The following is a 68,102-nucleotide window of genomic DNA, read 5'->3' on the forward strand; positions in this document are numbered from 1 at the left end:
TGTTCTGAAACGAAAAACACAAACAAATCATACACCCAGACATCGAATCTAACGATACAAAGAAAACATCCAGAATTAGAAGGAAAAAAATTCATACAAAAATCCCACTTGAACATGGAAAACTACAAAATTAAAAATTAAAACAGCAATAAAGGTTAAAAAAAACTCACCACCAAACAGAGGTGGACCTTGGAGGTAACAAATCCACCCTGATAAAATCCAAAAACCAACAAAATCAGTACTGACCCGGGGATTTTAAACGCAAGATGCAGCGACTATTTATTTTTCCAAGGGTTTTAAACGCAAGAAATTTGCACAGATGATTTGGCTGACAAAAATATGCATCATTGCTGCCAGGTGTGATGAGGTAAGGTTTTTTAATTATTTTTTTTGTGGAAAGGCATGTACCATTGCTGCAGTGTGGATTAGGTAAGGATAAAATGGTGGAATTTAAGAGAGAGTTGGATGGCAACGCAAAAAATAAAATAAAGCAGGGAGTCATAATGGAAAAAAAGATACCCAGGGTGATCAACACGTGGCCAAAGAGTGAAAGAATCCCGAAGAAAAGAAGGATAACAATAAGGGTCTCTCCAACACATGAAGCAAGCGAGAGAAACAGAAGAAAGCAGAGAAGACAGGGGCAGATCCGTCCGAACACTATTGATGAACAGTGCCGGAACCCAACTGAGTTTTAGTATATATAATTTTATTATAGTAACGTTCAGTGTGAACGAAACTTTGATGCTTATTTGGTGGTTTATTTTATGTAAATTACATCATTTAGTCCACACATATACGACCAATAGTATTTTATACTTATATACTAAGAGCTACAGTTCAAACGTCTTAAAAAAGCCCCCGTCTGATTCCTTTCACACTTAACATAAACAGGAACTCTATATATACTTTATGTCACACAATTAGCAGCTGCACCTCACCATCAAACAAGGAATACGAAATGGATGCGCTTGGAAACCATCTAGCATGTCATAACATCAACAACTCTGAGTTACTTGATTTCATAGATGATGCAAACTTTGATCAATTCGTTGATCTTATTCGCGGTGGCGAAGGTGAACATCCAATAGCTAATTTTGATTGTGAACTTATGGTCAATGGCTGCTTGGATGATTATAACATGTTCGGTCCAGCTAGTACTACTCCTCCAGGTCCTATGTTTGGTTTCAATGATGCATTTCTACCTGACCCGAGCACTTTTGTGCTTACTACATTACCAAATTTTGATGAAGAAATGAAGGGCGAAGAAGACTATAATGATGGGGAAGATTCGTCTGGAACAACAAACACAAACACAACCACGACGACTACAAAGAGGCAAAAGGTTGATCGGTCACGAACTTTGGTGTCAGAGAGGAAGAGGAGGGGAAGAATGAAGGAAAGGCTCTATGAATTGCGGTCATTGGTTCCTAACATAACTAAGGTAAGTGTTAGTAGAAGTAAGTTATTTACTGCAGTGCAAGTTTTACTCTCCCAATATGTGATAACACGTGGACCATATCCTACTTTTTTGTTATATTCCTGAAAACCATTATACAAACTAGCATTATAGGTAAAATTTTGCTAGTTTTATCGAAAAACTTCTAATATTAATGTGTCCTACATTTTATTTTATTTTATTTTTATTTTTATTTTTTATCAAAACGGGCTCTTTCGGTTTGAAGTATGAGTTGTTCAACGATATATATGAAGAACAAACAAATTATGCAAGCACGATTGTTGTTTAATCTTTTGGAGTTATATGCACAGATGGACAAGGCCTCCATTGTTGGAGATGCTGTATTGTATGTACAAGACTTGCAAATGCATGCTAAGAAGTTAAATGCTGAGATTGCAAGCCTTGAAGCATCATTAGCAGGAGCAGATGAGCATATGGGATATCTACAAGGATCAACAAAAACTAAAAACAAGAAAAAAGTTTCAGACAATAACCATTTAGTTTCTAAGGGCATCATTCAGGTCTATAACCATTTTGATTGTAATTTATTAGCCATTAATTTCTGCAAATAAAGTAATTTTCCCTTGTACTTAATTAAGTATCATGCCTTTCTGCAGATAGACGTGTCTCAAGTAGAGGAAAAAGGTTTTTATGTGAAGGTGGCATGCAACAAGGGACAAGGAGTAGCTACAGCACTTTACAAGGCTCTCGAATCTCTTGCATGCTTCAATGTTCAGAGTTCTAACTTAAACACAATTTTAGCAGACAGATTTGAATTAGCGTTCACTTTGAATGTATGTATATATCAGTACAATATGATATTCTACTTTATCCCTGGTTGACAATTTTTACAATCCTAATTACACTTTATGTAATTATCTGTGTACATGATTTAACCTCCTGCTTTGTTAATCCAATTATCCAATAGATGTAGGGAAATAAAAACATAAATATATATATATATATATATATTTTTTTAAATATGAGTGAAAACCGTTACTCCTCTCTTTGTCAGCAAGTTTTCAGTCTTTCACTAATTAATTATTTGTTAATACTTGTTAAAACAGGTAAAGGATTGCGAGCAGGGCATCATCAACTCGCCAAATTTGAAACATTGGGTGGCTGGGGCTTTTCTGAACCAAGGCTTTGTGATCTGAGGATTGCAAAAAGTTCGAGTTATAAAGGTTGTAGTAATGGAAGAGCCAAGAACGCCTGCATTGCATGCATGCACGCAACCAACTGAAATTAGTTAATTTCAACTGTCATCGATCCCATCGATGTACAATATATCTTGGTTGCTCTATCTCTGATTATTATTTTTCTTTGTTTCTAGAAACGTGTTTGTGGTTTTGAGTGTTGAGTGGTGACCGTGTCAAAAGGAGAGGATCACTCGCGGGCACTTGCTCACCCACACTCTGCTTATACGATTGCAACTTAACCTTATGAATTTTCTTGGGCGGCTTCAATCAATCATTTCCAATCATTGGGTGAAAAGGTTGTGCTCGTATTCTATTTAATCTTTGGTAGTGTTGGTGTCAAAACTTGAATAGAGTCTGACTTCAACGTGTATTTGTTTTGGGTGTTGCTTACGCTTTCAGTGCGTGGGAAGACTTGAGAGAAAGTGAAAACAAGCATGTCACTATTGGAAGGTTAACAACAGGCATGTGAAGCAAGCGCGTAGAATTGACTTCTTAACCAAAAGATTGTATAAAAAGGCAATCTCAAAATCAAAATTGTCAAAATCAAAATTTTATGGCTACATTTTTTCATCAGTCAATCAACACACATAGAACACGGAATCACATACTCAACAAAAATTCAAACCCATAAATCCGAAATTAGCAATGTTGTTTCTTAACCATCCCCCCCACCCCCCCAAAACAAAACAAAAAAAAAAAAAAAAAAATCAAAATCTTAGCGGTTACATTCATTAGCCAAGCACTCAACTACTCAGGCACATCGACTACAACTTGGGAATGTTATGCAAATCTTAGGCAGCTTGAATCATTAAATTTGAGTTGGAAGAAGCTCTGTTACCTGCTCTGCTAGTTGAGTGTCACCAAATTTGGCACTATCATCAGCATCAACACATTTCACACACTCCCGCTTCCAAAACATTTCACAAAATCGAAAACCAAAGGACAGCAGTATTTAAATATACCACAGCAGCACGGAATCCACGAACTGCATAATCAAAACCAAAATTTTAAAATTTATATTTAAATTTAAATTGAAAAAAAAAAAAGCAGGAGAATTGTATAATGGTTAATGAGAAATTCTCCAATGTGGATAAATTAATCTTGCGGGATGCGATCAGTGGTATTGGGCTGGCAACAGGCTTATGCTCAAATCCCACTAAATTTATCATACACCCTTGCAAGTACAATTCAAAGGAAGAAGTTCCAAGTCCATGCATTATGTTTGCTCAACTAAAATAAATTGCTTTTCATGATTAAAATAGCCAACCAACCAACACTCATTTGATAAAATTGAACATTTGGAGTTACATATCCACATATTTAAGATCGAATCAACCTTCTCATGAAGACCACCCAAAGGTCCATTAGTGAGTTCTGTGACCGGAGGATTTACGTTGACCGTCAGCCACTTCTCCGCTTAAGGTTTGAGTCACTGATGATGCAGAATTAATAGCTTCTTGCAAAGAAGTGAAATAAGAAACCTTAGTTTGTTAAAATGTGAGTAATTACAGTTTTCTCAATTGATTAAAACATCATCCGATGGTGTTTTCTATGCTTTTTTTTTTTTTTTTTTCCTCCTTCCTCTCGCAGGCCATTATTTCATTAGCCATCTACAGAATTGCAATTGATAGAATCGGTTTTCTTTGAAATAATCATAACACTTCAAAACACAATGGCAGCAATTTATACAAATCTTAACAACAAATTGTCAAAAACAACGAGAACAATTACCAGAAATTTCAAATCCTTTGGGGTTTCAGAGTAATTACCAGAGAGACGAAAGCTAAAATCAACATTAGTCCAATTTTTTCAAAATAAGAACAACTCCAATCTAAGAAATCCAGTGCAATTTCTGAAGGAAAAAAAAAGCGAGAAAACCCTAAAATCCCTAAGAACCCTAATTTATAAACCCTAAACAAACGCAAAAGGAGAGAGGAGACTCAAATAAAGGGAAGATCGAGAAATTCAACATACCATAATCGGAGTGAGGACGTTTTCCGACGGCCAAATTCATCGACACCGGAGGCGGTTGTCGACCGTCACTGTACCTCAATTTCGCCTCCGCCATGTTTGAGGCTTTCGACCGTCACTACTTGGTTTGTGTGCTTCATGTCAAGAGCTATGGGGAGCGGAGAAAGAGGAGAAGTAGAGAGAGAGGATAGCGCCCGCGTCTAATGATAGGAGCATATTTAGGCGACTTACTTAGCTTGTTTTCGTGCATTTATGTTGTTAATTCATAATTGTTTTAGTAGTTTAAGCCATTTTCGTGTGTTTTTAGGTTCATATGGCTAAGGAAGCAAAAAGATGCATTTTGGAGCATTTTGGAGCAAAATTGGGCTTGGAATGGATAGCATATGCTTGGAGCCAAAGTGTTGGACGAATTTGAAAGCCTTGTATGCACTTTGGACATAAAACAAAGGGCCTAGCCCAATCAAATAATCCTTTGAGCCATGCAAAACCTCTAGCCCAATCAACAACCCTTAGCCACATGCATTCACATGCATCACAACCCCAAAACCATCAAGAAACACCATTCACACACACATGCACTTATTCTTTCATCATTGCACCACCATTCACACACATGCACTTACTCTTTCATCATTGCACCACCATTCACACACACATGCACTTACTCTTTCATCATTGCACCACCAATTCAACACATGCATTCACACACCAACAACCTAGCTCTTTTTCCATCATTATTTCATCCACATGCACTCTCAATCATAACAACCACATTCACTCTTAAACAATCACTCACATATTCTCCCATTCCCCCTATAAAAACCCATGCATTCATACACAAAAATCACATCTCATTTTCATACACAACACATCACAAACACATCCAATCTTCCCTTATAATCCAAACACCACTCCTCATCCATTTCCATAATTCCCCAATCCATTCAACACACCAACAACATCCCTTAGACCTTGTGCTACGACGAAAAGGAAGATAAGAGGGCCTAAACGTTCATACAATTCAAGTTTGAGTTGTTGGAATGTTTAGGTGTTTCTTTGATTCTCTTTGTTTTGTACCATGAGGAACTTCCTCTTTCGACATCAGTTTGGCTTCAAGGGTTCTTTCTTCTTAATCCTATGTTCACTCATGTTATATATTTTTATGTCAAACCTTTTGTAAACATGAAGTGTAACTAATCTCTCTCTAGGGATTCGATGTAGCCTTGCAAGAGTGTCATGTAGTTAATTCAGAATTCTCATTTAATCTATCTATTTCTTGTTTCATTCTCCGATTTAATTGTGACTTAGTGTGTTGATTTTAGTGCTTGATCATCATTTGAATTAACCACAGGTTGTTTAGCCAAGATTAAAGCACACATCATGCATAATCTTGGTGGATATGTGAATGAATGAAGGGAATGTTTTGCAAACATCCTGCCGAGTGTTCCCTTTGGTTTTGTGAAAGTTTCTTATGCACTACATATTCTTGATTAGGAACCAAAGTTGCACATCACAATTAGGTTCATGATTAGGGACATTTGATCAAGTCCACACATCATATGGCTGATCATATCTAAGTGAAACAAACCCAAGAAATAAGTAGAGGGATGAGTATAATCTGACTTAACAAGCATGGACTTGGCTTAGCAATGGTGAAATCGAATCTCTAGCTACATCTCTATTTGTGCTATCTCATTTCATTAGTTGTTGATTCATTTATTTGTGTCTACTTCATTTTCTTGTGCTTTCAAGTTACAACAACAAATCTGCCTAAATTGATTAGTTTTATTTCTCTTATAGAGTTTTTGCAAAACAAGTAGTTGTTTAGGTCCAATTAGTCCTTGTGGATTCGACACCCTTATTTGTGCCATTATACTAAAAATATTCTAGCACGAAGAAGGAAAACTTCAACACCATTTCATCAATTTCATATTTACATTTTGTCTTAGTGTTTTAACGTTTAGTTTCGCATTCTTTGAGTCTAGTTTAGTGTTTTATATTGTTTTTACGTTTTTGAGTCAGTTTCCAAGTGATTAACAATCCCTCCTAATCCCCGGTCCAGAACGATCCCTACTTATACTTATACTACAATTGATAAAAAGAGGGTTTAATTTGTGTGCGTATAAATAACCGCATCATCCAACCCATCGCAATCCATTCTAAATTATACAGATAAAATTACCCTTTCAACTTTTGAGAATTACCCTCCCAACACAGCCCCATGTGGCTGACATTGTTGTAAATAACGTGAAATTGAGTGGCAAAGATTTGACTGTAGTTATTGCTTCTCAACTTTAGAATAGATAACTAGAAAAATTGCCCGCACTTCGCTACGGGTTTTGGAACTATTATCCACAACAGGTATGAATAATTTGCATAGAAAGGTGCACTACAAAGTATTAGTCAGCTCATGTAATACATACAAATTTTCAAGCTATTATCCACAACAGGCATGAATAAAGTGCACAAAAAAATATTAGTCAGCTCATGCATAACATACAAATTTTCAAGCTTTGAATTGCCTTGTTCGCAAGTCAGTATTCTGTTCTGTTTACAACCATTGAACTTATTATGTGAATCCAAAGTGGAAAAGCCAGGAAGACATTCACAAACCCAAATCAAACTCACCAAATCTGACATTAAAGAATAAATTATATAAAGTGACATATTGAAAGAAACTCAAAAGAGATTAGAAAGAAAAAGAGATTGCACCGGAGGAAGCGGGAAAGCGAGGAGAGACGCAGGTGTAGAGGTCAATGGAGAAAGCCACTGCCAAGAAACCCAAGCTTAAAGAAGCCCTCTTTGATGCGATGGAACAACATGCTAGGCAATATAGAAAACAAATGGAACAAAACTTTAACCAAACAAAAGGAATAAGCAATTATTAAAATATTAGATACATTAGATGAAACAATTTAATAAAACTCCAGGAATTATTTGTTAAGACACATGAAATTCCCTATTTAAGATTCTAGATAGAATGGAAAAAACGTAATTGAACTAACGATTAAGAATTGAAGTTACTTTTGTTAACATAATAACATTTATTTGCAAGGGATTGATATCGTTTATATTTTATTGCATCAATGTATATAGGGCTTGTCACTTTATAATGAGTTACACTACAGTCTCCTTCGATTTTACATGTATATATTTTGGTGAGAGATACAAATAAGGATAACTTGGTACGAAAACACAATACAACATCTTTTAACATAAAAAATTAAAAGCGAAAACAAAAATGGCAAAGATAAAAAACAAAATCCAATTAAATAATCGAAGAAAACAATAGAAATATCCATCAAGAATTTCAAAAAAATAAATTAAAAAAGGGGAATTATACCAAATCCTTGGACGAACGCACAAATATAGCCCCGAAATCCTAGAAGCAGATGACTCCTTTTACCCCAAAAGCTCATAAGTGAAGAAAGAAGACGATGACGCAGTTATTCATTGGTAGTGATTTGCAGCTGACCCAGTTAGAAGACGATAAGTACCTCTAAATTGCTTCCCACCAATCCGACTCTTCAACTTCAAATGGGAAAATAACAAATCAATTTGGTTCAATCGAGTGAAATCACATTGTTCTGGAAATGATAAAAGTCATTCATGTAAGAGATATTCACACATTCCCTTCATACCCACAATGGACTTGTTTGCACAACGACAAATTATTTAAGCATTTATAAGCAAATCCAGAATGACACATCTTTCTCTAACAATAAAACGCAATTGTATTGTCTCTCTTTCTAGAAAATATAAAAAGTTTCAAATTCATGCACACAAAGAGAGTACTTTAAATTTTTTTTATATAACATGAGACGTGGATAATATTATTTATCCAAAAAAATATGTACAATTTTCTTTGTTAAGTTCTTCAATTTAAAAATCTCAATTTCACAAACATGGCAGAATTTTAATGATCTACAATATACAGAAAAACAGTATTATCCAGCATAGAATAGAGCAGAAGAAACTATAAAAAAAATATCTAGCATTACATCTTCGGTATATTTATGAAACACAGATTTGATGTGTGTGTAAGTAAATCTTTTAGGGTTGTCAATTGGCTAAAAAATATATTTGAAAATAATCAAAAGAAAACACTTTTAGTTGGCTATAAATATTTACCAAGGTCTGTTCAGCAATAAAACTCAGTTCATGTGGAATTGGGGGAAAGAAAAGGTTCAAAACTCTAATCATCCAAATAGAACCTATTATGTTAAAATGGTTCGTGAATAAGGTCAGCAGTAGTATTTGCAAATAAACAACGATGTTAACTCTCATGTATACGTTCACCGATTAAATTCGATTGAATACCATTTTCTCGGGATGTAGAGCTGGGTGATGATTGACTCCTCGTTTTGCATCTTGTCGATTAAGATAATAACCTAGAAACCAAGATCAAACAAACATAGAAACATATATGAGAAATTACACGAATCAGCAAGGATTTTAAAGATTCGGAATGTAATGAAGAGAGGAAAACATGCTTATATGGCTAATATCATCAAAGAAATTGCAAAAAACAACAAATGGGGAAAATTACAGAACATGGGCATTTCCTAAAACTCCCATCATGTTTTCCATTCCAAATTTTTTTGGGCATACAAAATGAAGCTTATGGAATGAAGAGTAAGACTATTACCTTTGCCAGACCCAAAGTGGTTGCAAAAGCTTGAAAAACCACATGCCAATCCTACCAAAGTCGAATCGATAACCGAAAGGAAACCCATTAAACCACATTCCAATTCAACCAAAATTCAAACTTCACCTCAAATTAGATCAACAGAAAGAGAAATAGGGGAAAACCCAAATGCCATAGGATAGAAAAACAGGAGAGAGGGAGAGAGGGAGAGAGGGAGAAAAAGGGAGATTACAATGAGTGAGTGGGCAAAATTTGAAAGCTTCGGTGAACTCGTGGCTCCCCTACGACTCGTTGCATCAATAGGATTAGAAGATTCTGGAAATAAAAAAATTACCGAACGACCATAAATTCAATTAAATAAAATTTTAAGAATTTCGTAAAATCCTGGAACGAATGCTCACAAAAGATGAATAACATATAAATTTAAACAACAAAAAAATTGAAAAATACCTCAACAGAACAGATGGGCAATAGTTATAAACTATTGGCCTGGAAATAGTTGACAAACCACAACCCCATGACCATGATTTCAACACTGTCGATGTCATCACCTGAAAAGGTATGTAATATATGTTTGTTAATTTCTACAACTAAAATAAAAAACCAACATACTTACTCATGTGTTATGTTTTGTGAAAATCCAAATGAAAATGTATTAAAAAAAAATAATAATAATTATACAGTAGCAACTCTTCATAGAATTCTTCTTCTATCTCCTCCACTTTTTGACCACGATGTCTGCTTCCATATATTAGGTAAACAACCCGTGAATACATTTAGGATAGAAAATAAACGTTTATGTTAACCCTGCACCAATCAGCTAAATTTCGCAGTTAGCACAACATTTTCATTCCCTACTTAACAGTGAATTAACTATCTACCACTGCCAGATAAATAAGCATTGCTCTTAAAATGATACTTATTAAACTTAACCTTCTTCTTAATCAACACGAAACCGCAGATAATCACCCAAACCAAACTGTTATTCAGTATATAAAGCAAATTACAAACACTTGGAACAAACATTTCAAATTATAAGATCTAATTATGCAATTTCAACTCGATTTTACTCCGACACAATCAAATTTCACACAACTAAACACGAAACGCATCGAATTTGAGGGCTTAAGAGCAGCATTACGTGCAAAAACTGAAATTTCAAACACCTCGGGCGATCAGAAGCAGAAGGAAGAAGGCCGAGCAATCTGGCACACCTAAACATCTCACCGAGCAATCTAAGCTGATAGAAAAATAAATAAATTTAAAAGCACTTAGCTTTCGAAATCCAGGCATGCAGCGGTAGATCCGGATAACCCATCAGCCATACCTCTCCCCTGCGCAGTCTTCCCCTCGGCATCTCTCTCTCTCTCTGTCTCTCTCTCTCTTAGCTTTCGAAATCCAGGCATGCAGCGGTAGATCCGGATAACCCATCAGCCATACCTCTCCCCTGCGCTGTCTTCCCCTCGGCATCTCTCTCTCTCTGTCTGTCTGTCTGTCTGTCTCTCTTTCTCTCTCTGTCTGTCTCTCTGTCTCTCCGTTTCTTCCGCTCTCTGTGAGAGCTTCATTTCCCCGAAACCATCAATGAAGGACAGCAAGTGCAACCCTTACACGGCAACCCCTTAATTCACTCAAAACCGAGAGGACAAAATTGCCCTTCCAACCTAGTCCACATATAATGGGTTTCTTGCAAATAAGGTGAAATGAAGGGGTACTTCGTCCTAAACCGTCCGGACAAAATCACCCTTATTAGTTCAAATAATATCCTTCAAACCCAGCCCAATTCTCATGGTTTTTTTGTAAATAAGATGAAATCAAGGGGCAAACAATTGACTGTAGCCCAATGAACAGTCAATTGCTCCCTAGTTTTAGAATAGATAATGTGATTTGTGTGTATTTGCCTAAGAGTAAATGAGAGAGAAATAGAAACTAAAACGAGAAACTAAATGTAATCATTTCATAATGAAGTAATGATTGCAGTCAATTGCAAAAAGATCTAGGGGGTTAATGAGTCGATCTACATAACTTGATAAGTAAATAGACGGAAAACATATAGAAAATCAATAGTCTCTAGAATGACCTAGGCTATGAAGGGTAAAATAATGCAAGAGGAGTCCATCGAGTCCACTGAGGTTGTTGGTATCAGAGTGGACTAAAGAAGAAACATATGCCTCATAGAGGAGTTCAAGAGTGGCTGGATTTCAAGGATTGTAGGCAATGTTTGCTTCGAATAACGGCTTTGAGATTGTAGCTGAAGAGCTAGGGGTTATGTTGAAGAGCAATTTGGGTTATGCTGAAAAGCAATTGGATTAATTGAAGAATCACTTGAGGTATATAATCGTAAAGATTGAGTTTGATGAAGGTCTTGTATCAATCTCATCACTGAGTTGGAGCCGGGGTAGATTAGTCAATTGACACTGACAATGACTGCACTTCCTGGTTTGTGGCCTTCAGTTATGTCCTGTATCATTTCGAACGAGTGCTGTAGTGGCATCAGTCTATCAGATGATGCGTTCATCGGCATTTAAGAAGATGAGATATTCTCGGGTTTGGTCGTCTGCGTGGTATACGTACTTTAGGGAATGTCAAGTTTAAGCTCTCATATGGTAGTAAAGTGATTAGAGTCAACCATTCGAGCCTTAGGATATGATCCCGAATTAGGCCTTGAAGTTGGTTGGCCGGACGCAACATTTAGTAAATAAAAATAGATTAACTCTGCAGCAGATCTTATTTTTATTTATGACCAGAACAAATTGTATTTAGTCTTGGTTTCAAAACAGTGATGCATTTGTTTGGTTGCAACAGTTTCAGATATTCTTTGGTAACTTTCACACCACTAAGAAAAATCACCATCGTTTTCACACTTTTATCATTCCCAATTGAAAAAAAGATTAGTTCTCAAATTGACTTGGTTTTAAAAGTTTGGAAACTAATGGTCTTGTGAAGCCCCGAACACTACTATGGACTTCTTGCCATGAAAGTGAGGATGGCTTAGAAACAGCATAGCCTCGAACTAAACCTTCTTCGAAATAAAATAGACCAAATTTAATGAAAGATTGAAAATCTCATCCGTTGGATAACCATTTTGCTTTAAACTTTTAATTTTTAGTTTTAGGAGCCATTTGATAACCATTTTGTTAGTTTTTAGTTTATATTTTAATTTTTAGTTTTTATTTTATAGTTTTGATGTTTTTTTTTTAAACTAAAAACTAGTTTGGTAACTACTTTAAAAATTGAAAGCTAAATTTTGAAAAGTTATGGGTGTTTTGATAACCATTTAGTTTTCAGTTTTCATTCTTAACACGTCATCTCATGTGTGAAGTCATTTGAGCTTAGTACATACACAACACATGCTGAATAAGATAGAGCACAGGGATGGTTAGGTTTGATACTAGATAAGGCTTGAAATCCTTGGTGTGAGATTCACACACTTAGTTAGGCGTGGGTTTGGTTCCATTCGGTTCAGTTTTTTGCCAAAACCGAAAATCAATCCGAACTTACTATTTGGTCTAGTTTGGTTTGGTTTTTCTCAATTTATTTTTGGTTCGGTTTATTTTGGTATTGTTTCGGTTCCGTTTTTTTTTTTTTTTTTTTTTTTTTTTTTAACCAAATCAAACATCCATAATTCAAAGTAATAGACAAAACGTTATCCTTTCATCCAAATGAATCAACCCAGCAAGGCTACAAAAGTTGTAAGAAGGTGAGAGATTTAGAGACAAGACGAATGTGGAGCGTGAGGTTTCCGAGGATTTTAATGTTGGATGAAAAAATGAAGTGCAGCTTGAGAGATTTTTCAGCTTCTTTCACAACGTGAGGATTTTATTAGAGAGAAGGCCATTGATGAGGTTTTTAATGTTGGAAATATAAGTACTTAATGTTGGACCAAAAAAATATGAGGACATTTTACTGCATAGAAAACAACATAACAAACAAATGAAAGAAAAAAAAAAAAAAAAAGAGCTCTTGAAAGGCAGAGAGAGAAAGTGAGGAGAGAGAGAATAATTAAATATATAAAAATTAATTAATTTGAATATTATATAAAATAATTAAATATTGGTTCCATTCGGTTCGGTCGATTTTCAAATCATTGAAACCGAAATCGAACCAACCTATTTCGGTTTGGTTCGGTTTTTGATAATTCAGTTCGGTTTCTTTTCGGTGTTTGGTTTGGTTTTTTTTGGTTTTTGGTTTTTTTGAACCCACCTCTACACTCAGTAGGGACCTCAGTCTCCAAAGGCACATGCTGATGGTGAAGCCCTTCAACATACGAGTTGCAAACAGCGCCTTGAAATACGTTTCTTTTAAGACGCATGTAGAATTTTTCGCAAACAACTTAATATGTGGTTTGGTATTATAAATGCCAAAATGGCTTGGTATCCCTATCTTTTCTGGTAATTATGTGGTATAAATTAAGGGAGTAATCATGAAGTCAAGAATGTTACATGTGAATTGAAGGTTATATGCGAACTTAGTATCCCTATCTTTTCTGGTAATTATGTGGTAGAAATTTTGGAAATGAAATTTTCTTAAGAGGGATAGATTGTTATAACTCTTCCCTACTTTTTTGTGTGAAATAATTCATTTATTGTGAAATGACCAAAATACCCTAAAAAGAGAAGAGTCAGCTTAGCTTGACCTTTGAGCTCTTGACAAGTATTGTGAAACTCTGTATGTAAGTTGTATTATTTAACTCATTATATAACATTTTAATGCTAAAAGGTGATAATTTTTTTTGAGTGTTGATCGAAGTGATTAACTCAATAAACAATTATATCTGCATCCTCAATACTATGACAATAAAAAAATAAAAAAAAACAATTATATATGCCTTTGATAATATTCTAGGGATTTGGATCCTCTCCTGAGCTAATGGAGAGGATCCTCCTCATCAATCATCATAGGTCGTTGAATTTGTATTCAACGACTACAAACAGGAGGTCCCTTTAAAGTTATAATGATTGTAGCCGTTGGATAAAAATCCAACGACCCATAATGATTGATGAGGAGGATAGCTCAGGAGAGGATCCAAATCCATATTCTAGTTGGTTAATTGGATATTACCTTCGGAATTTTAAGAGGGAGAAGTAGAATAATATTAATATTATAAAATATGAAGATTATAAAAGAGAAAGGGAAAGATGAGGAGGCTTCTGGAAGGCAGGATAGGGTATGGGGGAATCGTGCGATAAGGTGCCAAGAAGTGGGAAAAATTGAAGGGGAAGGGAAAAAGTAGGAAAGCTCAACGGCACAGGGAATCCTCTGCCTCGTCAAGGTGCTTTCTTTGTCCATTTGATTATTCAATTCATGAATCCCTCACTTTCCCGTCTTTGATTCAACTGTTTCCGAACTTTTTTTCAGAAATATTTCTTGTTATTTTATTGATTTGGGTAATTGGGTATTTGTGGATGTGGTGAGTTTAGTTTAATTTTGGTGAACAAATGGTGGTTGCACGCCAGTTAGTGAATCTCTTAGTTTGTACTCTATGCCCTCTAGTTGATAGCATATATTTTATTTCTTACTACTTTTATGCAGTATTAGATTATGTACCCTGGACAAACCAATGCTCTCCCAACTTTACAGATGCCTATTTTAACATATGAAACAATATGACCTTTTGGGTATAAATGTTGAAAAGGCATATGTGGTAATTGTCCTATGTATGAAATATCTATTTAAGGTCTCCATTTGTTTAACATTATCAGACCTGTTGCACATGTCTGAAGTTGGAACGAATATATACGTATAAAACCTGAAAGGGATGGAATTGTTTCTTATTAAGGATACCTTGTGTGTGTGTGTGTGTGTGTATATATATATATATTTATTTATTTATTTTCTGTTGAACTTACTAGTATCACTGGAATTCATATCATGCATTGCCATAACAGAAGGCATGATTCGGTGAACTATGAATGATTTGATCCTGTTTGAGGGTACGTAGGTAGTCTAATACAAAGGGTAGATACATCCATAAAGTAAACAAAAAGGTTACTACGCCATTGGACCTTGAGTTGTGTTTTGTCCATGTTTCGGAGGTGAGGCATGGTGGATGCACAGGTACATGGTGACGTCGCGTGTCGATCTTGAATCTATCTTGGGATTCGGGCGTGACAATAATAGCCAATAAACTTGAAACATTGGTTTTGTTAATACGCTAACTAATTGTCCCATCTTAATTCTAGGGCAACTCTCAAATTAGGGTGAGACAAAAACATACATGGGGTCGCATGTTTTGTTAAGAGATTCTCCAGTGAGGACTTTCATGGCATAGGTGCATTATCATGGTGGTGTCTTGTACGTGCCCATGATACGATGTTATCACGTGGTGTGTGTGTGTGTGTACACACACTAAATTAATTTGGCATGGGACACACGATGACGTAGAAGTTACTCTCGTATAGATGATATGATCTCGTTTAGTTTTAGATTAAGTTTTGGGCTCTCTTATGACCTTCTAATAGCTTTTGAAAGACATGTTTTAAATCTTAAGGTGTAGGACTATATTCTTAGTCCTTCATGATTTTGTAGTGTGAAATTTACTTATTTTTCTTCTGCTTTTAGAAATTATAAACAAGAACTCAATAGAAGGCGTTCAGAAATTTTTAAAAGAAAGTGGTCACTAACCGAGAAAATTCAAAACTTTGAACGTGTAAACACGTCAATTAAAGGGAAAAAGCTTGCTTTTTTTTAATTTACTATTTTTCTTCCCTCCTCTTTGCTGACACTTTGGTGTACGAATTTTAATTCACTGACGTTGGTGTAGACGCATGTGAGGTTGTTGGCTCATTCAGGTTACTCACAACGAAAAGGGTCCGGCAGGGATCTTAGAGATCTAGTGATTTTATTCATTCATCGTATATTAGCGATTAGTTTTTATTAAATATTATTCATATTTAATTTTAAATTTTAAATTTTAAAATAACTTCTTATGTACGATGAACCGAGAAGGTTATAGAATCTTTAAGATCCTTAAGATAAAGATCGATCCTTTTCCACTCACAACCATCCATATTTGAAAAAATTATTATATTTCATTTTCACATGTCACCACTACCATCACCAAACTACTGTTCCTCTCTTTCTGTGATTCACTTGTTCTCTTTTTCACATGTCACTACCATCACCCAACTACTGTTCCTCATCACATGTCTTATTCACTTTTTCACTTTTAACCTTTTCAACCCTTTTATTTTATTTTTTATTTTTAACAAATGGTAAGATTTTTGTGTTAAAAATTTATATTTTTGAAATTTATGTTCATCCTCAATATGTACGTGTATTAAGGGCTTATAGTCCTCATTTATATGAATTAAGGAACTTCTGGTTATCATTTATTAATATGTGGACTAGGGATGGGCATTGATTATGGCAGACGGGTAATCGTGGTTATTTACTCATAACCGTTTATGTTCATACCCGTATAACCGTTTATCCGTTGAGTAATTGCCTAAATGGTTGTACTTATACTCATAACTGTTTATAAATGATTACTCATACCCGCACACTCATTTAATCGTAACTATTTATCCATTTATCCGTCTATCCATTTTGTTTTTTTTTACCCATTTACCTTTTTTTTCTACTGGTTCACATGTTTTGTTTTTAACAACTTGAAAATTAACAGAGAAAAATATGTCATAGTTTTCTTTTTTTGATAATTAAATACCGTTATAGGCACGTTTAGCATGCATTTTTCGTAATTCAATCTTTCAAATCCTCATACAATTCTAATTATTAGGTTTAAAAACAATATTTTTAGTTGTTATCAATAAATGTAATATAATATATTTGCTAAGAATTGATTTGTTACTAACAAAATACCTCTCACTTGAGAAAGCATATTGAAAAGAAAATTCATGTATTTTTGACATTTTTCTGCGTATAAGCAACTCTTCAATTATAAGATCCATATGGTAGTGAGTTTATATCAAGAACTGATTGATAACGGTTAAAAATATCAACAACTGATTATTAGAGAGAACTAATTAAAGATATTTTTTAATCTAAATTTATTGTTAAAGTACTGATTGTTAAAGAACTAATTAAATATGTTGTTAGAGAACCAACAGTTAAAAATATCAAGAACTGATCGTTAGCAAATGTTCCTACACTTACGAACGATTTTTTTGGAGACTAGTCATCCGTTATAATTGTGGGTAATACCCATAACCGTTATTTAAACGGTTATACCCATAATTGTTTTTTTGTTTAAATGGTTATCTATAACCGTAATTGTTAATTTTAAATGGACGGGTAACCGCGGTTACTCATAACTATGAGTATTTTGTCTATCCCTAAATTGTGGATTGAGTGCTTAATGGTTGTTATATTCATTTAGTTGAGGAAACGATGTTCTCTCAATTGATTTAATAACTTTAGGTTTTATTTAGAATTTGATTAAGGAACTTCGGGTTTGATCATTTTATATTATGATGATCAAGGAACTTCAAGTTCGATCTTTTTATATGATCGAACTTTAGGTCTAACCATCTTTATATGATGAGGGTCAAGAAACTTCAGGTTTTAATTTTAACACGGAACTTTAGGTCCAGTATATATTACAAAAATGTGGTACAATAAATAAACTAAAGCATAAGGTTGTAATTCCAGTCACTAGTCACTGTAAACAAATTGCTTTAATTAAGTAATGATTGTGATAAAAACTTTAATTCAGCATAATTTACATAAGTATCAAAACTTAAAGAAAGTGACAATTATTATTAGAAGGACAACAATACCACATTCATATATATATTAACGTAGGATGAGCGATGAATCCGCACCTTTCATACTATAGACCTGCTAATCACATTAATAATAAAATTAATGGTAATAAAGAGAAAGTAAAATTAACTTACTATTTTTCTTCTTGCCTCTCTTTGCCGACGCTCTGGTGTACAAATTTTAATTCGCTGACCTTGGTGCAGATGCGTGTGAAGTTGCTGGCTCATCACAACTAGGGGTGGAAAAAATTCCCAAAAATCCCGAACCGAACCGAAAAAATCTCAATCCCAAACCAAAAATTTCCCAAACCGAAATTCCCGAAATTTTCGGGATGCTATCCCAAACCAATCCCAAAATTTAGGTATGGGATTCGGGATTGGCTTCTCGATATTTCGGGAATCCCATACCAAACTGAAAATATATAATATTAATTATTATATATATATTTATACATATATATATTATTCTTTTATAATTGATGCTAGTAGTTTCTAATTCATGCTCAGCAACCTAGAATGCCCTACACCTTGCATATTTTTCATGTTCTGTTTGATATTCATGTGGATTTTATTATTGTTGCTGTTATGGCTGATGATTTCAGAAGGCTTGATTTTTTTGTCTCTCAACAGATTGCAAAAAGAGTTTAATTAATTTGAATTTTGACTATGATAAAAAGAGTCAAGCATGCTAGTGTTCAATTAAATGGTAGTGTGAATGAAATGAAATTCCTAGTTTATGAATGTGTTCTTGAATTATATATTTGAAGAACAATTCATAATTTCATATTTCAATTTGGGATTCCCGATTTGTCCCAAAATCCCTAAAATATTTCGGGATTCCCGAAATTTGGGATTCCCGAAAATTTGGGATTCCCGAAAATTTGGTTTGGGATTGGTCTTCAAATTCCCGTCCCGAAAAATTTCGGTTTGGGATTCGGGATACTAGTTTCGGTATGGTATCCCATACCGAACCATCCCTAATCACAACCACCCCAAATCTATTTGAATAAATTATTATTTTCCTTTTTAGATGTGACCACCATCACCCAACTGCTGTTTCCCTCTTTCCCTACTTTGTCTGATTTTCTATTTCCCTTTTCTGACATCTCGTGAAGATAGTTTTTAATACGTTCGAAATACAGGTTGTACATTATATGTACTTATATAAAATGATATATTATGTATATTTATACGAATGATAAGATTTTTATGTTAAAAAATTTATAACATAAATTTTTTTTTTTATTATTTATATAATAACACGTGATGTACCATTTATGTTACAAGTATAAAGAAATAAATATATAATATTTACAAGTCCGACAAGTGTGTTTACATTCTCAGAATAATAGCAGTAGTTATCTCATTATCAAACTGAAATTACAAAGCAATGGAAGAGATTGTATTTTTTCTTCTCTGTATTTTATCTACATATTTGTAAGCTGATGGACCTTTATATAAGAAAACTATGTCTTCCTTGTTAAAGCCAAGAGATGTGAAAAGTAGGCAGCGCATCTTGAACGTCTGTTGACCGGCAAGAAACGGTGGATGTTGCATATTTTTTATTTGGGTCATCCATTTTTATAACAAATTTGTCTTAATGAAACGTATGAGCTCATGATTATGTCTTAATTTGCCTTTCTTCATTTGTGTGAACGCTTTGAATCTTTGTTCGCGGAAGGTGCTTGAGTTGGATCATTTTCTTGGAGATTTCGAGGAAGGTGCAAGTCAAGTCAACTAGTGTAATTGCTGAATTAAAAAATGATTTTCGCGGAAGGTGCTTGAGTTGGATCATTTTTTTGGAGATTTCGAGGAAGGTGCAAGTCAAGTCAACTAGTGTAATTGCTGAACTGAAAAATGATTTAGTCTCTGCGGCAACTGTTGTCTCCTCCCTTTGCTTTCTCCCCAATTTCTACCTCTGTCTACGCTTAGTGCAGATAGAGAGAGAAATGGCGAGAGACACGGAGACAGAGGGAGAGACACGGAGACAGAGAGACAGAGAGAGAGAGACAACGACAACGATGGAGTGTTTCATGACTCTTTTGCACATGTGCTTCAGATTGTTTAAGTTTTCTTCTCCGTCTTCTGCTGCTGCTGGTGCTGGTGCTTCTGCTGCCGATGATGTTGGTGGTGCTGCTGCCGATGATAATGGTGCTGATAATCCCCCTCTCCGGGGAAAGTATGATGTGTTTATCAGTTTCAGAGGGGAGGACACCCGCTTTAATATTACCAGCCATCTTCATGCTGCCTTAGTTCAGAGGAAAATTGAAACCTACATAGATTACAACCTCCAAAGAGGAGAAGAAATCGGACCTGCCCTTCTAGGGGCAATCGAGAAATCCACTCTTTCGGTGATCATTTTCTCACCAGACTATGCTTCTTCCACGTGGTGTTTGGAGGAACTTGTGCATATACTTAAATGCAAGAAAAATTCTGGCCAGATAGTTATACCCATATTCTATAACATCAATCCATCTGATATACGACAACAGCGCGGGAGTTATGCGCGTGCATTTGCTCAACTTAAAAAACGTTTCTCCGACAGTATCGACAAGGTGCAGAAGTGGAGGGATGCTTTGACCACTGCAGCCAATCTGGCTGGGTTTGATTATTCAGAAAAATCAAGGTAACTAATTCTTTAACTTGTATAAAATAATATTTTGTTTAAACTTGCGACATTTTGATTTGTGCTAAGATTTGGTAAGGCATATTTAAGACTAATTTTTGATTTCGTACATAATCATACTTAAATATGCCAGGACGGAGACGGAGGCAGATCTAATTAAGAAAGTCGTTGATGACATTTGGACCAGATTGAAATGTGAATCATCATGCAATTTAGAGGGTTTGGTTGGAATTGAAAGCCGCATCGAGCAAATTGAATCGCTATTAGACATTCATTCACAGGACGCTTGTATCACTGTAGGTATTTGGGGCATGGGTGGTATTGGTAAGACCACCCTTGCTGAAACTGTATTTCACAGACTCTCTTCTAAATTTGAAGCCCGTTGTTTTCTGAGAAATGTTAGGGAGAACTTAGAACAACCAAATGGACTAGATCACTTGGAAAAAACACTTCTTAAAGAGATATTAAAGGAAGAAGGTTTGTCCATAGGATTAACTTTTGTTCGAGAAAGGCTCATTCGTACAAAGGTCCTCATTGTTCTTGATGATGTGAGTGATTCAATGCAAATGGGACGTTTAGCTGCCAATCGTCTTCAGTTTGGCACTGGAAGTAGAATAATTATCACAAGTAGAGATAGGAGAACATTTAGGCAAACTGTTGAAAAGGATAAGATCTACGAGGTTGAGGGATTAAAACCGGATGACGCTCTCCATCTCTTTCGTTCACATGCTTTCAAGAATAACAATACTCCTACAATAGATTTTAAGGAGTTGCCAGAAAAGGTGGTGGATTATGCTGGAGGCATTCCATTAGCTGTTATAACTCTCGGGTCCTTGTTAGTAAATTGCAAGAGCAAAGCAGAATGGGAAGATGAATTGAACAAGTTGAAACAATTTCCCGATGAAAATATCCAAAGAGTGTTGAGACTAAGTTATGACAGATTGGGAAAAAATGATAAGGAGATATTCTTAGATGTAGCTTGTTTTCACAAAGGGAAGCATGTGGAGTATGTAAAAAAAATGTTAAACATTCGTGGATTCTATGCGGTGGCTGGAATTAGAGCTCTCATTGACGCTTCTCTCATATCAATTGATTCAACATGGGTAGAGATGCATGATTTGATTCAAGATATGGGACGCACAATTGTTTACGAACAATGTAAGGATCCCTGTAAACGTAATAGGTTGTTCAACGATGAGGATGTTTATCATGTACTGGAAAGTAACAGGGTAAGAGCCAAATGCATTCAATTTCTTTCTTTTCTATTTCTATTAAAAATAAATAGCAAAACACCAAAGAACTCATTCATAAAAAAAAAAGTCAGATACCTGAAAGTTTAATGTGATTGAATTTTGTTGTATATATATTCGCATTTAAACTTTGCTCTTACTGTCAGGGAACTCGACATGTTCAAGCCATATTGATTAAATGTTGGCAGACTGAAAAGCGACCTTTGAAACGTGCAGACTTCAAAGTGATGTTTAACCTAGAAATGCTAATTGTTTATTCTGAACCGTTTGGAAACTACAGCACATTAACCACTTCTCTGGATCTTCCCAATTCTCTTCGTTATCTTTACTGGTACAGATATCCTTGGGAATCTTTACCGTCAAATTTTTCTCCTGAAAATCTAGTTGAGCTCCATATGCCCTATAGCCGAGTTAACCAGCTTTGGAAAGAAGACAAGGTATATATGTTTATTTTAGTTATTGTATAAATTGCATTGTAGAAAGTCACGCTTATTAGTTATCTTTAATTTTGTTACAGAGACTTGTGAACTTAGAAGTGATCAATCTGCAGTACTCTAGAAATCTAATTGAAGTTCCAAATCTCTTTGGGAGTCCAAAAATTGAGCACATAAATCTTCATGGCTGTGAAAGTTTGATTGAAATTCCTTCGTATTTTCAACATCTTGACAAGCTTACTTATCTTGATCTTGGACGCTGCACGAGTTCTCCCATCAGTCTTCCCAATTCTCTTCGTTATCTTCACTGGGATCGATATCCTTTGAAATCTTTGCCGTCAAAATTTTCTCCTGAAAATCTAGTTGAGCTTCATATGCCCAATAGCCGAGTTAAGCATCTTTGGAAAGAGGACAAGGTATATATGTTTATTTTAGTTATGGTATAAATTGCATTGTAGAAAGTCACACTTATTAGTTATCTTTAATTTTGTTACAGAGACTTGTGAACTTAAAAGTGATCAATCTGCAGTACTCTAGCGATCTAATTGAAGTTCCAAATCTCTCTCGGAGCAAAAAAATTGGGCACATAAATCTTCATGGCTGTAAAAGTTTGGTTGAAATTCCTTCGTATTTTCAACATCTTGACAAGCTTACTTATCTTGATCTTGGAAGTTGCACGAGTCTCATCAGTCTTACCAATATTTGCAAGTTGAAATCTCTCAAGTTCCTTAATCTGTCTTGGTGCTCTAAACTTGAATCCTTCCCAGAGATTGCGGTCCCAATAAAACATTTGGAGTCTCCAATTTTAAATAAAACAGCTATTCAAGAGCTACACTCATCAATCAAGTTTCTCCCTGCGCTCGAAAGAATTGACTTAAGAGGCTGCAGAAGGCTTTTAAGTATCCCAAAGAGCATTTGTGAGTTGAAATGTCTTGTGAGTCTCGATCTCAAATGGTGCTCAATGCTTTACAGATTCCCTCAAATCTTGGAGCCAATGGAACATCTGCAATCTCTTAATTTGGAAACGACAGCGGTCGAAAAGCTTCCTTCATCTATTGGAAATCTAATTGGGCTTCACACATTAGATCTTGGTATGTGCAAGAACCTTAAGGTTGTCTCAAGAAGTATCTACAAGTTGACCAATCTTAAAATTCTCAGCTTTTATGCCTGTCGGAAACTGAAAAAATTGCCTTCCAACTCTGTCGGTTTGCCCTCTTTGGAACTTCTAAATCTCAGTCGCAGCGGTGTTTTAGGAATCCCCGATGGCCTAGTTTGCACAACCTCCTTGTATAGTTTAGATTTGAGTAGAAGCATGATTAGGAACTTACCTGCGAGCATCAAACAAGCTTCTCCGTTGTCTACACTCCGCTTAATAGGCTGCAAGTGGCTTCAATCTTTACCAGAGCTCCCATTAGTAGATTCACTTAAAGCACATGGCTGCACATCACTGAAGACAGTGTCAAGTTCAAGGACCACACACTACACACAAGGTGGGGATAAATATCAATATTTTGGAGGAGAACTTGATTTTTCTAATTGCCGAAATTTGGATGATAATGCAAGGAGCAACATAATGGATTATGTACAGCTTAGAATTATGCAAGTGCTAATTGCATCGTCAAAGTTAAGAGGAGAAGAAGAAGAAGATGATGACGAAGAACACTACGACGACCATGTATGTCTCCCTTTGTCTTTCTCACTTGTGTTGTTGAATTGAATATATATGTTTTTGTGCTCTAATCAAATTAAGGTTGGAGCAGCTGCTAGTTTCTCACAAATTTAAATAAATATAATTCCCATTAATGTTACAGGAGTATTACAGTTATTGGCGGCCTTCGGTTAGCGTTGTATGTCCCGGAAAAGAAATTCCAGGTTGGTTCAGCTATCAAAATGAGGAATCTTCTGTAAAAATCAAGCTTCGTCAAGATTGGTTTCGAACTGGTTTATTGGGTTTTGCGCTCGCTGTTGTTGTTTCTTGGAAGTTGAACTGCCAGCTGAACCGAATGGTAATAAGAGCTCGTTTCAATGCCAAATTCATGGGTGAAAGCCATGAAATGTTCACTAGTCAATTCCATATCAGCCTAGTTGATTGGAAATTGAATGACTACTGTTATGACCAACATCATGTGTACCTGTGGGATATGACCTTTATAAGTGAAGAGGTAGCAAAAAAATGCTACCCTGACGTTTGCAAACATGCCAATGAAGCCTCTGTTGAATTCTGCCTTGTGGATGGGGATTCCAGCGAACCAACTTCCTACATGAAGGTGGAAAAGTGTGGGATATGTCCATTGTATGCCGAAGATGCTGAGAGATTCAAATTTGATCATGTCATCATAAAAGGTGTCCCAGAGGCAAAACGAGTAAGGCCCGTGCCTTGGGCCTCTCCCTTTGAAATAGGCCTCATTTTTTATTACCTTTATTTTACATATACCTTTAAAATGTCATCTTCATCGTATACTCGAAAAAAGCGAAGAAAAAAAAAGCAAAAAAATCCTTATTCTCCTAGTTTTCCTAGTTTATTAAAAGAAATTATATTTAAAGTACTACATTTTTCCTCTCAGGTCATCGTGTCGAGGGAACCAGAAGAAGAAGAAGAAATACGCCATGATGATTTTGAAGCCAGTGAGCCCAAAGACAATGGATCAAGTGATGAGTTTGAAGAAGAAGCCAGTGAAAGTGGAATTGATAACAGTGCGGACTTGTTAGTCCGTCAATCTTACAGGGAAACTAGTCTTATGGACCTGAAGCCAATGCGTGTTAAAAGTTTGAAGCCAATGCTTTTTAAGAGTTTGAAGTCAATATGGAATGAGGTACCTAGGCCCTATTACTATTGTCCAAGACATGCAGTTGAATATGAAGGAGAAGAAGAAGAAGAAAGAAGAGCTAGGGAATTTCACGAGGTAAATTTCACTTGGAAGTGGATCAAGTGATGAGTCTGAAGAAGCCAGTGGAAGTGGAACTGACAACAGTGGGGACCTGTTAAGAAGAAGAAGAAAGACGGTGAATCAAGTGATGAGTCTGAAGAAGAAGCTAGTGGAAGTGGAAGATCAAGTGATAAGTTTGAAGAAGAAGCTAGTGGAAGTGGAATTGACAACAGTGCGGACCTGTTCAGAAGAAGAAGAAGAAAGATGGTGGATCAAGTGATGAGTCTGAAGAAAAAGCCAGTGGAAACCTGTTAAGAAGAAGAAGAAGAAGAAGCCAGTGGAAGTGGAATTGACAACAGTGCGGACCTGTTAGTCCATTGTTGAGAGCATAAAGTTATATTTTTACACCCTCTTTTGCGTAGGTTTTTAACTTAAAATCTCTATGCATCACAAGGTATTTTGTTATTTGTATTGTATTTCAGGATGAAAGTAAGGGCTTGAAGAAATCATCTTATTTTAAATATCTTAAGAGCCTGGAAATGATAGTTTGAAGCCCAACTTGCCCAAGACCAGACTATAGCCCACAAGTGGCCCAAGATCTGTCAGAAAAGGCCCTTGCAGAATAGCCAACTTGCCAGTTTTGCCCTGAAGTGCTTGTTTTCAATTACTCCTGTACTAAAGGCTGATTGTGATGAGCTATAAATGAGAGTCAATTTAAGAATGTAAATGTGTTAGATGTTAGAAAACTCCAAGCCTTTTAATAGGAGAAAAATACACAGAATTTGAAGGAGGAAAATGAGGAGATACACAACATCAAAGAGGAGGAGGAGCAGCCCTAAGTATCCATATTCTAAATTAAAAACATAACAAAATACATAAAAACAAAAAAAAAAAGGAGAAGAAGATGCAATTTCTAAATCCATGAGTCCTGGACGCCCAAAACAAGTAAAGAAGATCAATTCAAGATGAGAGCATGCTAGTTTTGCAAGGAAGACACTTTGGTATATCTCAAGTTCTAGTATTCCTTATCCATCATTTCATAACCTCTACCCTAAAAACCATACATTACAACCTTATGAAAGACCTAGCTGATCTTTGAGGATGTATTCATGGGTGTTAGTAAGTATATGTGTTATCGTATTCTTAGTATTCGATTCCTTTCATGAGATCTGTTCAGAAAGTTCTTTTGTTTCTAATTGAATTATGTGTGAGAATATCTTGCTTTCCATTACATAACCTCACTCACATATACTTGTTGAGAGCAAGCCCTAGGAATCAAGTGAAAGAGTGAATATGTGAGATTAGAGTTGAGATGAATCTTATCTTCCTTGCTTGAGCTTGTAACTTAGTAACAGGTTGAATTTGGGCTACAACACCTCACTAACATGCATATTTGATTGCTGGAAAGGTAAAGTCAAAGTTAGGAGCGTAAGGCATAGTTGAGCTTTGATTCTTATTATCTTGTTTCAAAAGTGCTCTAATCATTGTTTTGTAGGTTGTTTCGAACGTTTGTGGGTATAGTCACTGTTAAACCCTTAGGAGACACAACTCCTCCTATTAGGGATGCCTAGAGGTTTAAAGGCTTCATGGATAAACTGAATGCATTCGTCTCACCAACGAAATTGGTCTTAGATTAACTTATGTTTGTCTTTTATGCTGTTTTTGTTACTTTTAGTTTTGGTTTGCTCGAGGACTAGCAAAATCTAAGTTTGGGGGTATTTGTTGAGAGCATAAAGTTATACTTTTACGCCCTATTTTGCTTAGGTTTTTGACTTAAAATCTCTATGCATCACAAGGTATTTTGTTGTTTGTATTGTATTTCAAGATGAAAGTAAGGGCTTGAAGAATCATCTTATTTTGAATATCTTAAGAGCCTAGAATGGATAGTTTGAAGCCCAACTCACCTAAGACCAGACTATAGCCCACAAGTGGCCCAAGATCCGTCAGAAAATGCCCTTACAGAACAGCCAACTTGTGAGTTTTTCCTTGAAGTGCTCAAAACGAATTATAAAATGGGCCATATATAGTTGGAAAGCCTTGGAAGTCTTCTTTCTCATGGTCATTGCAACTTGTGATTCCGAGGTTTCGACAAGAAATTATGACAGAATAAAGAGGAGCTGTTCAGTTACAATTTCTAATAACAACTAGTTTTTAGTTACTCCTATACTAAAAGCTGATTGTAATGAGCTATAAATGAGAGTCAATTTAAGGATGTAAATGTGTCAAATGTTAGCAAACTCCTAAGACTTTTAATAGGAGAAAAATACACAGAATTTGAAGGAGGAAAATGAGGAGATACACAACATCAAAGAGGAGGAGGAGTCCTCCGCCTTGAGCCGTTTCTAGGTTCTAGCTTTCCTAACTTTTTATGGATCTGAAGCCAATGCGTGTTAAGAGTTTGAATCCAATGCTTTTTAGGAGTTTGTGATCAACATGTAATGAGGTACCTAGGCCCTATTACTCTTCTCCAAGATATCCAGTTGAATTTGACGATTAAATTTTTAAAGAAGAAGAAGAAGAAGAAAGACGGTGGATCAAGTGATGAGTCTGAAGAATAAACCAGTGGAAGTGGAATTGACAATAGTGCGAACCTGTTAGTCCATCATCTTACAGGAAAATTAGCTTTATGGACCTGAAGCCAATGCGTGTTAAGAGTTTGAAGCCAATGCTTTTTAAGAGTTTGAAGTCAACATGTAATGAGGTGCCTAGGCCCTATTAATATTCTCCAAGATATCCAGTTGAACTTGAGGATTAAATTTTTACAACTAACTGGTATCGATATGTTTTTAAGAAGACTTGAAGCCAATGCGTGTTAAGAGTTTGAAGCCAATGCTTTTTAATAGTTTGAAGTCAACATGTAATGAGATACCTAGGCTCTATTACTATTTTCCAAGATATCCAGTTGAATTTGAGATTAAATTTTTACAGCTAAACTGGTATCGGTATGTTCCTTTTAAGAAGAAGAAGAAGCTAGTAGAAGTGGAATTGATAACAATATGAACTTGTTAGTCCATCATCTTAGAGGGAAACTAGTCTCATGGACTTGAACCCAATGCGTGTTAAGAGTTTGAAGCCAATGCTCTTTTAAGAGTTTGAAGTCAACATGTAATGAGGTACCTAGGCCCTATTACTATTCTCCAAGATATCCAATTGAATTTGACTAAACCGGTATCGGTATATTTCTTTTCTTTGTTTACTTTGTTAAACTGAGATTTATCCTCTTGAGTGCATTTTGTTGACCCCCAACAGTGGAGGCAATGCTCACCCTCTATTACTTATCGTTAGATTAGTTTGATTTAATTCATTTAAGACACGAATTTCAAAATTAAAACTAACCTAACAACCCACCTTAGGAGGTGAGCAAAAATATTTCTTACCATCTTGAACTATCACCATATTTTTCATTATTTTCTAAATCTGCAAATTTGGCACTTAAACTGTTTGGAAATAGCCAATTTACTCCTAAATTAAATTTGAACCAATTTCATCCAATTTTCCGTCATTCGAAGCCATGTTCCTAGAGGTCAAATTAGAAAAAATAAGGTGAATATGGAGGGAAAAGTGGAACATCTAGGCTGAGAAGAAAATTGTAAAAAGGATGTTGTCGTAGCTTACGTAGCAACTCTTCAGAGATTCGAATTCTAATACATTTTATCCAATTTCTCTAAAGTTTCTTTATCTATATAAAGTGATTGTAAACACGAAAGTTCTGTATCAAATGAAACAAGAACATGTGTACAAATTAAATTTACATTAATGAATTTGTAGGGTTACAATATCTGTTTACAAGTTTACTTTGATTCAATCTTCAAATTTGATGCAGATATGTAGATTGTTGATCCAAGGGTCGCGATGACTTGATCTCGGACGAACGATTGAACAATTGCTTAAAGTTTTGAGCTTGAAACAACCCGTGTATAGCCTTTAGCTTAAGGTTTGTGTGCGACCTACGGCAAAGGTGATGTTGATGTGAGATTTTGTTGATTCAAGGGTCTTGGTGACTTGATCTTGAATCGAACGTCATTATAAGTTTTAAGCTTGCAATAAGGTCTTGAAGGAATCGACACAATAGCTTGTTAATTCTTCAAGGGAATGCTTCGGATTTGGTTGTGCATTCTTCGAAGAGAGCTTTGGCAGCGTATTAGTCTTCAAAGATTTGATACAGAAGTTCCTCTAGATCTCAAGAATTTAGGCCCCTTTGTTTGTCTTGGGACCTTGTATTTATAGACTTCCAAAGCCATGCCTTTGGATGGCTTTGGCCTTGATTTGTGTCTTGATTTGTCCATGAGAGAATCAGGACATGTTTTGTATCTTGTTTCAACCACTCTTCCTCATATTGGCCGAATTCTAGGGCTTTGTTGCCTATTTTGTGAGCAATCTTCAATTCTTGCTTGTTTTATGAAGATGCTTTAGCTTTCTTTCCGGTTTTAGGATCAATTTGGACCCTTGCCGATTTTAAGGGATATTTTCTCCCTTTTGCCGAATTTCGGGAAGGTTTTGTACCTCCTGTGCTTGATTTGTGCCACATATCATTGATAACTTTTCCATTTGTGATGAGTCATATGCCACGTGGAGCTTTGTGATGTACCATTTGTATGCAACGAAATTTACATGTCTACAAATGCCCCCACTTCAAGGCGCGTTGTAGGCATGTGCTTGTCACATGTAGAAAGCGTGTTTTGGAGTCATGCAATGTGAATGTTCTTGGTTAAGAAAGCCCTAGAATTCGTTGTTGGCGCGTTGTAAGCATGTGCCGAATGGTTAAGAAAATTTAATGTGATTGAATTTTATTGCATATATTTTTGCATTGGAACTTTGCTCTTACTGTCAAGGAACTCGACATGTTCAAGCCATATTGATTAAATGTTGGCAGACTGAAAAGTGACCATTGAAACGTGCAGACTGAAAAGTGACGTTTAACCTAGAAATGCTAATTGTTTATTCTGATTCGTTTGGAAACTACATCACATTAACCACTTCTCTAGATCTTCCCAATTCTCTTTGTTATCTTTACTGGTACAGATATCTTTGGGATCTTTACCGTCAAAATTTTCTCCTAAAAATCTAGTTGAGCTCCATATGCCCTATAGCTGAGTTAACCAGATTTGGAAAGAAGACAAGGTATATATGTTTATTTTAGTTATTGTATAAATTGCATTGTAGAAAGTCACGCTTATTAGTTATCTTTATTTTTGTTACAGAGACTTGTGAACTTAAAAGTCATCAATCTGCAGTACTCTAGAATTCTAACTGAAGTTCCAAATCTCCCTGGGAGTCCAAAAATTGGGCACATAAATCTTCATGGCTGTGAAAGTTTGGTTGAAATTCCTTCATATTTTCAACATCTTGACAAGCTTACTTATCTTGATCTTGGACGCTGCACGAGTTGTCCCATCAGTCTTCCTAATTCTCTTCGTTATCTTCACTGGGATCGATATCCATTGAAATCTTTGCCGTCAAAATTTTCTCCTGAAAATCTAGTTGAGCTTCATATGCCCAATAGCCGAGTTAAGCATCTTTGGAAAGAGGACAAGGTATATATGTTTATTTTAGTTATGGTATAAATTGCATTGTAGAAAGTCACACTTATTAGTTATCTTTAATTTTGTTACAGAGACTTGTGACCTTAAAAGTGATCAATCTGCAGTACTCTAGCGATCTAACTGAAGTTCCAAATCTCTCTCGGAGCAAAAAAATTGGGCACATAAATCTTCATGGCTGTAAAAGTATGGTTGAAATTCCTTCGTATTTTCAACATCTTGACAAGCTTACTTATTTTGATCTTGGAAGTTGCATGAGTCTCATCAGTCTTACCAATATTTGCAAGTTGAAATCTCTCAAGTTCCTTAATCTGTCTTGGTGCTCTAAACTTGAATCCTTCCCAGAGATTGCGGTCCCAATAAAACATTTGGAGTCTCCAATTTTAAATAAAACAGCTATTCAAGAGCTACACTTATCAATCAAATTTCTCCTTGCGCTCGAAAGAATTGATAATTTGTGAGTTGAAATCTCTTGTGAGTCTCGATCTCAAATGGTGCTCGATGTTTTACAGATTCCCTCAAATCTTGGAGCCAATGGAACATCTGCAATCTCTTAATTTGGAAACGACAGCGGTCAAAAAACTTCCTTCATCTATTGGAAATCTAATTGGGCTTCACACATTAGATCTTGGTATGTGCAAGAACCTTAAGGTTGTCTCAAGAAGTATCTACAAGTTGACCAATCTTAAAAATCTCAGCTTTTATGCCTGTCGGAAACTAAAAAAAATTGCCTTCCAACTCTATCGGTTTGCCCTTTTTGGAACTTCTAAATCTCAGTCGCAGCGGTGTTTTAGGAATCCCGGATGGCCTAGTTTGCACAACCTCCTTGCAATCTTTGGATTTGAGTAGAAGCATAATTAGGAGCTTACCTGCGAGCATCAAACAAGCTTCTCGGTTGCATACACTCTGCTTAATTGGCTGCAAGTGGCTTCAAGCTTTACCAGAGCTCCCAGTAGAATGTTCACTTCAAGCACATGGCTGCACATCACTGAAGACGGTGTCAAGTTCAAGGACCACACACTACACACAAGGTTGGGATAACTATAAGTATTCTCATCAAGAACTTGATTTTTGTAATTGCCGAAATTTGGATCATAATGCAAGGAGCAACATGATGGACTATGCACAGCTTAGAATTATGCAAGGGGCAACTGCGTCGTCAAAGTCAAGAGAAAAATAAGAAGATGATGAACACGACGACGACCATGTACGTCTCCCTTTGTCTTCACTTGTGTTGTTGAATCGAATAGATATGATTTTGTGCTCTGACCAAATTAAGGTTGGAGCAGCTGCTAGTTTCTCACAAATTTAAATAAATATAATTCCCGTTAATGTTACAGGAGTATTACAGTTATTTTCCTTGGTTTAGCATTGTACGTCGGGGAAAAGAAATTCCAAATTGGTTCTGCTATGAAAGTGAGGAATCTTTTGTAAACATCGAGCTTCGTCAAGATTGGTTTCGAACAGGATTATTGGGTTTCGCGCTTGCTGTTGTTGTTTCTTGCGAGTTGAACTGCCAGTTGAAATGGATGCCAAATTCATGGGTGAAAGCCATGAAATGTTCACTAGTGACTTCCGTACCGGAGAAGACGGTTGGAAATTGAATGACTACTGTTACGACCAACATCACGTGTACCCGTGGAATGAGGCCTTTGAAAGTGAAGAGGTGGCAAAAAAATGCTCCCCCGACTTTTGCAACCTTGTCAATGAAGCCTCTGTTGAATTCTGCCTGACAGATTAGAATTCCGGCGAACCTACTTCCGACATGAAGGTGGAAAACTGTGGGATATGCCCATTGTATGCAGAAGATGCTGAGAGATTCAAATTTGATCATGTCATCATGAGAGGTGTCCCAGAGGCAAAACGATTAAGGCCTATGCCTTGGGCTTCTCACTTTGAAAGAGGCCTCATATTTTAATACCTTTATTTTATATGTATCTTTAAAATATCCATCTTCATCGTATACTCGAAAAAAAGAGAAGGAAAAAAAAAAAATTTTCCTTAATTCTCCCAATTTTCCTAGTTTATTAAAAGAAATTATAATAAAGTACTACATTTTTCGTCTCAGGTCATCGTGCCAGGGAAGAAGAAGAAGAAGAAGAAGAAGAAATACGCCATGATGATTTTGAAGCCAGTGAGCCTAAAGACGGTGGATCAAGTGATGAGTCTGAAGAAGAAGCTAGTTGAAGTGGAATTGACAACAATGCCAAGCTGTTAGTCCGTCAATCTTACAGGAAAACTAGTCTTATGGACCTGAAGCCAATGCGTGTTATGAGTTTGAAGCCAATGCTTTTTAAGAGTTTGAAGTCAACATGTCATGAGGAACCTAGGCCCTATTACTATTCTCCAAGATATCCAGTTGAAGAGGAACCTTTACCCTATTACCATTCTCCAAGATATCCCGTTGAACAGGAACCTATGCCCTATTACCTCCTGGAGGTTGAACCTAGGTCCTATTACTATTCTCCAAGATATCCAGTTGAAGAGGTACCTATGCCCTGTTACCATCCTCCAAGATATCTAGTTGAAGAGTAACCTATGCCCTATTACCTCCAATAGGGTGAACCTGACCCCACTCTTGGAGGTGAGAAAAATATTTTCTTACTGACTTGAACTATTATTATAACTCCTTTTAATTCAATTGTAATTTTAAAATTCTTGAGAAGAGAATGTCTTCTCTCCCCACTCATATTTTAATAAAAAATTTTGATGCCTTTTTTACCCTCTTATAAAATGACATATAAGGACTAAAACCAAAAAGTACTTGCTTCCATTGATCTGCAAGTACACCCCTAATTCACACCAAAAATAACAATTCACGGACTCACACAAAAAAGCTACATTCTTGTTCGGATTTTATCTACATTGCTTCTGCGTGTCTTCATCACGCCCTTAAAGTTTTTGAAAATGTCGAAATGTGTGGAACCAGATGATCATAGGCCACAGTGCGAAAATCAGTTAAATTGTATAAACGGCTAATGGGTTCGGAGGCAGAGGCTGATGGGTTTACCTATTCGTATGTATTAGTGCAAGGTCGAGGTTGGTGAGAGAAGAGGAACATGTGCACGGGAGGGTTTGGGAAGTGGGTTTGGGTCCAATGTGTTTGTTCAGACGAGTTCGGTTAATTTGTATGCAACGAGTGGAAAGTCAGGTAGTGGTGTGGAGTATGCACGCCAGGTGTTTGATGGTATGTGTGAGAGGAGTGTTGTGAGTTGGGGAGTACTTATACACATATATGCTAGCTGCGGTTTAATTGATGACCCTATAAGTTATTCAAGCAGATGCCAAGAAGAAGCACTGTCTCATGGACCAACATCATCATTTGGTTTGCAAAACAAGATCGCGGGGAGGAAGTTCTTCGTATCTTTCGCTGGGTTTGCAAAACAAAGTTGCTGGGCTTATTAGCTAAGATTTATTCTACTAAAAATTAATAAGAATTTAAATGTATAGTTGAGGTTATTTTAGGTATAACAGTGGGTGGAGAAATAGTGTTTCAATTTTTTAACTTTTTACGGTAGATGAAATTATAATATCGGTTGGAAATAGGACACTGAGGTGGGTTTAGCAGCACTCTTCTTGAAGGGCAATTTATGGTATTTTAAATGTTTCACCATTTTGATCAGTGTCTTATGTGGACGTTGTCAAAAGATGAATTTTTTAAATTTGCCTCATTTCCTCCCCCATTATTAATTTAAGGAACAATGATATTGATTAAAATAACTTCAACAGCACTGTTGACCCTAAAAATAACAAAGCGCATGTTAAGTAACTATGAGCTAACTATGTCTTTCTAGTGAATGCGGACGTGTCAAATTGCAACTGAGCTCGGTCGGGCGATTAGAATAGATTTAGTTGTGGTGGTGTCAAATGAGTTGCTGACTTCTGTACTGTAGTGATTAAGACCGACGAAGGAATACGTCTTGACCTTGGGCTCTAAAACTTAAAGACAAGGTTGTCTAGATCACTGTGAAGTTCAGGATCTCCTCCTCCAAGTTTGGTTGCCTCGACTATATTCGTGAGAATATTGCGTCGAATTAGCATCAGCCTATAGGGACAGAAGTACGCAAATGAAATAAGCGTTTGTATGGTAAATGTGGTTCAACCGTCTGAATGCCAAATTGCAAAATGCACTTAAGAGTAACCAATCATAGAACACTTCAACTCGTTGGGAAGCTAATGGAATGACCTATTTCTGTGAAAAAGTTAGAAACTCTTTATCGCTCGAGACTTGGATAGATAACCAACCAACCAGAAGTAGTGTTGTTAATTCAAACTAAAGATGCTCCTTGATCACTTGATTCTACAACTCCAATGTTATTAGTCCAAATTGAATATGTTGCTGGTTGTTATCATAGTGTTGTTAGTCCAAACAGAATATGTGTTGACGAGAGGTGGACAGTTAGTGTTTTCTCAAAATGTGTGAGAAGGTTTCACATAAACCAAGGGTTTTCGTGTAGAGCGTTTAAGTTGTTTGTTGTGTCGAATGAGGTTTCTACATTGAATACCCTATTGTATTTATAGGATAAATTTCTTGGTGCCCAAGCATGTCGACTGATAAAATTCTGATAATATTCCAATTCCTAGACATATTCTCCGAATATGCTAAAAATTAGTCTCACCCGAAATTATATTGCGGAGTCTTGCCATCCTCATCTTCAACTAGGATTCTAGACCTAAACTTGTTTGAGGATCTTTTCATATCTCATCCTAAACCAATCCTGATCAGTTCGAGCTTCTATCGAAAGGCCATACCTAAGCTTCAAATAGTCACACATTATTTGGGACTCGGCCACACTTTAGTTCTCAAACAATCCTACTTTGTCTAGGACTTGGCTACTCTAACACTACTAGGCTGAGATTGCTGAGACTTAATTCGGCCTAAAATGTTAATTTAGGCTCAAACGTGCCCCGACCCCCCCAGTTTCCTTGAGCTTCGTCCTATACGCCTTTTTGGTTGATTTAGATGTGAACCTTTCGGGCCAGATTAACCAACTAGCCTATATGAAGGCCTATTGACTAAAATAGGTGGTCATAGAAATTGTTTTATTTTTCTTTCAAACAACGGTTTGTTGCCCCCTTATTTCCTAAGCATCGGTCAAACAACCGAATGGTTAAGAAAATGAAATTCTCGTGTATATATATATATATATATATATATATATATATATATATATTTTTTTTTTTTTAACAAACAAAAATAAAGTGGCCAAACCATAATGAAGAGGAGCAGGGCCATCTTTAAGATTTTGAAGGCCCTGTATGAAATTTATTAAAGGGCTGCTCCTTAAGATAGTTAAAAAAAATAAAAAATAAAAAAAAAGGTAGGACAATGTATAACGCTAGAAAACAATCACTTAAATCAAAACAAAGTTTAGCACTCACTGGTTGTATGTTTACAAATGTCTTTAATAATAAGTAAAAAGAGCTACAAATATAATGTTTACTAAATAATCAAAAGCAGTTCAATCTTAAACAACCAAACAAGGAAAAAAACCTTAAAAAACTCTAACTTTAAAGTTTCACTTGAATATATAACATTATTTATAATAAAATTGAAAAAAGAATACCATTTTTAAGGTGTTAGAAAGGAAAAAAAATACGCTTATAAGGAGTGCACAATGAAATTTTAAAGTGCTAACAAAAACAATTTTTAAATATAGAACATTATTACATAACAAAGGCAATTTTTAAATATAGAACATTATTACATATAAATATTAGATTAGATGACAAAAATTTTGGGGACCCCTTCAAAATTGGGCCCCTATGCGACTGTATCTTTCCCCTTCTGAAGAGGAGGCCAATGATGCTTTATTCTGAGTCGAGATCTTTGCATATGACCATTTTCAAAATAATATTGCTTCCGACGTTGATGTAAAATAACAATGGCAATCTTCAAATCCTTTTGTTTTCGACTATAAGGTGATCCGAATTGTTATAGCCCCTGAGCATAATTACTTTGTCAACTTCATCTTTTAATTCAAACAACTCAGTCGAACAGGATTGCTCCACATCAGATTTGTCTCCAATAACCATATCGATTGACATGGTTTTTGCGTCTGAGCCTGTGTTTCGGCCTTGGTCGACAAATCGCCTTCTAAATCAATTTTTGTACTTGGCTAAGAAATTTCAATTTATTCTTCCAGGCCAACCGTATTTTCCTTTTCAAACAAAAGAATAGGTGACCTAACTTCTTGCTTGGCCAAATTGATAATTCTCTTATGCTAAGACTTAATTGGGGCCAAAGTGAAAAATTGCCCTGGCCTTTTAGTCCAACCACACTTCAAACGAAATTGATTTCTAGGTTGGTGGTGGTGCAGCAGTGCTGATCAACAACATATGATCACGGGTAACATCAGGTTAGATGCAGGTCAATCATGCGATTCAGCCAGCTGCGTTTACAGATGGTGGTGCTAAGCAAAGACATAATTGGTTCCGGTAGAAGGTGGTGGTGCACAACAATTGATTTTAATGGCAGTTGGTTCGATGCGACTCAGCTCCAGACTTCAACATACTTTTTTTTTCTTTCTCTGACTATGAACGACAAACAAAGGCTAACTCAAACCAAAAAACAAAAAAGGTTTCCCAGAATGAAACTGGACAAAACAACAACGGAAACAGATAAATTGATACGAACAAAACATAAGCAAATAAAACCCCTAAGAATCAAACCTGCTTTGATACCAAGTTGAAACTAAACGAAAGGACGATCAAACAAAATATAAATATGAACACTGTTTTATTAATGAAAAACAAATAAATGAGAATGTCAAGATGGCTACAAACTAAGGGCTATTAAATTGACTTATTTACAAGTGAATAACAAGCATACAATTTATAATAAACTAAACCGTGATCTCTAAACGAAAACCTAATTTGAATGGATGGGGCCCAAACCCTAAACTTATTATTTTCCAACAACAACAACAAATATAAAACCACAAAAACATAAAGCTTGAAAGTACAACGTAATATTGGAAAGAAAGAAAAGAAAAAAGAAAGTACTACGTAAGAGAAGCTATTAGAAAAGAAAGTGAATTCACTAGAACCTAGAATCCATTCCGACTTTGGAGGGGCAAAGTAATGAGAATAAAAATGTTAAGCTTAATCAATCAGTTTATATGAACATTATCACGGTCCGACCGTCATGAGCCATGCCCCCAATGAATCCGGAGCCGAAATGACATAGTGACAGTGAGTGCCGCAAGAGAGCTCTCTCTCAAAGTCAAAGAAGCATCTAATATTTCTATAATATTTTTAAGTATGCAAATAATTTGATTGTCATGACTCACGATTTGTTTAAAAAATATTATTTTGTGTCCAGCACATCGTGTCAAATAGTCAGGGTTTAGCGCGAAACACGGTACTACACCATGAGAATTTTTCTAACGTTTAACACAATAGTTAAAAACCGGAAAGTCATTGTTTCAAGTCAATACGAGCTCGGCAGCCCACCAAATGCAGCAGCGAGACTACCTAAATCGGTAAAAATAAATTCTCAATAAAAAGAATTCTTACTCAAAATTGTCTTTTTACCGATTCATAAAATTCCGTATTTATGATTAATATTGTTTATATTCATAAATCACTCTATAAAGATCACATTTACGAAAAAAATAATAATTAAAACTAAAATCGTTTGGCCATCGAACTGTATAAAAACAGATGAACGAAATTGGTAAAAATATTACGAACCCTCTATGTATTTGCTATAATAGATTAACTAAACAACCTTAATTTTAATTCAATTTTTGTAAAAATGATTTCTACAGAGTGATTTATAATATGAATGGTTTTGATCATAAGCATAAAACTCTGTGATTCGAAAATGATGAGTTTTGATTAGGAGCTCCTACTCATTCTTGAGTAACCAAGCATTGTTCCTATCAACACACCCTTTTTTACCTTCCACACATATTCGAGTCAAATGAAATTGAAGAAGATAAAAGGACATAAATGAACAAAGAGTGTGTGAAAAATGTGTGTGGATAGCACCACAAAAAGAAAAGCAGAATTGGTAAAAATATAAGATTTAAATTTGTTAGTTATATAGCATATGACATTTTACCGCAATGACAAAAAGGAATCATGCTAATGCACTATGGTGCAGGTTTGATCTCATTCCTCTAAAAACTAACAATTTAACCCACTAACGTTATCTTTTGTCAAAAAATAAAAATAAAAAAAAATTGTCAGGTATGTATGATTTTAAAAATTTATCGATCTACTAAAAATTAAATAATAATAATAATAATAGCTTTTAGAACTTTAAAATTCGAAAAGAGAATATAATTTTAAAATTCACTTGACATAAGCATGATTTTTGTGGCCTAATCCAAATTATAATAGAGGTTTATCTTAGTTCATTTTCAATTCAACTGTTGTAGTTTAATCAAAAGAAGAATAGTCAGGGTTTGGTGGGAGTTTTAATGAAACACTCTCGGTAATGTTCATTTTTAACTTGTTGACCCTAAAAACTACTAAGCCTACGTGGCACATAGGCTGAGTAATTAAAAAGCTAACTACGTCCTTCAGTTGTGTGCGGGGCGTGCCAACTCGACGGTCGAGCTCAGTCGGTGAGTAAAATAAGTTAATGTTGCGTTGGGCGCGCTGCTGACTTCTGAATCTCGTGACTGCGGCCGAGAAATGAACACGTCTCGGCCTTCAGGTTCTCTAGCTTGAAGACAAGGCTGTTAGTCTTGCGAAGTTCACAGATTGTCGGCGCCGGGTTCGGTCACGGTGATTATATTCATAAGAGTATAAGCATGCCGAATCGGTACCAAACTATATGGACACAAGTACTCAAAAGAGATGTATGTCTTTAGGGAGGGCAAAGTGCGGTTCGATGCGGTTCAATCCTTAAACTGGAGCCGGAACATGAATATATTAACAGTTCGGTTCGGTACAGTTCCGCTTAAATTTATTACTAGAACCTTACGGTTCGGTCTACATCGGTTCCAAGTCGGTTCTTGCCGGTTTACGGTTCCGAATACTAAATTATTTGAACACCAAATCATCATGCATTCAAATACATCTTCTAAAACTGATTATATAAAGTTGCATACAACACATCTTTTTTAATGCAAATGTCTTTGGTAGTGGCACCAAGTCAACAAAAAGAGACAACTAAAATACATATGCATATGCATTGGTCAATCAGTCAACAAACAAAACAATGATGAAGCAAACTCCAGGTTTTCAGACTTCAGAGAGCAAGCAGGAAGCAGCAGCTCCTGTACACAATCAATTAATCAAACAACATATAATAAAATCAAACAACTTATTCCAGAGAGCAAGCAGAATCAAACAACTTATTTCAGAGAGGAAGAATGGGCTTCCCCAGTTTTAAAAGTTTGAAGAAGCATCAAGAAAAAAACCTCAAGAAAAATAAAAACCATCTCATGCTCATCTCATTCTTGCCGAAACTTCAATATAAAAGGTGTACATTCTTACAAGCTCCAAATAAATCAAGAAATTAGAGTCATAACCCACCTTTCCTACACATCTTATGCATTTGCAGTGTTCCTTTCTAGTCATACCCATAGATGTTATACTTACTCAATCCCAAATTTTAAAGCATTTAAACACATTTTGACTGCCATTATGCTCCAAATTTCAACTTGCTGCCACAAATTTAAACATAATCTGTTGACAAATTTCAACTTGTTGCCACACACAGATTTAAACAGAATCTTATGCATTTTGATTACCATCTGCAGGTTTAAAGTATGCATTTTGACTGCCATTGATTGAAAGAGTAAATTATAAATTCCACTAACTATCAATAGTAACAAAAGGAACATATAAAAGTGAAAGATTAAGGAGAAAATGTGATAAGGAAGGTGCTAAAAAATTAAAGTTACATACATACCATCACTAGTAAAAGGTGATAAATTAGGATTGAATGTTTATGAATCCCCAGTGCCACCATTCCTTTTTTCTAGAACATATAAAAATTAAGAACTCATTAGAAAATAAGAAAGTAAGCATGCAATAAAACAAGAGAAAAAACAAAAACAAAGTAATGAAAAATAAATATTCATTCCTGTTTCAAGTGATTCATAAAACTCTATATCTTCCAAGATTGTCTCATCGTCTAAAATTGAGATGTTATCTGACATCAACCAATTTTGAGTACAAATTAACCTCTCTACCATTAGAGGAGTCAATGAAGAACGATATGAGTTCACAATCCTTCCTCCCGTGCTAAAGGCAGATTCTGAAGCTACCGTTGAGACCGGAATTGCAAGAACTTCATTTGCAATTAGTGCCAACACTGGGTATTTAACACCATTCAATTTCCACGAATTTAAAATATCAAAATCTTGACCTACTTCCACTTTTTCATTGTGATCTAACAAGTACCTATCAAACTCATGGTCCGAGAGCACGGCATTACTTGCTTCAACTTCTTTTATCCAACTTTCGTCCATTTCTGCTTGTTTTTTCTCCCCTTCCATGTTGATTTGGATCAGCCCCACCAATAGTAGTTGTAGTACTAGTAGTATTAAAACAACTATTAGCACTAGAACCACTTGGTTGGTTGATTGGAAGAAGGAACATATTCATCATGTAGTTTGAAGATTAGGCTTTTTATCTCATCTTCTTAGCCATGGCTTCATCAATACTACACCCACGACACTTCAAAATATGTGGCACATAGCCCAATTTATATCTTGGATCAAGCACAAGTCCCACAAATAGAAAAGGATTCACTTTAACAAGATCACCACAATACTTATCAAATTTTACCTTCTTGCTTCGTGCCATTTCATGCAATATCAAGCTTGTGTAGGTTTGAGTTAATAACATATCTTCTTTGATGAACAAATCAACTATCTCTTCATCAATTGCAAGCAAATCAGAAAAAGTACTATGACAAGTGCAAAGTAACACTCACCTTCAATGCCATTTGATAGAACAGTTTCAAAAAATTGACAAAGATAGCGGCATTGCTCCAATCTTCCACATTTGGTGGCCCATACCTTTTTTTACCATTGGAAGGTCCACCCACCCGTTCTTCTTCTCCCGTCAAATCTTCACCAAACCATGACAAACATGCAATCTCATCATCTCCCATTCTCACAAAAGCTTTTTCAAATTTCAAAGCATTCGTTAACATCAAATAGGTGGAATTCCACCTAGTTGGCACATCTAAAAAGACAAGACCCTTGCATTCAATTTTTTCCTTCCTAACACAACTCCTAAAAGCTTTCACCCTTTGTGGAGAAGACGTTACATACACCAATGCATTCCTAATAACTAAGATGGATTTATCTAACATCCTCAAACCATCTTGAACTATCAAGTTAATAATATGAGCACAACACCTAACATGCATGTGCTTTCCCTCAAGTATCATTCATGAATTTTGCCAATGACACATCTTTGTCTTCAAATACTCTACTACCACCTTGTTTGAAGAAGCATTATCGACCGTGATGGTTAGAACATTCTCCAAACCCCATTCTAGCAAACAAACCTCAAGAAGTTTTCCAAAGGAGTTCCCCTTGTGATTAGCTATGACACAAAAGTTTAGTATTCTTTTGTGCAACTTCCAATTACTATCTATGAAATGTGCCATCATCACCATGTAGTTTACCTTTTGAAGACTTGTCCAGGTGTCGGTTGTGAGGCTAACTCTATTTTCAATTTTGCTTTCATTTCAACAGACATGAGGACAAAGTGTCTCGCAAGTGTCCAACGAGATGGTGCATAAAAATGAGGGCAAACAACACTACAGAAAAACCTAAACCCTCTCCCTTCAACATGTGTAAATGGCAACTCATCTAAGACAACCATTTGTACCAACGCCTTTATGCAATCCTCTTTCGTATTCCCCCGAGCCATAAGAGTACCAACACCATCATCAAAAGACAAAATCTTTTGCCTTTTATCCTGATTTTTTCCTGGGTAATTCTTACATTTTCCTTCCTCAATATGTTTTCTAACGGTTGAAGTACCATTTCCAGAAGGGTTAGCTACAAAGGTAATAGAACAGTACTTACACCTAGCTCTCCTTCCAATTATTGTTTCTTAGGTCCCATCCAGCTTCACAATGTTTTCTATGTCATCGTATTCAACAAAATGCTCCCACACTGTTGACCTACGCCTACTATTCCCAAGATGAGGCAATGGAGGAATACCACTCAGTTGAGTCGGTGATCGTGCTTGGGGTGGAATTGGTGGTTTGGGTTGTGGTGGAGTTGGTGGTTGGGATTGGGTTTGAGTTGGTGGTGATGGTGTTGGACCCGGTAATGACAAAGGCAATGATGAAGAAACAGATGCAACAGAAGAACAAAAACCATGTGATGTTGATTGGTTCGTCATCCCTAAAATAGACAAAAATAAAAATGCTACTGTTAAACTTAAGCATCAACAAAAAAATACATGTATGTCTAAGAAAAAAATACATGTCTAAGCAGTTTAAATGTGACAACCCGTTCCAAATTTTACGTTTTTATTAATTTTAAAAGCGTGAATTTACAAAAATACCCTAGAGGCAAAGATTTTAACCAACGTTGACCATCGTCTAGAGAGATGTATGACTTATTCTTTTAGCATATCCTTGTAGTACTCTTTGATGCAAACGCATAGGCGAAAGCCGTTTGCGAGTCCGTATTATAACGATATAGGTATGGATGTTTGAAGTTGGTTATTGAGAGTTAGTTAAAAGATTAAGAAGGACCAATTAGATGAAAAAGAAGAAAATGGCAGCAGCCCAATCAGAACTCAGAAAAGAAAAAAAAAAAAAAAAAAAAAGGGAAAAGCTGGGAGCTTTTCCCGTGGGTTTTCCGTTCGTACACCTCCACGACCACCCATCTACCGAGGCCGATTCCGGCCAACTCAGATGGAGTTTTTCGACGCCACCACCACCTCTTGAAGCTCTCATTCTCCTCTACAAAATCCACCCAAGAACCATTTTGATTAACCTCTGTATGTGGTGGTTTGAGGCCACAAAAGTTGATGGTTCTCACGGTGCCCTGGCCACCCTTTTTTATTTTCCGGCAAAACGGCAAAGTGATGACCAATGCCACCACTTGGGCTTTGTAGCCCATCATCCCAGGAGCAAATCACAACCAACCTTGACCCCGTTGGTCCACCGTAGACGACAAATCGACGCCGGGAAGTTTTAGTCACCGCCGGCTTTGTGGGCAAAATTGATCATCTTCCGTCCACTTTTGGAATTTTGGAAAGTATAAAAGCTGCTCCACTCATTGAGATCTTCATTTCTGTAAAGTTTGAGAATTTTTGGAAATAGTTGGATTTTCCGGCTAGTCGGGGCGGCCAACAGCGACCCACGGCAGCGCGTGGCCAGTGGGCTGCCAACACTATTTTTAGGCTATGTTGAATGTCTTGAATTCAGTTTTGATATTTGAATGACGTAGGTTGATCATTGGAACCTAAATTCGTTACAATACGTTACTTGATAAAAATGTGAATCGATGATCCGACCGTTGGATCGTCACCAAACTTGGATACATTATAATACGTAATATTTAAAGATCATAAGAATTTATGGATTGAGAATCCGATGTACGGATCTTCCCAAATTGGATTTGTAAGTTAGTAAAATACATGTTAACCGCCGCTTGGTTTTGGGCAATTGGCGGAGATCCGACCGTTGGATCGTAATGAAAGTTTAATATGTTATTTTAGAAGTATATTGTGGATCTTTGGGAGTTACGGATTGGAAATCTGATATGCGGATCTTCCAGGTCAAGTTATACAGGGTTGTAGACCCTACCGTCAATCTTTTATCGACAATTAACTTGTGGTCAATGGGTCCTGAACTATTTTAGAATGTCCTTGAGGATGTGTTTTACGTGAATTACGTATTCTATTGATAAGAGTTCTGAGATGTGTTTCAATAATTGGTCACAGGCGCCAATCATTCGAGACGCCTCGATGTGTGCGCTAGAGAATCATAGCGTGGACTCCAGGTGAGTGGATCTTTTCCTTTTTATCGTACATATTATTGATAGTTCCATCGACACTTTTAAATTGATTTAGGTATATTACCTTCATATAATTAATGTGAATGCTTGAAGTACTAATGCGAACTACGAATGGCTTGATCCCTGTTTAGGGTACGTAGGCAGTCTAACGAGACATTAGATGCAGCCATATAATAAATGAGACTAAATAATTGGGACAATAGCCTTGCTTGAGGAATTGAGCAATGTGAGGGACATTGGTGGAAAATATGAGATTTAACCTTATGTTGTGGTGAATAAATGTTGGTCATAAAACAAAGTGTGATAAAGCAAGAAAATTGAAGTAAGCAAAACGTAAGTAATGATAGTTAATTAAACTAGTGTCTAGTTGGGCTTTTCACCGATAATTATTCCTGAAAGTAAATAGTTTGGGAGTAGGGCATTATTGATTGTATATTTTACACCGTATTATATATTTTGGGAATACTATGAAATGCCTGATTCTTAGATTTGCATCATGGCATATTCTTATATATATATATATATATATATATATATATATATATATTACCTGAACCTAATTATTGTGAATGCTTTGAAGTGCCAAATGACGCTGCGGATGCCCAGGTAAGCTTCAGGTGAGTACATGTTGATGATAGTGATGGTAGTGAGTATGATTGTGTTAAGATGTATTTAATGCTCATTATCCTGCACCTCGATGTTACTGCTCCGCCCGTGGCTAGGGCCTAGCCTTCACGTGATCGTTCACCTCCCGCACCACATGTTCACCTTGGATCCAAGGTAGGTGCCAACCTGTCGTACAGACCACATTAGATGGTTCCGACTCGTAGGTGACTTGCGATACTTCGCACAACCTTCACGTGATTGTAGCACTTTAACGTATTTATTTACACCCAGCATGTCGTGCAAACTACTTTAGGTGGTTTCGACTCGTGTGCAGGATTTGGTATATGAGCTAATTGATGAGATATGTGATGGATATGAATAAGTCGTACAGGTCACTTTAGGTGACTCCGACTTATATGCTAGCCATGATTGATGAGATGTGATGAGATATGGATAAGTCGTACATGTCACTTTAGGTGACTCCGACTTATATGTTATATGCTAGCCATGATTGATGAGATATGGATAAGTAGTATAGGTCACTTTAGGTGACTCCGACTTATATGCTAGCAATGATTGATGAGATAAGTCGTACAGGTCACTAGAGGTGACTCCCAACTTATAGGCTAGCGTTGATTGATGAGATATGAGATAAGTCGTACAGGTCACTAGAGGTGACTCCTGACTTATAGGCTAGCGTTGATTGATGAGATATGAGTACAGTTGTATAGGTCACGTTAGATGATTCCGGCTGATATATCATTTTATATTGATTAAGTTCATTTGGCATACTTGTTAATACATTGTAGAGTTGATGGAAATGGCATACCCGTGGTTTTGGCCATTCTTGAGCATGGGTAGATATATATATATATATATATATGTACATAGATGTGTAGTATTGTCCTATAGAAAACGATAAGGGATTTACAGTGAGGGGTTATTACTGTTAGAAAGGTAATAGTTTTGGGAAGCTTGGTTTTATTGCTTACTCACATTTTCTGTTTTGTACCCCTCCAGGTTATAATTGCTGAGTTCGTATCGACGAGGATCTATGGCTAATCTTAGTATTGGTGGCTACTTTTAAGGGTATGATTCTTACCCATACTGCTGTACTTTACTTATGCTCTGACATCGCGTGTGAAATAGGTTTGCTCTCACTCATACCGCACTCTGGTATTTAGACACTTTTAGGTTCAAATTTGTTCACATTATACACTATCACATTTTATGGTTTCATCACATTCCAAGTGTCGGCCAGCACAGCTCGATTCAGAGTCTAAGTGGATTTTCCGGGTCGGGGTGTGTCGTTAAATGTTCATGCAATGCAATCAGAATCTATTACTGCTAAACCTTCAAATCTGTTACCTTGTCTTTAATAATTAATTGCAAGCTTTTGTCTAAATGGTTCTGTGATTTCCACATCAAAATAAACAATTCAAATAAATTCTTAACAAATAATTATTAAAACTTAAAGGTTGACTAGCCAATATAACAAATCAATCAGTCACCTACGGTACCTACTTAAATAAGGGATACATCTGAAGCATACCACAACCTACTTCAGGACAATAAAAAGTAATCTTTTACAGAGATAAGGTTGAATAAAAACTATACAGATTATGCATATATGTTTCAAAGTGTGTAGTTTGCAACTCACAAAGCACTAAAATAGGATAGGACCAAGTGACAAGTACCTTACAGCCACTTACGTTCAGATCAACTATATGTTTGCAGTTCTTCACCAGGTGCGCTATACCTATATCTGTTACCCTGAAATTCAATGCATGTTCACAAATTCAGTGAATGCAGTTCTTGACAAAACCTCTTATTTAGGGGCAGAGACATCAAGAAGCAATTTGAAAGAAAATACGAGCCCATGCCATTGATAAGTTGTACATACAAAGTCAATTATCTGTCAGCAAGCTCAAGTAGAAGTAGGTCTAACATTATCCTTAAGTTTGTCTTCTACACTTGGTTAGTTGGTTCATGTTCATCAAATGCATCAAATGCATCAAATTCCTTTCTGACTTGTCAAGATATTACTAATTTTCAACATAAAAGACATCAACTAAGGGAACAATAGCTAACATGTTTGAGACAGAGGGGAATATACAAGGAGAGAAACATTAATGAGGAGCAATTACCACTCTACAAAAGCGTATTCCAATTCATTTGACAAAAAAAGATTACACATTACAAGCAAAGAGCATCAACAGTTCACAACCAGAATACCAGAAATGTAGAATCTTGGCCTAAATAGTCACATAGAAAGCTAGCAAAAGAAACTACCATTACTATAGACAAAGAATCCACAGGACCACATCTCAAATAGCAGTGACACGAATGGCATCACAACACTCTCTTCCAAATGCAAATGTCCTAACATCGTCAACAAACATTAGCTCATAGGATACGACAAGTTACAGATTCGCATGTGGGCATGTAATGTAAGAGAAAAAAAATCTCTATATTGGGCTGAAAATCGCAAACTCGATTAACCATAAACCAGCATATGCACATATGACCTAGAAATGCACATGATCTTTGCAATTTCACCAAGTATGGACGGAGGACGGAGGACGAAGTGTCGCAGATGAGGGATGATGAGGGCCGTCGCAGTTGAGGATGAGAGGTCGTGAGTGGGGGTCGTCGGGGTCGACTATGTCTGTGTGAAATCTAAAATGGGGGAATCAGGATTCAGGAATGGGGTGTGTGTGTGATTCGTAAAGGTGAAGTCGTGTGTGTGTGAAAGTGAACCCTAATTAGGATAGGATCCTCTGCTTTCCAATTTAGTGAAACCAATTTTTCAACCTATTATACCATGACATGTGTGTGTGTGTATATATATATATATATATATATAATTTATTTATTTATTATTAATAAAACAGTTCGGTTTGGTTTCACTCAAAGTTGATTTTTCCGGTCAACATGGTTTTTTTCGGTTTTTTTTTTTCATACGGTTCGATGCGGTTTTGCGGTTTTGCGGTTTTTATGCCCACCCTTATATGTCTTGATGGTAAATGTGGTTCAGCCGTCAGAATGCCGAACTCTAAAGCTTACTTGTAAATATCCAATCATAAAACAACTTGGCATTTAATGTGCCCAGCCCAGTAATCTGTAACACCTCACCTCGCCAAGAAGGCTAAAGAAATGATCTCTACCAACAAGAACTCGAAAATCCTTCTTGGCCGAGACTTAGATGGATAACCAGTCGGCCTCGACGCAGTGCTGTTTATCCAAACTGAAGGTGCTCCATGGTTGGCTGATTCTACGGTAACAGTATTATTTCTCTAAACTGAAGGTGTCACCGATTGCTAATCTGCATGTATTTGAAATTATCCTTAAGATAATTCTCATGTGCAGGTGCGTTTAATCTTCCACGTGGAAGCCATAGAATGCACCCTTTTTATTGTTTGTCTCATCAGTGCAAACCAGTTGCAGCCAAAAATGTAATCATTATCCTCCATGACCTTTATATCCGTGCATGCATTCTTCATTATTTGATTAGTCGCAGAATTTGATAATCATCCTGCCATAGTCTGACTCCCTTCATGACAATCATGCTATCTTTCCACGAAATTGCAGCAGTATTAAACCACACAACATTGTATCACCACGACTTTATCACCCTACTGTACTTTCGATAATTCAATATATTATCAAGAAATAATTATTATGATAAAAATTACAATATTATTTCTTAATAATAATTAAAATTATCTTGACTTAATCACCTAACGGTTTAGAACTTCGTTCACTCAACAGCTTCGATCATTCGGATCGATTGTGTAATTTTGGGTCTAAATATTAACGAAAAATCATTTTTTTACCTTTCCTATATTACTCACTTACATCTTTATTTGTCATTTTTCATTAAAACTAAAGTTTTTTTTGAACTTTTCATTAGTTTTACTATTGATTTTATTATAGTAATGTTCAGTGTGAAATAAACTTTGATACCTATTTGGTGGTTTATTTTATGTAAATTACATCATTTAGTCCACATATATACGACCAATAGTATTTTGTACTTCTGTATCAAGAGCTACAGTTTCAAACGTCATAAAAAACCCCCATCTGATTCCTTTCACACTCAACATAAACAGGAACTCACATCTACGAATTCTATATATATAAGCATATACTTTATGGCACACAATTAGCAGCTGCACCCCACCATCAAACCAAGAATACGATATGGATGCGCTTGGAAACCATCTAGAATGTCATAACATCAACAACTCTGAGTTACATAATTTCATAGACGATTTAAACTTTGATCGATTCATTGATCTTATTCGCGGTGGCGAAGGTGAAGATCCAACAGCTAAAAGGTTGATCGGTCACGAACTTTGGTGTCAGAGAGGAAGAGGAGGGGGAGAATGAAGGAAAGGCTCCATGCATTGCGGTCCTTGGTTCCTAACATAACTAAGGTTAGCGTTGGTAGAAGTAAGTTATATACTGCAGTGCAAGTTTTACTCTCCCAATATGTGATAACACGTGGACCACGCCCTATTTTTTTGTTATTTTCCTGAAAACCATTATATAAACTAGCTTTAAAATTTAATGTTGAATGCATCCCACAAAATGTTGAATGCACCTTACTTTAAAGTAAATAAGTTATTTAATATTAAATTTTAATGTGGGGTTTATTCAACAATTTGTGAGGTGTTAATATAATAAGTCTAGGTAAAATTTTGCTAGTTTTATCGAAAAACTTCTAATAGTACTGTGTCCTACATTTTTTTTTTCTTTTCTTTTTAATCAAAACGGACTCTTTCGGTTTGAAGTATGAGTTGTACAACGATATATATGAGGAACAAACAAATTATGCAAGCACGATAGTTGTTTAATCTTTTGGAGTTATATGCACATATGGACAAGGCCCCCATTGTTGGAGATGCTGTATTGTATGTACAAGACTTGCAAATGCATGCTAAGAAGTTAAATGCTGAGATTGCAAGTCTTGAAGCATCATTAGCAGGAGCAGATGAGCATATGGGATATCTACAAGGATCAACCAAAACTAAAAACAAGAAAAAAGTTTCAGACAATAACCATTTAGTTTCTAAGGGCATCATTCAGGTCTATAACCATTTTGATTGTAATTTATTAGCTATTAATTTCTGCAAATAAAGTAATTTGCCCTTGCACTTAATTACGTATCATGCCTTTCTGCAGATAGACGTGTCTCAAGTGGAGGAAAAAGGTTTTTATGTGAAGGTGGCATGCAACAAGGGACAAGGAGTAGCCACAACACTTTACAAGGCTCTCGAATCTCTTGCATGCTTCAATGTTCAGAGTTCTAATTTAAACACAGTTTCAGCAGATAGATTTGAATTAGCATTCACTTTGAATGTATGTATATATCAGTACAATATGAAACATTGGGTACAATTAGCGTTCTACTTTATCCTTGGTTGGCAATTTTTACAATCCTAATTACACTTTATGTAATTATCTGTGTACATGATTTAACATCCTGCTTTGTTAATCCAATTATCCAATAGATGTAGGGAAATAAAAACATAAATGTTTTTTTTTTAAAGTTACAAAATATGAGCGTGAAAACCGTTACTCCTCTCTTTGTCAGCAAGTTTTCAGTCTTTCACTAATTAATTCTTTGTTAATACTTGTTAAAAAAGTAAAGGATTGCGAGCAGGGCATCATCAACTTGCCAAATTTGAAACATTGGGTGGCTAGGGCTTTTCTGAACCAAGGCTTTGTAATCTGAGGTTGCAAAAAGTTCGAGTTATAAAGGTTGTAGTAATGGAAGAGCCACGCCTGCATTGCACCCATGCACGCAACCAGCTGATATTATGCTGACAATTAGTTAATTTCAACTGTCATCGATCCCATCGATGTGTAATATATCTTGGTTGCTCTAACTCTGATTATTATTTTTCTTTGTTTCTAGAAACATGTTTGTGGTTTTGAGTGTTGAGTGGTGAACGTGTCAAAAGGAGAGGATCACTCGTGGACACTTGCTTACCCACACTCTGCTTATACGATTGCAACTTAACCTTAGGAATTTCTTGGGCGGCTTCAATCAATCATTTCAATTCATTCGGTGAAAAGGTTGTGCTCGTATTCTATTTAATCTTCGGTAGTGTCGGTGTCAAAACTTGAATAGAGTCTGACTAGGTTCAACACGTATTTGTTTTAGGTGTTGTTTACGCTTTCAGTGCATGGGAAGACTTGAGAGAAAGTGAAAACAAGCATGTCACTGTTGGAAGGTTGACAACAGGCATGTGAAGTTCGCGCGTAGAACTGACTTCTTAACCAAAAGATTGCATAAAGAGGCAATCTCAAAATTAAAATTGTCAAAATCAATATTTTATGGCTACATTTTTTCATCAGTCAATCAATACACACAGAACACAAAATCACATACTCAACAAAAATTCAAACCCATAAATCCGAAATTAGCAATGTTGTTTCTTCCTCTCTTCCCACCACACCCCCCCCCCCCCCCCCAAAAAAAAAACAAAAACAAAAAACAATCAAAACCTTAGCGGTCAAGCACTCAACCACTCAGGCACATCGACTACAACTTGGGAATGTTATGCAAATCTTAGGCAGCTTGAATCATTAAATTTGAGTTGGAAGAAGCTCTGTTACCTGCTCGGCTAGTTGAGGAGTGTCACCAAATTCGACACTATCATCAGCATCAACACATTTCACACACTCGCGCATCCAAAACATTTCACAAAATCGAAAACCAAATGAGATTATGTAGCAGAAAAGATTGACGAAAAATAGATTAAGAAAAGCAATTAATATTAAATATAGAAGATGAATGATGTTGTCCAATAAATAAGACAGCTATATATTTCTCGACCATGAGAAAACATCAAATTAATAGAGGCATTAATCCTAAGTTTGCCATTCATTGTTGTCGGTTTAACTTTGACATATTGTAAAGTCCTCTTACATACAGATTAATGAAATATTAATTTATTTCCATGAGTTTTAAGTAATTACATGTGAATTATGCGAAAGTAATGGAGTAATCATGTGGTGGAAAGTAATATTAATGAAATATTAATATTAATGAAATATTAAGAAAGTAATGGAGTAAGTAATATTAATGAAATTAAGAAAGTAATATTAATGAAATATTAATTTAGTATCCCTATCTTTTCTGGTAATTATGTGGTAGAAAGTAATGGAGTATCATGAAGTTAAGAAAGTTACATGTGAATCGAAGATTATATGCGAACTTAGAATCCCTATCTTTTCTGGTAATTATGTTGTAGAAATTTTGGAAATGAAATTTTCTTAAGAGGAATAGATTGTTATAATCCATTCCTACTTTTTTGTGTGAAATAATCTCTACTAATTAATGAAACCTTTTTTGTCAACCAAAAGAGAGTAAAAATACAACTTAATCTTCTATCACACAATAAAAATGATGGGCAACAATGTAATTTTATAGGTCCAAATTTTTGTACACAGGCTGGTACTATGTGTGCACTAGCTTATGGTATTCTTCTATACGTGTTCAGAATGCTTGTTGGATCTCTTAACATGTGGCACAATGGTTATTTTCTCCCTGGTATGAACACACATATGGGCAGTGAATTGTTTAAATTGTGTTTTATACATTATACATATGGGAAAAAGAATGGCAAGCCAATGTGTCTGATTGTCTACATTGGCATTTGTTTCTTTTATTGATAGCATAAAGGGGGTTGTAAAATGTTATTTCGCATATCTCAGTCTGTTGGTTGAACTCTTTCATATGCATCTTTCATATAAAAAATTCTCAAGGTGCAGAGAGGAGAGAGAGAGAGGATATATATATATATATATATATATATATATATATATATTGAATAATTACAGGAACAAGTTATAGCAGAGCTCCTCCGTTTCCTTTTTTCTCTTAATCTCCCTCTATGCGTTCGAGTAATAGAGATAGGAAATCTGCTTCATGCCTCCTTGTCTGCAACTGGATTAGAAGAAAGGGATTAAGGTTGATCCAAACCATCGGGCAAAAGCGCGATTTCATTTGCCAAACCTATGGCATGCTAATTATCGGTGAAGATTCTCATATTTTCTTTGGTCTTTCCATAGCTACTCTATATTACGTTTGTAGAATTCATCAGGTCCTCTTCTGGTGGTTTATATAGATATGTATATCCGCAAGGATGCATGACTTTAAGACTTTAAATTGGAGATAAGTTCGATTGCACATGTGATAAGAGTGAAGCTATACGACTGTTTATACTAAACATTGCTTATGATCTTTGATAGAGCTTTCTATAGTAGTGGACTCGAGCAGGTTGATAACATATATTTTATTTCTTACTACTTTTATGCAGTATTAGATTATATGCCCTGGACAAACCAATGCTCTCCCAACTTTACAGATGCCTATTTTAACATATGAAACAATTTGACCTTTTGGGTATAAATGTTGAAAAGGCATATGTGGTAATTGTCATATGTATGAAATATCTATTTAAGGTCTCTATTTGTTTAACATTATCAGACCTGTTGCACATGTCTGAAGTTGGAAATAATATATACGTATAAAACCTGAAAGGGATGGAATTGTTTCTTATTAAGGATACCGTGTGTGCGTGTATATATATATATTTATTTATTTATTTTCTGTTGAACTTACTTGTATCACTGGAATTCATATCATGCATTGCCATAACAAAAGGCATGATTCGGTAAACTATGAATGATTTGATCTTGTTTGAGGGTACGTAGGTAGTCTAATACAAAGGGTAGATGCATCCATAAAGTAAACAAAAAGGTTACTACGCCACTGGACCTTGAGTTGTGTTTTGTCCATGTTTCGGAGGCGAGGCATGGTGGATGCACAGGTACATGGTGACGGCACGTGTCCATCCTGAATTTATCTCAGGATTTGGGCGTGACAATGATAGCCAATAAACTTGAAACATCAGTTTTGTTAATACGCTAACTAATTGTCCCATCTTAATTCTAGGGCAACTCTCAAATTAGGGTGAGACAAAAATATACATGGGGTCTCATGTGTTGTTAAGAGATTCTCCAATGAGGACTTTCATGGCATAGGTGCATTATCACGGTGGTGTCTTGTACGTGCCCATGATACGATGTTGTCACGTGGTGGGTCTCATGTTTTGTTAAGATATTCTCCAGTGAGGACTTTCATGGCATAGGTGCATTATCACGGTGGTGTCTTGTACGTGCCCATGATACGATGTTATCACGTGGCGCGCGCGCACACACACTAAATTAATTTGGCATGGGACACACGATGGCGTGGAAGTTACTCTCGTGCAGATGATATGATCTCACTTAGTTTCAGATTAAGTAATGGGCTCTCTTATGACCTCCTGATAGCTTTTGAAAGAGATTTTTTAAATCTTAAGCAATCTTCAGTAGTATAGGATTATATTTTTAATCCTTCATGATTTTGTAGTGTGAAATTTACTTATTTTTCTTGTGCTTTTAAAAATTATAAACAAGAACTCAATAGAAGGTGCTTGGAAATTTTTAAAAGAAAGTGGTCACTAACCGAGAAAATTCAAAACTTTGAACGTGTAAACACGTCGATTAAAGGGGAAAAAACTTGCTTTTTTTAATTTACTATTTTTCTTCCCTCCTCTTTGCCGACACTTTGGTGTACGAATTTTAATTCACTGACGTTGATGTAGACGCATGTGAGGTTGCTGGCTTATTCAGATTACTCACAAGGAAAAGTGTTCGGCAGGGATCTTAGGGATCCAGTGATCTCATATGTTCATCGTATATCGTGCGTTCAGTTTTTGTTAAATACTATTCATATTTAATTTTAAATTTTGAAATAATTTCTGATTGTACGATGTACGATGTACGATGGACTAATAAGATCATAGAATCTCTAAGATCCTTAGAGCAGTTCTATCGTGGGTAATAGCCCAGTGGACTGGCTCTCAAATAGGGCGAGAAAGCTGGAGCAACTTGGTCCAGCGTGTGCTGGCGATGGAGCCTGAGCGGGCCTAAGGGAGAGGCCCGACAGGAGTTGCCAGCCCGAGAGCTCGAAGGGCATGTGACACAAGGCTGACGTTTGGGCGACGTCAACCACGTGGTGGACGAGCCTGGACAGCTCTTCGTGGAGGTCGATCTCGACGGCGATATCTCGGAGACGAAGGGCGAGCTTCTCGCCGATGCCGGTGGCTCCACCACACCACCAAGCCTTCCCATTTCTTTATTCTCTCTCATTTTCTTCCCAAAAAATAAACAATACAATTTCTTCAAGTTCACAGAGGAGAGAGAAAGAGAGAGAGAGAGAGAGAGAGAGATGGTGCAGATAATTCCCATGGCGTCTTCAATCAGACCCTTGTTATCCACGCTGAGGTTCGCCGAAGCTTCTCGCCTGGGCTTTTCCTTCGCTTCCTTCACTCCTTCCTGGCGACGCGTTTGCTTCCAACTGGGCTTCAATGGTGGTTTACACCGTGATGGTCCGATGACGCATGCAACGGTATAGCTAGGATCCTTTAGTCCCAGAGATTAAGGTTTCATGGTTTTGGAGTTTGATTTGTTTAATTTTCGAAGAGGAAAGTTGGTGAGAGCTCTCGGAGCTCTAGAGAAAGTGAGTGTCGAGGCTTAGACAGAGAAAGAGGAACTTCAGAAAAATGGAGAGAATTGAGAAAGATGAGTGGAAAGAGAGGGAGTGACGTGAGGGAGTGCATGTTGCAAATAATATTATTATTTTATTTACCTATTGTCAGGGCTATTCGAGTGTAGGGCAGGAGATGCAAAAGGTAATTACTATTCATTAAGGGCAATTACTATTCATTAGATGGATTAAATAGTGGATAGCCCTAGAAGATGACCTTTTCCACTCAAAACCATCCATATTTGAAAAAATTATTATATTTCTTTTTCACATGTCACCACTACCATCACCAAACTACTGTTCCTCTCTTTCTCTACTTTGTGTGATTCACTTATTCTCTTTTTCACATGTCACTACCATCACCCAACTACTGTTCCTCATCACATGTCTGATTCACTTTTTCACTTTTTACCTTTTCAACCCTTTTTTTTATTTTTTTAACAAATGGTAAGATTCTTGTGTTAAAAATTTATATTTTTGAAATTTATGTTCATCCTTAATATGTACGTATATTAAGGGCTTATAGTCCTCATTTACATGAATTAAGGAACTTCTGACTCTCATTTATTAATATGTGGATTAGGGATGGGCAATGATTATGGCGGGCGGGTAATCGCGGTTATTTACCCATAACCGTTTATGTTCATACCCGTATAACCGTTTAGCCGTTGGGTAATTGTCTAAACGGTTGTACTCATACTCATAACTGTTTATAAATGATTACTCATAACCGCACACTCATTTAATCGTAACTATTTATCCATTTATCCGTTTATCCTTTTTTTTTTTTTTTTTTTTTTACCCATTTACCTTTTTTTCCACCGGTTCACATGTTTTGTTTTCAACAACTTGAAAATTAACAAAGAAAAATTTGTCATAGTTTTCTTTTTTTTTGACAATTAAATACCGTTATAGGCACATTTAGCATGCATTTTTCGTATTTTAATCTTTCAAATCCTCATACAATTCTAATTATTGAGTTTACGAACGATATTTTTAGCTATTATCAATAAATGTAATATAACATATTTGCTAAGAATTGATTTGTTACTAACAAAATACCTCTCACTTGAGCAAGCATATTGAAAAGGAAATTCATGTATTTTTGACATATTTTTCTGCGTATAAGCAACTCTTCAATTATAAGATCCATATGGTTGTGAGTTTATATCAAGAACTGATTGATAACAGTTAAAATATCAACAACTGATTATTAGAGAGAACTAATTAAAGATATTTTTTAATCTAAATTTATTGTTAAAGTACTGATTGTTAAAGAACTAATTAAAGATATTGTTAGAGAACCAACAGTTAAAAATATCAAGAACCGATCGTTAGCAAATGTTCCTAGAATTACGAACGATTTTTTTCATTTTATTTTTAATTTTATATAGATTCAATAAACGGGTGAATAGTCATCCGTTATAATCGTGTGTAATACCCATAACCGTTATTTAAACGGTTATACCTATAAACGTTTCTTTGTTTAAATGGTTATCCATAACCGTAATCGTTAATTTTAAATGGACAGGTAACTGTGGTTACTCATACCCATTGGTATTTTGTCCATCTCTAAATTGTGGATTGAGCACTTAATGGTTGTCATATTAATTAAATTAAGGAAACGATGTTCTCTCAATTGATTTAATAACTTCAGGTTTTATTTAAATTTAATAAAGGAACTTCGGGTCCGATCAATTTATATTATGATGATCAAGGAACTTCAGGCTCGATCTTTTTATATGATCAAACTTTAGGTCTAACCATCTTTATATGATGAGGATCAAGAAACTTTATGTTTTAATTTTAACACGGAACTTCAGGTCCTGTATATACTACAAAATGTGGTACAATAAATAAACTGAAGCATAAGGTTGTAATTCCAGTCACTGTACACAAATTGCTTTAATTAAGTAATGATTGTGAAAAAAACTTTAATTCAGCACAATTTACATAAATATTAAAACTTAAAGAAAATGACAATTATTATTAGAAGGGCGAAAATTAGACTTGGCATTCATGTCGTGTTTCTTGTGTTCGTGTCGTTTTTGTGTCATACTCGATAGCTTAACGGGTCGTGTCGTGTTTCTCGTGTTCATGTCGTTTTTGTGTCATACCCGATAGCGTAACGGGTTGTGTCGTGTAATACTCGTTAAAGTAAACGAGTAATATGACTCGACCTGTTACCCGTTAAGAAAAATATATTTTAAATCAATAAAAATAAAAATGAAAAACATAATTTGACCCAAAAAAAGTGTAAAACATAATACTAAATGTCACATCCCGGCCCGGGCGGGACCACTTCCCGGGCCCGCTTCACCACCGTAGCACGATATTTTCCGCTTTGGGCCCCGACCACGCCCTCACGGTTTTGTTTTTGGGAACTCACACGAGAACTTCCCGATGGGTCACCCATCCTGGGAATGCTCTCGCGCACTACTCGCTTAACTTCGGAGTTCCCATGGAACCCGAAGCCAGTGAGCTCCCAAAAGGCCTCGTGCTAGGTAGGGATGGGAATATACATTTAAAGATCACTCCCCTGGGCGATGTGGGATGTCACAATCCACCCCCCCTTAGGGGCCTGACGTCCTCGTCGGCACATTTCCGCCCAGGGATTGGCTCTGATACCAATTTGTCACATCCCGGCCCGGGCGAGACCACTTCCCGGGCCCGCTCCACCACCGTAGCACGATATTGTCCGCTTTGGGCCCCGACCACGCCCTCACGGTTTTGTTTTTGGGAACTCACACGAGAACTTCCCGATGGGTCACCCATCCTGGGAATGCTCTCGCGCACTACTCGCTTAACTTCGGAGTTCCCATGGAACCCGAAGCCAGTGAGCTCCCAAAAGGCCTCGTGCTAGGTAGGGATGAGAATATACATTTAAGGATCACTCCCCTGGGCGATGTGGGATGTCACACAAAATTTCGGAGTTGACCCCTTAATGAAAGTTGTAAAGTTTTTCATTACGAGTGATTACATTTTTCACACTTCTACAATAATTATTATTAATTTTTCACTCAAATAAATAACATTGTTCATGAGATTTGGAGGGTTTTAAAAATCTAAACAACCATGTAACCTTGCCAATGGAACTCAAAGCTTACATGTTATTCCTTTTACAAAATCCTCAATTTTCATAGATCATCATGACATAAGATTTTGTGGTATCCACTTCTGTAAATATTTTAAATTGATGATCAAATTAGTTCATTGAATTCATATAGGATCAAGGAGTGTAGCTGTAAAAAATCATCAAAATCAGAGTTAAAATAACCGTTAAATCGTGATTTTTCGTTTATAACCGTCGAAAAGTTTTGTCTTGTTACTTAATCTCTGAATGTTTGTTTTTTACAGTTTTTGGCGTATGCGATCTCGAAGCATATATAAACAAGTTTGACGGTTGGATCATTCAAATTAGTTTCATAGGATGCATATCCCATCAAAATGATATATTAACTAACACTTAGAGTTTATTTATACTTTCATTAAGTATAACATAAGATTTTGTGGTATCCACTAGTGTAAATATTTTAAATTGAAGATCGAATTCATTCACTGTATTCATATAAGGTTAAGGAGTGTAGCTGTAAAAAATCATCAAAATCGGAGTTAAAATAACCGTTAAATCGTGATTTTTCGTTTATAACCGTCGAAAAGTTTTGTCTCATTACTTGATCTCTGAATGTTTTTTTTTTTTTTTTTTGCAATTTTTGGCATATGCAATCTCGAACCATATATAAATAAGTTCAATGGTTGGATTGTTGAAATTAGTTTTCATAGGATATGTATCCCATCAAAACGATAGATTCACTAACACTTAAGAGTTTATTTATACTTTCATCAAGTATAACATAAAGATTTTGTGGTATCCACAAGTGTAAATATTTTAAATTGACGATCAAATTAGTTCATTGAATTCATATAGGATCAAGGAGTCTAGCTGTAAAAAATCATCAAAATCAGAGTTAAAATAACCGTTAAATCGTGATTTTTCGTTTATAACCGTCGAAAAGTTTTGTCTCGTTACTTAATCTCTGAATGTTTGTTTTTTACAGTTTTTGGCGTATGCGATCTCGAAGCATATATAAACAAGTTTGACGGTTGGATCATTCAAATTAGTTTCATAGGATGCATATCCCATCAAAATGATACATTAACTAACACTTAGAGTTTATTTATACTTTCATTAAGTATAACATAAGATTTTGTGGTATTCACTAGTGTAAATATTTGAAATTGAAGATCGAATTCATTCACTGTATTCATATAAGGTAAAGGAGTGTAGCTGTAAAAAATCATCAAAATCGGAGTTAAAATAACCGTTAAATCGTGATTTTTCGTTTATAACCGTCGAAAAGTTTTGTCTCATTACTTGATCTCTGAATTTTTTTTTTTTTGCAATTTTTGGCATATGCAATCTCGAACCATATATAAATAAGTTCAACGGTTGGATCGTTGAAATTAGTTTCATAGGATACGTATCCCATCAAAACGATAGATTCACTAACACTTAAGAGTTTATTTATACTTTCATCAAGTATAACATAAAGATTTTGTGGTATCCACAAGTGTAAATATTTTAAATTGAAGATCGAATTCATTCATTGTATTCATATCGGGTCAAGGAGTGTAGCTGTAAAAAATCATTAAAATCGAAGTTAAAATAACCGTTAAATCGTAATTTTTCGTTTATAACCGTCAAAAAGTTTTGTCTCATTACTTGATCTCTGAATGTTTATTTTTTGCAATTTTTGGCGTATAGATCTCGAAACATATATAAACAAGTTTGACGGTTGGATCATTGAAATTAGTTTCGTAGGATGTGTATCCCATAAAAACGATAGATTCACTAACACTTAAGAGTTTATTTATACTTTCATCAAGTATAACATAAGATTTTGTGGTATCCACTAGTGTAAATATTTTAAATTGAAGATCGAATTCATTCATTGTATTCATATAGGGTTAAGGAGTGTAGCTGTAAAAAGTCATCAAAATCGGAGTTAAAATAACAATTAAATCGTGATTTTTGGTTTATAACCGTTGAAAAGTTTTGTCTCATTACTTCATCTCTGAATGTTTGTTTTTTGCAATTTTTGGCGTATGCGATCTCGAAGCATATAGAAACAAGTTTGACTATTGGATTGTTGAAACTAGTTTCATAGGATGTGTATCCCATCAAAACGATTGATTAACTAACACTTAAGAGTTTATTCATACTTTCATCAAGTATAACATAAGATTTTTGTGGTATCCACTAGTGTAAATATTTTAAATTGAAAATCGAGTTCATTCATTGTATTCATATAGGGTTAAGGAGTGTAGCTGTAAAAAATCATCAAAATCAGAGTTAAAATAACAATTAAATCGTGATTTTTCGTTTATAACTGTTGAAAAGTTTTGTCCTGTTACTTGATCTCTGAATTTTTGTTTTTTGCGATTTTTGGCGTATGCGATCTGGAAGCATATACAAACAAGTTGACGGTTGAATTGTTGAAACTAGTTTCGTAGAATTCGGATCCAACCGTCAAACTTGTTTGTATATGCTTCGAGATCGCATATGCCAAAAATTCAGCGGTAAAGTAACGGGACAAAACTTTTCAACAGTTATAAATGAAAAATCACGATTTAACAGTTATTTTAACTTTGATTTTGATGATTTTTTACAGCTACACTCCTTGACCCTATATGAATACAATGAATGAACTCGATCTTCAATTTAAAATATTTATACTAGTGGATACCACAAAAATCTTATGTTATACATGATGAAAGTATGAATAAACTCTTAAGTGTTAGTGAATCTATCGTTTTGATGAGATACGCATCCTACGAAACTAGTTTCAACGATCCAACTGTCAAACATGTTTGTATATACTTCGAGATCGCATACGCCAAAAATTGCAAAAAAAAAAAAAAAAAAAAATTTAGAAATCAAGTAATGCGACAAAACTTTTCAACGATTATAAACGAAAAATCACGATTTAACTGTTATTTTAACTCCAATTTTGATGATTTTTTACAGATACACTTCTTGACTGTAACATCCCACATCGCCCAGGGGAGTGATCCTTATATGTATATTTCCATTCCTACTTAGCACGAGGCATTTTAGGAGCTCACTGGCTTCGGATTCCATCGGAACTTCGAAGTTAAGCGAGAAGGGGGTTAGAGCAATCTCATGATGGGTGACCCACTGGGAAGTTGCTCGTGAGTTCCCAAAAACAAAACCGTGAGGGAATGGTAAGCCCAAAGCGGACAATATCGTGCTACGGTGGTGGAGCGGGCCCGGGAAGGGTTCCGCCTCGGGCCGGAGTGTGACAATTTGGTATTACAGCCTAACTCTGGTTGTGGTGTGCCGACGATGACGTTGGGCCCCTAAGGGGGGTGGATTGTCGCCCAGGGGAGTGATCCTTATATGTATATTCTCATTCCTACCTAGCACGAGGCCTTTTGGGAGCTCACTGGCTTCGGGTTCCATCGGAACTTCGAAGTTAAGCGAGAAGGGGGCTAGAGCAATCCCATGATGGATGACCCACTGGGAAGTTGCTCATGAGTTCCCAAAAACAAAACCGTGAAGGAATGGTAAGCCCAAAGCGGACAATATCGTGCTACGGTGGTGGAGCGTGCCCGGGAAGGGTTCCGCCCCGGGCCAGGATGTGACATTGACCCTATATGAATACAATGAATGAATTCAATCTTCAATTTAAAATATTTACATTAGTGAATCTTATGTTATACTTAATGAAAGTATAAATAAACTTTAAGTGTTAGTGAATTTTATCATTTTGATGACTTGGAATAAATATATTAATTATTTATATATTTTAAATGTTAATTAGACTATGTTTCAATTAGTATGTGATGATATTTAATAATAAAATTACATTTATGTTTTTTATTACGTATTTTATTCAAGTTAAAATGTTATAAGAGATAACACCAAAAAAAAAAAAAAAAAAAAAAAAAGCTGGTTATTTTTTTTCTTTGGGTTAAATATTAGGCGGGAAATTAATTATTATAATTTTTTTATGTGTTTGGTATTTTTAAATTACTTGATATTTTTACTTTTAATGTGTTTTATGATTTTTAATCTCAATCTTTGCCTATAATATACTATAAAAATAAATAAATAAATAAAACTTAAAATTTAAAATTTATATAGAATAATAATAGAATAATAATTAATAAAAAATATATACATATTCATTATATCTATTGCATTTTATAGTAAGGTTTTTTTAGTAGTTTAAAAAATTAAAATCATCAAAATAGGATTTTTTTCATATCGTATCGAAACAGGTTACCCGCATGTCACTCTCGTGTAAACTTGTTAAGGACCCGTTATTATCGTGTGACCTGATAATGATCCGATTAGTTATCGTGTTGATCCAAAACTTGTTATTTTCATGTCGTTTACGTATCGTGTTAACAGGTCGGGTAATAAATTACCAGGTCTAGCAACAATACCGCATTCATATATATGTTAATGTAGGAAGAGCGATGAATCCGCACCTTTCATACTATAGTATAAAATGGGCCATTAGACCTACTAATTACATTAATAATAAAATTAATGATAATAAACAGAATGTAAAATTAACTTACTATTTTTCTTCCTTCCTCTTTGCCGACTCTCTGGTGTACAAATTTTAATTCCCTGAGTCACTGACCTTGGTGTAGACGCATGTGGAGTTGCTGGCTCTTCACAACCACCCATATTTGAATAAATTATTATTTTTCTTTTTTAGATGTGACCACCATCACCAAACTACTGTTCCCCTCTTTCTCTACTGTCTCTGATTTTCTTTTTCCCTTTATTGACATCTCGCGAAGATAGTTTGCTTTTAGGATAAATATCTGTTTATTACCTCTAAATTTGGTGATTTTTAATATTTGGTATATGAAATTTTTTTTTATTTTAAAATTATACTTAAAGTGTTAATTTTAGGATATTATCATACATCCGTTAATTTGGCTGTTAAGTTTTCTTTTAATTGATGATGTGATATCTATATAGACAATAACTGGATGTTACGTGTTATTAAAGAATCCACCTGGAAATTAAAAATAAATAAAAAAATTCCCGCCAAATTCTTAACCCATAACTCACTGCATTCCTTTTTTCCCACCAAATTTTTATGAGGAAAAAAAAATAAAATTTGTCTACCGTTGTTACTCTCTTCCCCACACTCATCTCGATCACTCTCTCCATTTTAAACCCATAACTCACTGCATTCCTTCATTCCATTGTTGCTCTCATTTGTCTTTACTTCCAAGCATCTCTCTCTCTCATACAGTGTTCAGCGGTGCTCGAGACAAACCAGAACCTGACCTGGTTCTAATCCGGCCCCCCACTTCCCAAATGCATAGCGCCGCCGCCGCCGCAAACCCACTCCAAACCCTCCTCGACCTCATCAACTCCACCCTCTCCCTCCTCCTCTGCTCCTCCCTCATCGTCCGCTCCTTCGTCGGCTGCTGGACCACCCTCTACTCCAAGCTCGCATCCCTCCACTCTTCCATCGCTGACATCTCCGACTCCCCCCACTGGGCCCAGAACCCCCTCCTCTACACCCTCTTACCTCAACTCCTCTCCACTCTTCAGCACCTCACTGCCCTCGCCGACCAATGTACCGACGCTCGATTTCCACCACCAGCCTTCCGTCCGCGAGCAGGCTATCTTCGCCGTCTGTCTCCTGGCCAACGCGAACGACAAGTCATCGCGCAAGGCAATGTTCAAAGAAGGGAGTCTCGGTCATTTGCTGAGAATACTCGAATCCGGGTCGACCCATTTGAAAGAGAAGGCTGCAATGGCGGTAGAGGCGCTCACCGCAGACCCAGAAAACGCCTGGGCCGTTTCCGCCTACTGTGGCGTCTCAGTCCTCATCAAAGCCTGCCGATCTGGGTCTTCGGCGATCCAGACCCATGCTGCCAGAGCCATTCGAAATGTGGCCAATGTGGAAGAAATCAAAACTGCTATGACTCGTTCCCTATCTAATTTGATTTTTTTTTTTTTTCAAAAATTTTGGTGGGAAAAAAGGAATGTTATGGGTTAAAATTTGGGCGGGAATTTTTTTTTTAATTTTTAATTTCCACGTGGATCCCTTAATGATACATGGAGTCCAGTCATTGTTCATATGAGCGCCACATCATCAGTTAACGGAAAACTTAACAGTCAGACTAACGAATGTATGAGACTGTCCCAAATTAATACTTTATGTATGACTCTAGGATGAAAAAAACTTCATGTACTAAATGTTGAAAACCACGAAACTTAAGGGTAGTAAACTGATATTTACCCTTGTTTTTAATATGTTCGGAATACAGGTGGTACTTCATGTGTTTTCATACAAGTGGTGAGATTTTTATGTTAAAAAATTAATAACATAAAAAACAAAAATTTTCACTATTTATTTAACAACACGTGGTGTACCATTTATGTTACAAGTACAAAGAAATAAGACATAATATTTACGAAGTTCGATAAATGTGTTTACATTCTCAGAACAATAGTAGTAGTTATGTCATTATCAAACTGAAATTACAAAGCAATGGAAGCAAGAGATTGTATTTTTTCTCCTTTGTATTTTCTCTACATATTTATGAGTTGATAGACCTTTGTATAAGAAAACTATGTCTTCTATGTTAAAGCCAAGAGATGTGAAAAGTAGGCAGCATATCTTCAACGTCTGTTGACTGGCAAGACACGGTGGATGTTGCATATTTTTTATTTGGGAATTCACTTATATAACAAATTTGTCTTTTTGAAATGTATGAACTCATGATTATGTCTTAATTTGCCTTTCTTCATTTGTGTGAGCGTTTTGAATCTTTGTTCACGGAAGGTGCTTGAGTTGGATGATTTTCTTGGAGATTTCAAGTCAAGTCAACTTGTGTAATTGTTGAACTGAAAAATGATTTTCGCGGAAGGTGCTTGAGTTGGATGATTTTCTTGGAGATTTCAAGTCAAGTCAACTTGTGTAATTGCTGAACTGAACAATGATTTTCGCGGAAGGTGCTTGAGTTGGATAATTTTCTTGGAGATTTCAAGTCAAGTCAACTAGTGTAATTGCTGAACTGAAAAATGATTTTCGCGGAATGTGCTTGAGTTGGATCATTTTCTTAGAGATTTTGCGGAAGGTTCAAGTCAAGTCAACTAGTGTAATTGCTAAACTGAGAAATGATTTAGTCTCTGCGGCAATTGCTCTTTCCTCCCTTTGCTTTCTCCCCAATTTCTACCTCTGTCTATGCTTAGTGCAGAGAGAGAGAAATGGCGAGAGACACGGAGACAGAGAAAGAGACAGACAGACAGACAGAGACAGCGACAACGATGGAATGTTTCATGACTCTCTTGCACACGTGCTTCAGACTGTTTTAAGTTTTCTTCTCCATCTTCTGTTGCTGCTGCCGATGATGTTGGTGCTGCTACTGCCGATGATGTTGGTGCTGATAACCCCCCTCTTCGGGGAAAGTATGATGTGTTTATCAGTTTCAGAGGTGAGGACACCCGCTTAAATATTACCAGCCATTTTCATGCTGCCTTAATTGAGAAGTAAATTGAATATACCCTAAAAGCTATTAGAAAAAGTACTACTTAACCTAGAAGCTATTAGAAAAAGGACTAGGATTTTCTCCCATCCTCTTTCCATCCCCTCTTCTCACATTCTATATTTAGTCTTTCCTTTTCTATAAAAAAAAAAATTAATATAAAATGTTAACGTGGCTTAACCGTGATCATTCAAATAGGAGGGGAGAGAAAGAGAGAGAATCTTACTCCATTAGAAAAGAAAGTGGATTCATTAGAATGTAGACCCTAGTTTCGGGTGGGGTTGGTTAGCCGTTCTCCCCTTCATTTCGTTGTCTCATCTTCCTACCTTCATCTACGCTTTCCCCCTGCTCTCTATTTCGTTTTGCCCTTTTCTTTTTATCCCACTGGTGTCCCTCCTCCTTGCTCATCCATACTCCAATATGCAGTCATGCTTTACTGAGATGGTGTGTAGAGCTTCGGTGCTTGCACAGGCTCGAGTGTTCCCAACACCACCACCTTCTCTATGTCTGCCTTTGCTGGCAGTGTTGCTTGTGGATTTTCATGGACTTCTTTCTTCTGGTAGCTGGGATTCTTCTTATGGTCGCTTGATTTCTTCAATTAAGGCTGCGTACCAGGTGGTGCTTGAGGTTGGATGCTATGATCGACGAGTCGGCGTGAGGTTGGAGGCGTGGAATTGGGCGAATCATGAAATATTGTTGCAACGATGGCTACTGCTGAATTCTCGGCTTTCTTGAGTTTTTTCTGGTTTGGGCCCACGCTGTTGGTTGGGCTTTGCTTTGGTTTGCTTGGCTGGTCTATTTTGCTTGTCCATGTACTTTTGTCTTTGGACCACTGGTTGTATGGTTGGAAAGAAGACACCCGCTTTATTTTGAGTTGAGATCTTTGCATATGACCATTTTCAATATAATATTGCTTTAGACGTTGATGTGAAATAACAACGGCAAACTTTAAATTCTTTTGTTTTTCGACTATAAAGTAATCTGAATTGTTACGGCCCCCGAGCATAATTACTTCGCCAACTTCGTCTTTTAATTCAAACAACTAAGCCAAACAGGATTGCTCCACATCAAATTTATCTCCAATAACCATATCGATTGACATGGTTTTGCGTCTGAGCTCGTGTTTTGGTCTTGGTCGACAAATCGCCTTCTGAATCAATTTTTGTACTTGGCTAAGAAATTTCAATTTGTTCTTCCAGGCCGACCGTATTTTCCCTTTCAGACGAAAGGATAGGTGACCTAACTTCTTCCTTGGCCAAATTGGTGATTCTTATGCTGAGACTTGATTAGGGCCGAAGTGAAAAATTGCCATGGCTTTTTAGTCCAACTACACTTCAAACAAAATTGATTTGTATGAACGAACGTAAGGAAATTGTGTTCCTCATAAAGTGTTCCTCACAACGACTAGCGTCGTGAGATCTAGGTTCGTCGAGATTGGACTTGTTAGATTTCTAGGTTGGTTGTGGTGCGGTAGTGTTGATCGACAATAGTTGATCATAGGTAACCTTAGGTTAGATGCAGGTCAATCATGTGATTCAGCCAGCTGCGTTTGTAGATGGTAGTGCTAGGCAAAGACATAATTGGTTTCGTCAGAAAGCGATGGTCTATGGTGCACAACAATTGATTTCAATGGCAGATGGTTTAATGCGACTCAACTCCAGACTTCA

The 68,102-nt window shown here is 36.1% G+C and overlaps 3 protein-coding genes, 2 long non-coding RNA genes and 1 pseudogene across 6 annotated transcripts; 4 read left to right on the forward strand and 2 right to left on the reverse strand.

The window, feature by feature from the left end:
- Positions 1–958: 958 nt before the first annotated feature.
- LOC137714146 (transcription factor FER-LIKE IRON DEFICIENCY-INDUCED TRANSCRIPTION FACTOR-like) lies at positions 959–2,782 on the forward strand. The gene is made up of 4 exons (XM_068453425.1): positions 959–1,441; positions 1,768–1,977; positions 2,074–2,250; positions 2,524–2,782. The coding sequence occupies exons 1-4, from the start codon at positions 959–961 to the stop codon at positions 2,611–2,613; spliced, it is 960 nt and encodes a 319-aa protein (XP_068309526.1). The 3' UTR covers positions 2,614–2,782.
- A 569-nt stretch (positions 2,783–3,351) lies between these two features.
- LOC137714787 (uncharacterized) lies at positions 3,352–4,795 on the reverse strand. 2 transcript variants are annotated; one of them, XR_011065464.1, is made up of 3 exons: positions 4,630–4,795; positions 3,992–4,108; positions 3,352–3,640 (listed from the first exon to the last, which is right to left on the reverse strand). It is a non-coding gene; the product is annotated as an uncharacterized lncRNA (long non-coding RNA). The 2 variants fall into 2 exon arrangements; XR_011065465.1 differs by having other exon boundaries at positions 3,992–4,111.
- A 2,553-nt stretch (positions 4,796–7,348) lies between these two features.
- Positions 7,349–9,793, reverse strand: LOC137714790 (uncharacterized). Its single transcript, XR_011065466.1, has 6 exons — positions 9,725–9,793; positions 9,507–9,589; positions 9,275–9,325; positions 8,947–9,017; positions 7,970–8,157; positions 7,349–7,449 (listed from the first exon to the last, which is right to left on the reverse strand). It is a non-coding gene; the product is annotated as an uncharacterized lncRNA (long non-coding RNA).
- Positions 9,794–19,507: 9,714 nt separating this feature from the next.
- Positions 19,508–24,095, forward strand: LOC137714203 (disease resistance protein RPV1-like). The gene is made up of 5 exons (XM_068453474.1): positions 19,508–20,620; positions 20,754–21,849; positions 22,017–22,307; positions 22,388–22,720; positions 22,801–24,095. Exons 1-5 carry the CDS (start codon positions 19,944–19,946, stop codon positions 24,019–24,021), a joined length of 3,618 nt encoding a protein of 1,205 aa, XP_068309575.1. The 5' UTR covers positions 19,508–19,943; the 3' UTR covers positions 24,022–24,095.
- On the forward strand, positions 24,021–25,722 carry LOC137714205 (disease resistance protein RPP2B-like). Its single transcript, XM_068453475.1, has 2 exons — positions 24,021–24,667; positions 24,869–25,722. Exons 1-2 carry the CDS (start codon positions 24,107–24,109, stop codon positions 25,235–25,237), a joined length of 930 nt encoding a protein of 309 aa, XP_068309576.1. The 5' UTR covers positions 24,021–24,106; the 3' UTR covers positions 25,238–25,722.
- Positions 25,723–49,478: 23,756 nt separating this feature from the next.
- Positions 49,479–51,015, forward strand: LOC137714191 (transcription factor FER-LIKE IRON DEFICIENCY-INDUCED TRANSCRIPTION FACTOR-like; annotated as a pseudogene).
- Positions 51,016–68,102: the final 17,087 nt, after the last annotated feature.

This window comes from Pyrus communis, chromosome 14, assembly GCF_963583255.1.
Source record: "Pyrus communis chromosome 14, drPyrComm1.1, whole genome shotgun sequence".
Classification (NCBI taxonomy): domain Eukaryota; kingdom Viridiplantae; phylum Streptophyta; class Magnoliopsida; order Rosales; family Rosaceae; genus Pyrus; species Pyrus communis.

Excerpts from the sequence above, each read along its gene's own strand:
- LOC137714205 (XM_068453475.1), top strand. The coding sequence starts at position 24,107 with ATGTTACAGGAGTATTACAGTTATTGGCGGCCTTCGGTTAGCGTTGTA. Across the intron at positions 24,668-24,868 it reads GTGTCCCAGAGGCAAAACGA|GTCATCGTGTCGAGGGAACC; the intron begins GTAAGGCCCGTG and ends TTTTCCTCTCAG.
- LOC137714203 (XM_068453474.1), top strand. The coding sequence starts at position 19,944 with ATGGCGAGAGACACGGAGACAGAGGGAGAGACACGGAGACAGAGAGAC. Across the intron at positions 22,308-22,387 it reads AGCTTTGGAAAGAAGACAAG|AGACTTGTGAACTTAGAAGT; the intron begins GTATATATGTTT and ends ATTTTGTTACAG. Across the intron at positions 22,721-22,800 it reads ATCTTTGGAAAGAGGACAAG|AGACTTGTGAACTTAAAAGT; the intron begins GTATATATGTTT and ends ATTTTGTTACAG.
- LOC137714146 (XM_068453425.1), top strand. The coding sequence starts at position 959 with ATGGATGCGCTTGGAAACCATCTAGCATGTCATAACATCAACAACTCT. Across the intron at positions 1,978-2,073 it reads TTTCTAAGGGCATCATTCAG|ATAGACGTGTCTCAAGTAGA; the intron begins GTCTATAACCAT and ends GCCTTTCTGCAG. Across the intron at positions 2,251-2,523 it reads AATTAGCGTTCACTTTGAAT|GTAAAGGATTGCGAGCAGGG; the intron begins GTATGTATATAT and ends TTGTTAAAACAG.